Source organism: Coptis chinensis, chromosome 2 (assembly GCF_015680905.1).
Source record: "Coptis chinensis isolate HL-2020 chromosome 2, ASM1568090v1, whole genome shotgun sequence".
NCBI classification, from domain to species: domain Eukaryota; kingdom Viridiplantae; phylum Streptophyta; class Magnoliopsida; order Ranunculales; family Ranunculaceae; genus Coptis; species Coptis chinensis.
In genome coordinates this window covers 26,638,634-26,710,722 of record NC_141457.1, presented here as the reverse complement: position 1 = coordinate 26,710,722, position 72,089 = coordinate 26,638,634, and the positions used below count along the sequence as shown (strand labels likewise).

The window sequence follows — 72,089 nt, the reverse complement described above, 5'->3', positions numbered from 1 at the left end:
GTGTTAACAGATAGAAAAGAGTACAATTGTCGCAATATCAATCGATCAGGTTGTTCTACTAACCTTTTCATTTTCGTTTTCTATGCATAAACCGCCGATTCGAAACTTGATTTTCTCACCCTTGTATATCTTTCTCTACTTAGTTTTTTTTTCCGTCTACTGTTTTGTCACTTATATAGTATTTCTTCGATCTAGTTTTATATTGTTGGTTGGATTCTTATTTAATCCAAACTCTTATCTAATCCGAATTCTTATCTAATCTGAAACCTTTGAATCCAATTCGTAGTTAAATTCCTTTTATTACTATTATTACTAAACTACCCCTACATTTAATTTCAACGATCTATTCCTAGTATCGCTAATCCGCTGGCACGCGTCATCGTAATCAACTTTCGTATTGTTACGTGATGCGTTGGGTACAGTTTTCGGCAATCAATTTATTTTGCAATTTTATTTCTGTCATATTTTTGTGCATTTTTCGGCCATCTTTTATTTAATTACGTTCCGTATATGTTAGTTTGACATTTTTTTGTTCCCGATAATTCACGATTTTTTTTCGACAATCAATTTTCCTATCATTTCCTTTCACACGACACTTTGTTATACATTCCGCTTACTTTTTTCTTATTCCAAGTTTTCCTTGAGTTTTTCTTCTTTTCTTTGCCATGTGAACGTTGTTCACATGACAAAGAGGGGGCGGTGTTTCGACCACCACCTACGTGGCAAACGTCCATTAGTAGGGGTCTCTATTTTATTCATTTAATCGACAGGGCTAAAGCCCAATTTGTAATACCATGGATCAATGTACAGGCCCATTAACTCATGTGTCTAAGGCTGAATCTTAGCCACATGGCTTACCACTAATGTACATTGATTTATGTCCAGATTCATTTCTTATCAAAGAGATAACTATCAGTTGAGAGTTATAGTCTATCACAATTACTTGAGCTACAAGGACTCTCTACTCTACTTATATAAATACCAAACTATTTTTCATAAAGGAACTACGTTGAAACTTGATCCCTAGAGAATAGATCTTGGGTACGTAGGCAGCCATTATTTGGTTCAGTTTCATCTCCCTCAACATCAAATTCCTTTGTTTCTTAGTGCGTTCTTTACCATTGCTCTCGTTGTGTTGAAGCAGTTTACTGTCGAAACAATAATCATGTAATAATTATATTTTCGTTGGCTAATGAATTGCCAGAGCGACCAGGGCGACAAACTCTACGCAGAGACAGAAAGTTGTAAAATTGCCAAAATCGGCGGCGCCACTGGACACACTAAGTGGACCTACTTTGCGGGCCCAAAAGGCATGACGAGTCAGCATAGGCAGGTGGCAAGTGATGGTCTTAATTTGGTGTCACCTCGCAATAGGAAAGACACGTACCAATTCAATGTTTGAATTGAATTGGGCTAAAAGACGAAACCAAAACATATAAAGACAAAACCTTATAAAGAAAAAAAGACAAAGCTAAATTAAAACAGTAAAACCAAAACTTTGTATTTCAAAGTTTTGAATTCTCAATTAGCATAAGGCCAAAACTCAATTAATCCGTCTCTCCGCCCTATATATATATATGGGGTAGCCTTCATTATTTTTCCTTCAGCATTTTCATGCTCTAGCATCCGCTTAGCAACTAGTTAGTTTTATTTCAGCACTTACATTCCGTAATTTTTATTCCAGCAGCTTAAATATTGTAAGTCAATTTACCCTTAATAACAGTCATTTCTTTTCTAGTGTAATTCCTGTCCTGCATTTATTTACTTAATGTATACAGCAAGTTTTATTATTCCCTCAATGACCATGAGCTAATCCCCCCCCCCCTCAGGGGGAGGGTTATGCTGCTCGTGTAAGAATCTGGATTGACTCTTTAATATTCTAGAATCACTACTTAGGAATTAGGCATAGATTAGACATCCGGTTCTAAAATGACTGAGACTGTACAAATTTGGAGTGTTGATGCTCGAGCGATCGACCTGCGTCGCGTAATTCCAAAATCTCTCGGCCGAATTTATGGTGTCGATGACTCTCCAATTTGTCCAAATTGATGTGGAATTGAGTCGAGGAGCTGAAATGATATTCCGAGATGAAATATTAGTTCAACTCCTTATGCTAGTAATGACATACAGCTCGAGATGTGGGGCATCGCTAGGGATCAATACTTTCGACGCCGCTCCGAACACGGGCAATTAAAGATGCAATGATGTGGTAATATAAACTGATGAAAAATGATTCTTGCATGAGTATGACTAACTCTCTCCCTGTTTCTCTATCTTGTTTACCTACATATAAATCACCGTAGTAATTTACATTATTTGCATTACCGTTAATTTAATTAAAACCAACTAAGAAACCTAAAATCCTACTCACCAAAAGTTGTAATTCCAGTTGTGAACCTTTCCGAGCCCTAAGGTTTGGACGATCCCTTACTCGACCTATCCTACCAAACCCACGTGAGTAAGGTAACTTGACTAAAACGGACGACTATACGGACTTTGGACTTGGGACTTTGGTCTTTGGACTTCGGACTTCGGACTGTGGACCTCGGACTTAATTAATCAAGAAAACCAATAAACGTACAATTAAATGTGGCAAGCACGGTTCTAATTAAGTAACCTCAATCTTTCAACTTTCCTAGACACTATTGGAATATGATTAAGATTTATAGAATTAAAATTTATGCAAGGTCCTAATTAATTTTAATTTTTGTTAATTATTATTATTTTTTTTAAGATTTATGCAAGGGAGGAAGTACAAGCATGCAAATACGACCTACTCATACAATACTAGATGCAGTAGCATGTGAAGATACTCTACTCATACGTATAGCAATACGAATAGGCAAGATTGTATCATCAATAAATACTTCGATACGTGTAGACAAATACACATCAGTAATACGTATATGTAGGCAAATAGTGAAATAGGTAGATATATATTTCGTATACGTATATCTACACTAACAGGCAAATTGTAATCACTCATACGTATCTAGATACATTAGCATTCGAAGATACTATACGTACGTGGATATATATGACAATGCAAAAACGTAAACTAAGTATGCAACGTATTATATATAAATTAAAATATGACTCTTGTATTGCATAATAATTCGATTTCGGCAATACTCATTGAGATTGCGAGTGTCATATAGAGAGCAGCTTCACTCCGTAGGATTTAGAAACAACTTACCAAACTCAGATTTTAACCCTCGTTGAAATGTTCTCCTCTTTCTTGACAAAATCGACTTATTAAACAAGACCGTGTATTTATACGTAGAGAAATACTAAACATGCAACAATAGACACTTATACGTATAGATAGTGATAGCCATGCAAAATAGTACCATTTGTATTTATATATACATTAATATGCAATTCATACCCACTTAATCGCATATATATATACAGACGTATTAACATAATTCATGCATATTTCTAGCCTAATACGTAAATAATAATCCATAAACTAGTACATAATAACTACATACATGGTATTCATGCAAAAACAGTATAAAATTAAGAACCTGTAGCGTCCTGCAAGTCCGCCAAAGAAATGAAATAGACGTTTCTACCCGTCGACGTCCTTAATCCCATAAGATATTTGAAGTATTTGTTATAGGTCCAGAGAGTTAGGCCTGGTAATGGAACATGATTTCACAGTGGATACTGGAGATGAAACAGGAGTACGAACATAGACTAAAACCTCACAAGACGCCGAAGTTTAACCAACAGACGCGCGTGTCGATGTCGCCAAGACGCCACGTAGGAGGAGTCTTCTGCAGTCAGCCCAAATTTTCACAACAATCTTATATTAGTGTATAGATTATGATCCAAGTCCTAACTTCTTGTTCCTGCAAGTGCAACCAAAAATTCAAACTCGGATCAGTAGCGAAACGCGGGAAAATTTAAAAAAAAAAAAAAAAAAAAACCATGAAAACGAATGAAAAACGATGGATAGGAATGAGAGTGGAGGTTTCTCCTTGGAGCAATTCCAGCTTGTAATGGAAGGTCTTTTGGTCCTTAGGATGGAAGCGGTGCCATTTTGATGTTCACCTTTTGCGTATGTTAGAAATTTGATTATCTAATTTGACAAAGTACGAATACAAAGATATTTCCTTACTCACGATATTCGTGTGCATAGTTTTGAGTGGGGATTTCGAACCATCCTAAGTCTAAGACAACTTACAGTTTGATTTTGCTCTTTTAGGAAACTAGTAAGTTTTAAGCTATGGTTGAATTGATACTAACTACTTGATTTCTTTTAATGCAAAAAATGAAAACTTTAACTTACGTAAACATGCAACTAAAACAAAGATAAAAAATTACTTCTAGATAGGTGTGGAGAGTTAGTTCCCCTCATGTGAAGATAACCTCTATTGTATGATATTAGGTTCTTGCATCTTAACCTTCCTTGAACTTATAGACAAGTCCTAATAAAGATTAACTTGATCCCTAACACTATGACTCATCTCTAAGATCATATTGCTAGCATGTAGAACCAAAGCAATGACTTATCTCTAAGATCATCACCTTGATTCCTAACTAGACTCTACACCAACTACCATTGGGATAGGATGTAGGTCTAGTTGTTCTTCCTAAACAACTTATTAAAATCACATCACAAAGGTTATCCCTCACATGAGCATCATTAACCCCCCACAAAGGGAAGGTTTTAGCTCATGATCCTAGGGATAAAAATGAAAGATACAAAATAGAAATGTAAAATGAGAAAGAGAAAGAAGAAGAATAATAATAGAAGAACTCACTTGCATTAAGAAGTTTAGATTTTATTTAGAACAAGAACACAAAGGTTTCTACCATTAAAACTATTACAAGTTTTTTCATAAAAACTCAAAACTAAAACTAAACTAAAAACTTTCTAAGGAACTAAAAAAATAATCCATGATAAAGGAAAAGAAGTCAAGGGAGTAAATGGAGTGCATCCCCCCTTGTTTTGTTTTTTTTCCTTCCCTTTAGAATTCTCCCCCTCATCCCACGTGAAAACACACACACACACATTTAATTCACTTTTATCCACCACATTAAAACAAAGTGACACCTTGCTTTTTTTCACTATTAACACCTAATATTATTAATTACATATTAGGTGTCAACTTTGCACCAATAATTTGGCACTTTTGTCTTGACGTGCTCCATGATTGATGACTCATCTCTTCTTATGAGCCCAAAAGGTGGGTCTATATGCTATGTTTACTGGTGGGTCCGGACGTCGATTTCTGGAATTTATGGCCTAAGGTAGAGCTAGTCGTGCTGATCATCTGGGTAGCTTATTTGCCGAAATCAGAGTCCAGGTTAACGAGATATGAGCTCCGAAAGTTTACACTTTCCTTTACATAGTCTGGTTCTGACTCGATTTTGTCATGTTTGAGCCCCCGGCTTTGATCCGTCTTTGTTTAGCTTCACATGGCTGATTTGGAAGAATTCATATATACATCGTTCCCCGTGCTTTAACGCAGGTTTAACCAATATTTTCATGTTTACTGCGAAGACCTGCAAAAGTACGAAAATATACTTATTTCATGTTTATTAAACACATAATTAACCAAATTTATATGTCTCAATGGGGTTTAATATTACAGTTTTTGGTGCTTATCAGAACGCTAGTACTTTGCTAAAGAAATTTGATGGTAATTGTCTGAACTGCGGGGAAGTTGGGCATACTGTTCGAAGGTGTCCTAAACCAAATGAACTAGTAGGCAAGTGTTATAAATGTGGACAGTTAGGACACCATGTTAAGAACTGCAGTGGTTAATGGTAGGGGCGTCTGAGCTTATTATTTACTAGTTTCTTTATTGGTACTTAGCATGTATGAATTTATCGTTTGATTTTATGATTTTAGAAAAATAAATAAATAAAATGCTTGTTGTTTTACTGGATATCTTCTTATTAAATTTATACTCAAAATTGTTCAACATGTTAAAGTAAGTATTGGCTAAAGAAGAAAATGTTATTATAAAATTTCATATTTGAGTGATTTGGAATTATTCAAGGAATAAAGAAACCCTTTTGGTAAAGGCTGGATCTGTAATTGTTGATATTGTCCAAGTTATGTATATCGTTGGTGTGTGATCCAATACACATAACACATCTCTGTATGCATCGTTGGTGTTTGATCCAGTGTATACATGTACATCGTTGTAGTGTGATCCAGTGTGCATACCATACATCGTTGGTGTTTGAACCTATGTAATGGTAGAGGACTTGTATGCATCGTTAGTGTGTGAACTAGTGTATATTTGCACATCGTTGGTGTGTGAGCCAATGTGCATGCATCACATTGTAGGTGTTTGATCTTATGTGATAGTGGACATAGTGTGGGTCGTTGATGATATGAATCAGCCTATATGATTATATTCTTATTTTCGAACATGTGGTGTTCGTGAGACACTGAGAAAAATGTTGATAAATTTGTAAACACCAAGATGGTGGATGAACTTGTGAGTTTTGAAATAAACTTTTTGACCGAGAAGATTAATGAGAAATGATATTATTAGAAGTATATTAAATGTGGAACGTCTTGGACTAGTGGGGAAATACAAAAAAAAACGGAACTAATTGCCTCGGTGTGAGAGGAACTACCTTGCCTTCTTAGTATGATTTATGTTGAAAAGTATGAGTTTTGTTATATTGATCGAGAAATAATTATTATAATTAAGTGTTGGCAATTGAGGAAAGCTAATTACGTTTATTCTTTTGAGTTGTGTATACTAGCGTATACACATGTTTCTTGGGTTTTATACGTTTATGGACACATTTTCAAGGTTAGTATATACACGCATCTGATGTTAGATATGTTACACTAATAGAGCAGGTATATGTCACTTACATTTTTTTTGTCCTTTCTATTATACAACTAAGTTGCTATGATATTACTAATTGTTTGCTTACTTCTATCTACTTCGAATCTTGGGACGAGATTCCTTTTGAGTTGTGTATATTATAACATCCCATATTTTATTTTTGCTATAAAAAAATAATAAGTATTATTAATAGGGTTATAATAGTAATATTTTTTAAAAAAAGGGATAAAGATTAAATAGAAATAGGAGAAAATCGTGGAGAAGAGGAAACACACGTATCTCTCTCTCCTTTCTCTCCCACGTTTCTAAAAAGAGAGGGAGAAAAACCTTACTGCCAAAAAGAAAAAGAAATGATTAAAAAGAGAAGAAGAATAGGAATAGGAGAAAAAAAAGAAAACGTTGGCTCGCCATAACTACCACTATTTTCGGTTGTCTTCGTTCTTGCTTTAAAAAGGTGAGTTAGAATTTATGTTCTTATTAGAAACATGATATGTTGTGCTTTTGTGTTGTTCATATGATGATAAGTAGAGACTAGATGTTAAAGAGATTTGAATTACGGCGATTCATGCGTAAGTTTATGTACTAAGTTATTAGATTAAGTTAGCATGCTTTCTTTTGATAATTTGGTGATGGTAGATGTTTTAAATCATGTGTAACTGTTTTGATATGAAAATCTATGACTAGGAAGCCATTATCAGTTGTGGAAAATCATTAGAGAAGAAGGTGAACAGTAAAATGGTAAATAGAAAACTGCACTGCGTAGTCAACAGTTTTGTATTAGATGGAGGTCGATCCATTATTGGATGGATCGAAAATTTAATCTGAAGTTGTATAAGACTATGTAGTTTGACATATTAAAATTATAGACAGATCCAACGGTTGGATTTCTGTCGAGGCATGCATAAGTGTGACCAGTCAAAGTATAAACTACGCCAGAAAACTGCACTGCGCATTCATACGTTTAGGCGTAGATGAAGGATGACCCAGTCATGGAGTTTCCTCAAACTAAATCTGTAGATATATAACTCGTAGTATAATAACATATTGGAATATAAGACAGATCCACCGGTCGGATATCTATCGAGGCTTTCATTAGCCAGACTGGTTGTAGTTGAAACTATAGTAGAACACTGCAGTGTGCAATCACACTATTTTGCTTAGATGGAGTTTTATCCATTACCTGATTGACTTGAAATTTAATCTATAAGGTTATCATACATAGTGGTGTGATATATTTGAATGGTAGACAGATCCAACGGTTGGTTATCTGTCGATGTAGTATAGAAAGACAATCCTATTTATATTTGTTAAGTTGTAATGGAAACTGTTAGGTGTTTAACTTAAGGATTTTATATAGTATTTGTAGCCTACTTTTAGACTGTGGTTTTATTTGGAACCGACATGGTTCATAAGATCGTTTTTGGAGAATCAAAAGTAGAGAAATATCCATTTTTGAGTTTTTGGATTTTAAGGTTCGTAGTGTATCTCTGGGTATGAAACTTTACGTATATGATTGTGGGAGTATTTAAAACTGATTGTGTGTGATTCTATATAGTATAAATTGTTGTTTTCTTTAAAAGTACATACAAGGATATTGATATTTATTGGTTAAGAGCTACGTAAGGCTTAATTCTAATCTTGAAAGATTGGATACGTAGGCAACTTTATGTAAAGGTGCATCCACCATATTATATATTATATATTAGTTTTAGTGATAACTATATGTGTACAATGTTAGTATTAAATTGTGTACGTGATAGTGGTTATTTTAAAAAAAAAAAAAAAAGGTATTCATTGAATGTGTCATGAATGACATGTTGGTGTTATGATGGGTATTCCTTGAATGTGGCGGGAATGACCCAAGGTATTCATGAAATGTGTCATGAATGACCTGTTAATATAAGGATAAGTGGTATTCCCTAATATGCAGGACGAACCATGTGGTATCAATTAGGATTCCATATATTAAATGGATGTTTTGATTATGAATGGAAATTTGTCTAGTTGAGATAAATCATTTTATTGTGATGTTTAACTCTGTTTTTGCAGGAGGGTAGGATCCGTTAATCTTGTATGCATGGACGTAAATATCCTACCCTAAGACGACGTGCTGGCATGTAAAGGTAAATTGTATCAAACTCATATTTAAATAAGTTATTATATGTGCATTTAATAAGTGGAAGGTAAGTCATATTTATATTTTGAGTTAATTTGGAAAATGGAAATGATGAGTACTGTTATATAAGTTTTTTGGAAATGTATATTGGGATTGAAATCTTATATGGGAAGAAACTACATGTCGTTTTGAGAAAACGGAACTAACTTGTCTTCCAAGTTGAAATTATTGTAATATTTTTATTTGTGAATGAAGAGTTGTTCCTTTTGGTTTCATTTGATTTTGGTTTTTTTTATATCGTGTTTGATAACCTACAGGGTATTAGGTTTTTGTTTCATCATGGCTTTCCAGATTATTAAATATCATTGTTTTTTTTATTGTCTGGAAATTTGGTGTGTGACAGTAGTTGTAGTTACCAAGAACAAAACTTTCGTTAAATATATCACGATATCGGAGATATATAAATTGAGAAATGAGATACGTATATGCGATATGGATATATGCCACATACTAGTGCCGAATATTGAACCAAGCAATATATATCCCATTTTTATATATATATATCCCGAGAGAGAGAGAGAGAGAGAGAGAGAGAGAGAGAGAGAGAGAGAGAGAGAGAGAGAGAGAGAGAGAGAGAGAGAGAGAGAGAGAGAGTTTCTCTAAAAAGTAGCTACTTAAGTTAACTAAAAATATGTACGTTAGTACAACTTCACGTAGAAAATAAATTCAATCATAAATATTTATGGATATGATATACTGAAATTGTTGTAATGTGGTGTGTAACTTCAAAGAGTATTGTAAGAAGTGAGATTCATCCTAAATTGTTTAGAGTTTGAGTGTAGGAGTTGTAAAGAAGAAAGGTAGACTCTTGGTATAGATTGATTGGTTTTAAGCTAATGAAAATATGAAAGCTTAGCTGTTGATATTGAAATGACATGAAAACATTGAAAGAAAGATAAGATTGAAGATTGAAATAAGAACAAGTAAACAACAAGATTTAAATAAAAGGAAATGAAAGACAATAAAATAAAGGACTTGAATTGAAAAACTAGACAAGAAATTAAACAAACCAAATGGTTTGGACCCTAATACAATGGATGCATTCTCTCTCCCTAGCTTTTAGCTTATATACCCCTACTTTTGTCTTTTACAGATTTGTCATTCTCCATTACAAATGAGACACCTCAAACTTCACTTTTGTTTTTGCTTTTTCTTTTCCTTTTTGATTTATTCTTGACCAAGGTAGGTTTTGGGAGAATGTCATATTTTGAGATAAGGGCCTCCATTTCTGGTCTTCTGAGTTAAGGACTTTGACCGTTGACTTTGACTTTTTCAGCATATTTCCATAGCAGCTCCTAGTCTCCATAATAAGCGTGATTAAGGCTCCTTTTGGTGCTAAGACCTGGATTTTATGATAAAGTGGTCTGAAATACTCCATAACCTGAAAAATGCAATAAAAGTTATGAGTTGTCTTTTTGTTAAGCATAAGAAAGGCTGTAAGGCAGCAATATAAGGGTAATAAAATGTACATTTGGGAGCTGATCATATACTCAATATTAAGATCATCTCTACAAAATTTCATCTCATTTGGAAATCTCTAATATTGGCAAAAAATGATTGCAAAAACTCGACATTTCTGGACTGTTAGATTTCTTTTTAAAGATAACAACAATTTTTATTTATGTTAGACATTTCCAAATGAGTTGAAATTTTGTGGAGATGATCTTTATAGTGAGAGCATCTCCAATGGGGGGTGGAAATTGAACAAAGTGTAAAGTTTACACCTTAAATATCAAAAATCTCTTTCCAATGGGGGTGTAAAGTGCGGGTAATAAGCTATGAGTTAATAGGGGGAGTGGGGAATTCCCCATCCGGCTATTAGTTGATAAACATCTCGGACGTCACTTTAACTAACGTCTGAACAAATAAACTTTCGGACGTCACTTAAAGTAACGTTTGATCCGTTGTAACCCATACGTCACTTAAAGTGACGTCCCATATTAATTCAAACACATACGTCACTTAAAGTGACGTTCCTGGTTGTAACGGGCAAAAACAACTTTTTCTCGGTTTCATCTCTTAAAATCACGAATTTCAACCTCTTAAATCACTATAAATCAATTTTATATCCATTCTTTTTCATTATACTTCACTCTCATACTCTTAAGATTCATTCTTCTTTTTTCTTGTCAATGGATTCTCAACTTCAAGACGAAATTTCTACAACACCCGCCAATGGAAAAAAAAGAAACCGCTTATCAAATTTCACTATTGATGAAGATGTCAAACTTTGTGAAAGTTGGATAACAATTGGAGAAGATGGGATTGTAGGTATGGGTCAAACTTCGGGTAATTATTGGCAACGAATAACAAATGAGTTCAAATTGAGCAATCCCGGCACTCCACGCACATTAGAATCAATCAAAGCGCGTTGGCAAATGATTAACAAGAGTGTGAGCAAATTTGTTGGTTATATGGCGCAAGTGGAGAACAATCGTCGTAGTGGAACTACTATTCAAGATATGGTTAGTCAAAATTTGTATCTACAATTTTTTTTAAATGATAAACTTAATGATATTTTTCTTTTTAACTTTTCTAACTTTTTTTTTTTTTTTTGTAAGATGGCACGAGGAAGGGTATTTTACCAAGAAAAAGAAGGAAGTGCTTTTGCTTATGACCATTGCTATCTTATTTTAAAAGACACTCCCAAATGGCATAGGTCAATGGAAACAAAGACAAAACCAAAAGCTTATTCGAAGAAAATTCATGGTGAGGGGTCAACGAATGTTAATGATTCGCAAACTCCAATTTGTTTAGATGAAGATGTTAATGCGTCTACTATGACAACTAATGATCTTACACGACCGGATGGCGTGAAGAAGCAAAAAGAGAGAAAAAAGAGAGCTAGTGAAGCGGCAAAAGTGGTGGAGGGGTTTGTTAACCGTGTTGAGGTGAGGATGGAAAAACAAGACAAATTATTGGAAACACAACTTCAATCTAAGGATCTTGATCGAGAGTTGAAGAACAAAAAAATTGAAGCTATGGAAAGAAGAGAAGAAGCTAAAATTATGGCTATGGATCTTTCCGTTCTTCCGGATTTTCGACGTGAATATTTTGAAGCAAAACAAGCCGAGATTTACAAAAAGTGGAAAGAAGGCAATTGAACAAATGAGGGATAGTTTAAGCTAAGATGTAATATTTATTTATTCTAATATTTGTTATTAATGTGTTGGATTATGGTTTACTTTAATTATAATGAATTTTAGCATATGATTTATCTCCTTAATCTTACTTTGATTGTTTGATCACCCCTGAAACAGTTTTTGAGGGTTGGATAAAGATAACCCTCTCGAGTAAAGTGAAAAAAATACACACACACACACTGACAGACATGTCAGTAAGGACATAGGCAAGGACAATGGCATGCATCTCACAGTTGGATCAAACTCAAAAAGTGCATGCTCAACCTAAGCCTCATGCTGCTATTTAATCTGAAAATTGTAGAGACATGTTAAAAATGAGCAACAAGATACCTAGAGAGACCGATATGGCAGCTCGGTAGGTTTACGTAAATGTCTACGTAACAAGATGATTGATAAAGTAGTGTGTTGGGGGAGAAATAAAGTAGTCTAAGCTTGTACAATAGTGTGTTGGGGGAGAAATAAAGTAGTCTAAGCTTGTACAATAGTGTGTTGGGGGAGAAAATGTGAATCAGGGCCCAGGGTAACAAGAAAAGGCACAAGTTGGAGTGATTCAAATAACATAGGCACATAGCGGCACAAGTTAGAGCTATTCATAACATAGCCAGATTATCATGAAGCAGGATAGCTTCCCCAGATTGTATGATAAAAATGAACGTATTAAAATGAAGAACAATGCTATAACTAGATTGCTGTTTTGCTACATGAATAATAACTTGTAAGTTGTAACACACAAAGTAGTAACCTGAAACTCATAGGCTTCATAGCTCGCCATAAATCTTGACTATTCATACAACTTGCAGGACAAATATAACTCAAAGCAGTGTGAACATCACTATCTATATCATAAACACATGAAGTTTATCAAAAGAAATCTCAGCACACACAAATTAGGATCCTTTAATGAGGAATACATAGTAATGACCAATACTAAAACAATGAAGCCAGTAGCAACCAGATGACAAGTAATATTTATTCATAAATCCATGGGTGAAGGCTGCTCTGCCAGTTAACAGTTCCATCGGGGAACCACAATGCAATTTCCTTCCTTGCACTTTCAGCTGAGTCACTACCATGAATAACATTCCTGCATGAACAAAAAGAATTAAATATCACACATATTGCACACCATTCACCATGAACAGTTCAAGTACAATGTAGCATGTGTATCAAACCTAAGCATTTGAGCGATTGTGCAAGGGACTGCAGCACAGCCTGCCTCCACTAAATCAGATGTGAGTTTTAATATGTACAAGCCTCATGTATGTGTGATGCGCGAATTATGAAGTAAGAAATTATGCAATTAAAAAAACGAGGAATGCTTGCGGAGCTCGTCATTTAAGTGATGGGTATATGGAAAAAAAAAAAAAAAAAAAAATTAGTTACATACTAAATTATCAACTCATATTCGACCCTACAATAACCCCCGCAAAGGCAAAAATATTGACCGGGTCGTCTTTTTGATGATTTCATTCCAACTATATTCTGATTGGTACACATATTCAGTGTGTGCATTCCCCATTACAGCATTACGTGTGCACACTGATTGTGCAAACAAATCTTGACATGCAAAAATAACAAGAGAGACTAACATAACCCGGATATATGTGTGCACCTCAAGATGTATGCATACAAATTGTTCGGAAATGGGATCTTAACATCTATACAAGGCTAGAAGCTCATTTGTTGTGAATGTTTCTCTATCTACACATTAGCTACAATTAAATCTTGATGTTTTAGAATTTCTACAGGCAATTGCTTAAGTCAAATAGTTACGAGCAACCACCATGAGATTTTTAGTTAAGAGCAACCACCATGATGTTTTCGTTGCTAATTAATCATCACACAACATCTTCATGAAATTCTGCAAACTCCGTGATTCCCTCAAAATTTTCAAGTATCACTTTCCAAACATTTTCCGACAAAGACTGCATTTATAAAAATATCTAGAGGTTCTCCCTATACTTTCTAGGTATTCAAAATTTCAAACCCATCCATCTGTTTTAAAATCCATCATACCAAACACACGACTCAATATCCAAGACTTTAATGAAAGCTACATGCGGAATAACCCTCCCAACAGCCAAGTGCATAGAGGACTTCAAGCTACATGATAGAACTTCTCCAAATTATAGTTACTTGTTTGAAATGGGAATTTATCATTCAGACTATATGCACGGCTTTCTCACCTTCTACTAAAATGGATTTTTTAATCAACGCAATATACAATGACCAAAACTGGTTTAAAGTTACCCCTGAACAATACACAATATACACTCATCACACACAATCTGTAGCAGAAAGCGTAAAAGCGACATAGAGAGTTTGTTAAGTTAAAGTGTGACACAGGAAAACACAATATGAACTTCGGTTTTACTAGGAGACAGCAACAATAGGAAATGTGTGACACGGGAAAACACAAATATCGAGAGTAGATCTGCAATTGCGGAAATAAAAAACCTAATCTACAATAATGTAAAAGGCACGGAAATCTAAAATGGATCTAGAGGGGACCAACAAACTTTAATAGAGGACCATATAAATATAGATTAATACAAAGACATCAACCATATGTCCTTACGAAGTGGCCAACACCACGCACAACAAAGGGTATATATGAGCCACCACTATAATGAGGTTGTCTCTTACCTAGGTACTTGATGATATACTTAACCTCTCTTTCTCGTTCTCAACCCTTGTGCGCAATGACGACAACAAGTGTCTTATTGAGATTGGTCACTTTTCCGCATTTCATCAAGTTTGATTGGCAGTTTATCCTAAATGTTCAACTTTCCACCATCTGTTTGCCATTTGTTTCCCCCACCTTGGTGTTAGCTGAGTTTTTCACAAAGTTACACACCATTGCACCTTTGGACTTTAACTTAACAAACTCTCTATGCTGCTTTCTGCTACAGATTGTGTGTGATGAGTGTATATTGTGTATTATATTCAACTAACCAATATAACAGTCTCCATAGTTCAGTATATTGTCAAAATTGCTTTAAAGTTTGAACACTAACCAAAACTGAATCAAATGCTTTAAGTTCTAGTAGCACGCCCTCGTTTAGCTTGACTTCTATTCCCTCTTTGCGTCCTTGTATTTTGTGTCCTTGTATGAGTTTGAGTGGCCTGCGATCCAATTAGTTACTATTAAAGCAACAACAATTTATATGTAATAAAAAATATATACATTCAATCTGCAAAAATGCAAATTGTACCGCCTGACTATCCGCGTACGCTTGACCAAAGCGTAGTCTAATACCCTCGAGCTCATGCTCTGCTATAGCCGCCCTCGTCCTCTCAGCCTGTAGGTCTTCGAAACTCTGTCGAGATGTGTCAAGTAGAACTCGGCGCATGCCATGTGTCAATCTCAATGACAAGGCATACATAGACCGCAGAGTATCCTATTTATTTATATGAAAAAAATATACATTTTAGTCTATTGAAAAATTAAAATAAAACAATTAACTAATTTGAGCACATAAAACTTACCACGTCATGTTCCTCAATGTGTGGATCTAGCTGTGGTAATACACTATCGTCAATGTGTGGAATCACATAATTAACTAATTAAGCCATCCGATCCAACCATACGTGCGGCCCGTCCGGACATCGCCTGCATCGGGTCAACCCCCTACAAAGACATGAGCATCATATGCACTTGGTGCGTGGGTTGCCTGTGAAGGCCCCGGGAATTGGAGGTCATGTCTTAAGGCCTCAGGAGTGACTAAATCAAGGTTGGATGCACGATAAACAGGGCCTGGCAAGAGGGAACCTCGAGAAACAATAGCCCAATAAGTGTCATAAGTGTCATCATCTATAGTGATAAAAGAACTAGCACAAGGCCAATGGTTCTCCCGGTACCACAATAACTGCGCAAAAGTGATATCTATAGCACACATATCCTTCGGTGGTGGGTAGGGGATAGCAACCTCCCCTGTAAGTTGGCGCCAAGCTCGATCCCCGAGGTACCATGCCTTTAAAGGGCCGGGCGCAACAAAAACCACCCTCCTCCTACTCAAGTCCAAGGCATGGCGACAAATATCCCAATAGTTTTGCATCAAACCATCCTCAGAAAATGAATCACGATCTCTCACCATTATGCATGCCGTACTCCATGGTGTCCATACAATCTTGTTAGTAGTAGCCATCTCAATCTGCTGACGAGACAAATCAATATTGTGTCTTACCATTCCATAGTGTTTCTCAATTCTATCTTTTCCCCAGGCCTTTATCCTTGGAATTTCATCCGCGTTGTACAATGAATCTTGAATGGGGTTCAAAGTACGCGCATACTCAAACCACCAATACTATAGTAAAAAATAAAATAATTGTTAGCATTCGTTCGTCTGTATTACAAATATACACAGCATGCAAGATGAATGTTTTGATTTGACTACTTTACAAAGTAAAATAAAAATTTAAGATTTGATTACCTGCAAGATGATACAAAATCCCACTATTTGCCCACGACTGGATTTAGTACGTACAGCCTCATCCATGCCTCTAAACAAATACGCATAAATGGCACCACCAAAGTCAATATCATTCATGGCCGACCTATCCAAAAGATCCGTAACTAGGGAGAGGCGAATGGAACTTGTCCCTGTTTTGAAAAATGCTTGACCAACCATATAAAACAAAAAAGCAAGTATGTACTCTTCCTCGTGATCAGCCCCTGGCTCCCACCCTTTAGGTTGCTCTAAAATGTAATTCACATACCTATCTTCAAACCATCTACATTGTATCCCAGTGCCTGTCCAATTAGTTGGACTCAACCTTAACGCCTTAAACGAATCATCATCTTCAAATTCTTTTCCAGAAATAGGCGTGCGCGCTTTCAAAGGTCTCATAATCTGCGGTCAGATTGTAAGAGTCTTCCTCTCCTATACTCAACCCCCGTAAGCATGGTGAAGTCTAACGGGTGATGGTGGCCTCTCCCAAGGAAAGTGGAAGCTATGTGTGGTATCCCACCAAACGCCAACCAAGGCGCGACATTAAGCCTTGTCATTTTGCAAATATAGAATGTTAATGATACCACCAAAAGGAGTCGCCAATATGGCATCACAAATTCTTATGAACCCCGGCTCCTTTCTACTACGGAGAGCTTTCCAAAATTTTTGAACTGATTCCCAAGAGCAACGAATTAACCATTCAGTTACACCCTGTAATTAGTCATTTACATAAAAACAATGTTCATTAATCAAAACAGTATATGAGGATCAAAATAAATGATATCAATTTATCGAATAAGAAGCGGGGACGGTGCTTATGGAGGGGCAGGGACAAAGCCAAAGCCTGTAGAGGTCAAACCAGTAGATTATAGTGACACGAAGTTTGATCATTATAACATCAGGAACAAGTATGGTTCCGACGATCTCTTCAATTTTTGATTGGGGGTTTGAACTCTCAATGTTCCCCCTCTCGTTTTGATCATTATGTAATATGTTAATTTCCTTCAAATGATTTAGGATAGGCTTGCAGTAGATGGCCTAGCGTATAATTCGATATTTTCCTGAAAAGATTTAGTATACGCTTGTCTTGCTTCGTGTTGTTACTGGTAACATCCATTTTATGACTTGAAAGATCCATGGATCGACAAGCTCGACTGGAGTTAGGAGGCCTATTTTCCAAATTCGCAGTCTCAAACTCTCCAACTCTCAGAATTCTAAAAAAGAGAGATTAGATTAGGATTCTAAAATTATTTGGTCACTAAATTTGGTTCGAAAGGCAGGGGTGTATCACCCAACTTTGTGAACTTTTAAATTTAGAAACCAAATCTAATACTAATTAACCAAACATACAAACATACAATGGTTTTTTACAGACATTTAATCAAACTATTTATAAACACCAAAACATCAAATTGATAATGAAAAACAATAAACCTTACTTGATTTTCAAGCACTCTGTTAGATACATGGGTTTCTGGACTTTGAATTAGCGGTGGATGTTGTTGTGGATTGGTAAATTCCGGAAAAACAATGGGTTCAAATAGAGTGTTTTCATCCGGTGTTTGGGCGACAAATTCATCTTCTTGCCCCAAGTTTTGTACACTTGATGTTGTTGATTCTTCATCACGGAGCTCTCTACCACCAAAAAAACGTTTGCGAGGAGGCATTGGAAGAGAAGAATGGAGTTGAGAGGAAGGAGTATTTCAGTCTACTACTGGAATGTCTCTGTTTTTCTTTTTTTCGCCTGTTTTTGTTTAAGGAGAAAAACGTTACTTAAAGTAACGTACCTCCTGTAATATGAGCGGGACGTGACTTAAATAAACGTCAAAACATCCAGACGCCACTATAAGTAACGTATTAATCTACTATTCTCTCAGACGTCACTAAAACCAACGTCCGTATTTTAGAATACACTTTTGTTAATTTTCACCATTGGAAACTACCCGGTGTGTATATTTTTGATTGAATATATTAGAGTGGAGTGGAGGTGTAAAATCCTAGTGGCACCTATGTGGAGCCTATGTGGAGGTGTAATTTTACACCCCCCATTGGAGATGCCCTCAAGTGCTTCATAACAACAAAAAATTATGTTTGAATTCATTTTCTAGGTGAAGTTTTACTTACGTACTTATTTTAAAATAAGTTAACTTAAGTAGCTATATATATATCGGGTCGGCTACGTCGACATACTATTCTAATATACTATCTTGACATACCTAGCCAACCGTTAAATCCAAAATCTAACGTCCGGATATGCGTCTAAAAAACCAAACAAATGATTGAAAAAAGGGAGGGCAAAAACGACATTTTCGTTTTTCTCATAAAAGAAAAACCATGTTCTTCTCGACTTCACTTCATTCACGTTGCTCTCATTAATATTGCTAAAAAAACTTCTCCGGCCGTCACTGGACTAAAAAAACAGTGAGGTTTTTTTTCGATTTCTACTAGTTTTGTTTCAAGCAATCGTTGTAAGATGAATCCACAATCTAATGGCGCTTTCAATTTTGTAATCTTAATCATTTCCCCAGCTTTTCAGATTCTAAAATCTAAACCATTTTTGAGTTTGTCCTTACCTGACATTAGTTGATAGTAATTTACCAACAAACAATTTGACTGGACAAGTGGAACACATTCACTTATGAGTTCAGACGTTCAGTATCTTCCAATTTGTATTATGCTCTAAATATTTACTGGTGACGGTGAATTATGCAGCGACGGCGAATTATGCAGATTAATACTTGATGTCTTGATGTCTAGCACAATTATTATGTGAACCTGTCATCTCAAATAGCCAACATATGTTTAAACGGGCCTTTTACTAGAAGAGTCAACATGGATGAAATCTGGTAATATATACATGGTACATACCCAAGAAAAGAAAACAAAAAACATCAGCTGGTGAATAAAAGCAATTGCTGGTAGCCTGGAAATAGCATGCAAGCATGCATAGATGAAAGGACAAAAAGAAGAACTTCATGAACAGAAAAATACAAAGTTCATAATTACTTGGCAGAGTCGGAAGGCAGAAATCTAAAAAAACTAACAAAAAATTAACAGGTAGAAACTACAATAACACAGACACAGATTTCTTTGTCTGGGGAGTTCCACTAACAAACCAAATTATTTGGATGCGGCAAGCAAATTAATTGTCTGAGGAGTTCTTGGACAAAAATGCAAAGCAAGTAGATGGTTTTTATTTTGAGGAAGAAACCTTAACAGCAACGTGAAATGAAAGGGGATTTTTCTTTTGTGAGATAAACGAAAATATCGTTTTTGCCTTCCCTTTTTTCAATCATTTGTATGGTTTGTTAGATACATATTTGGACGTTAGATTTTGAAAGATCTGACGGTTGGCTGGGTATGTCAAGATAGTATGTTAAAATAATATGTCGACCTAGCCGTACAAAACCCAGCTGCATTTCAAAACTCTGACAGGCTACATTTCAAAACTCTGACAGCTGTTTTACTATATACAACATCAAGCCTAATTCTATTTTCTCACATGTAATTGAATTGCAACAGATAAAAAAAGCCGTTGTTACTAGAATTCCTATTAAATCAGATAAGAAACTATCGCGCAAACGTTGAAGCACACAACACATTTCACAGTATGTAAAAAATTTCAACCAGATTTTATGATTGATACCACTTGTGAAAAAAATGATATTATTATAAAACAAGAAACAACCACTTCTATTAATCTTCTTCTTAATAAGCTAGTTTCAACTTAAAACGATTTTCAACTACATAACCATAGTGGTAGAAATGTGCCTGACTCAACAAAAGATCAAAATGCAATACTAAGGAGCCCAAGGAGCCCAGTAATGAAATCACAGAGCTTTAATAATCTCATCAGCACCTGAGACAGTGAACTCTCCACCAGACTCGATGTTTGCAACCGTCACCTTCAAATACACATTTCAAACTTTGACTCTAACAAGCATTTCAAGTACACCAGTGGCTTGAGCCTTTTGAGTGAGTTTCCTTTTGAGTTTCCTTTTGAGTATTTAATAAAACGAAATACTAAATTAGAAGAGTGAGTTTCCTTTTGAGTTTGAGTCCGTTCCAAGTATGTAACTTAACAGTCCGCATGAGAGCAAAATATATACAGTTTTGCTCTCATGCGGGCGGACTGTTAAGTTACATACTTGGAACGGACTCAAACTCAAAAGGAAACTCACTCTTCTAATTTAGTATTTCGTTTTATTTCATTAAATATAACTAAATTGGGTCCCACAAATATATTCACGCCACTCTCTTTCTTAATTCTCTCTCCTTATTTTATCTCTCCCAAACAACAAACACTCTCTCTCCTCACTCTCTCTCTCTACAAATAATTTCTCTCTCCTTATTATTCACGTGACTCTCTCCCCATTTTATCTCTCCCAAACAACACACACTCTCTCTCCGTACTCTCTCTCTCTAAAAATAATTTCTCTCTCCTTATTTGACTTTTCTCACACCCTCTCTCCTACCCATAGTTCGGGATTTCGGAATTCTCGGAATTCCGGTAATTCTAAAAACCGAAATCCAATAAATTTCGACCCTATAGAATTCGGAATTTCGAATTCATTCGGAATTTCGATTATTTCGACACTATATTTAAAATTTCGATTTTTGAAAACCCGAAATTCCGAAATGAATTCGGAGTTTCGTTCGAATCACGAAACTATGCTATGCTTCCTACCTATCTCTTTATAGCATTTAGCCCCCAATCTTATTCTTTTGTTCCAGTTGCCAAGTTAGTAGTGTAAGCAGATGAAATAGAAAGAAAAAAAATACATTTTGTGGTCTCATATCCAAGTTGCATCAATCAAGTTAGTTTATGAAGGGTAATCTTTTGAACAAATAAAATATTTACTTTGATAAGCGTACCTACTAGCCATTTTCTTTTCAATGTTTGTGGAATAACTGCTGATTGGAAGATGGAAGATGTGATGTAAGAAGAAATTAAAGTGATTAATGAATTGGTTGCGCCAGAAGATCATATCAAAGCCCCCACATGCACTACTCGGATATATTGCAATTTGCAACTCTTTTGTGTTCCCTGAAAAATGCTAAAGTTAACAGCTGAAAGTCATAAATGATAAATCTAAATGATCTCCATTAGACCCACCAAAAGCTTAGATTCTCACAAAAAGAAGATGATTATTATGATTTAAGATAAGGAGAATGATATCATATCATAATATAGCTCATCAGATAAAATGCCGCAAACTTAGCAATCTGTTAATTGATAAAATGATCAATACCATGATCAAGTACAATCTCATTGTTTTACTATGTCAAGAGAAAATATTTTTTCGCCGTAAATTTGGAAAGAGGTGAGAAAATAGCATGTCATAGACAACAGTACTCCATAGACAAAATGGCAACACAATTCAACAGATATTGGAAGTTTCTATATGTTTTGAATAAGTATGTATGAACGCTAACTTTTGGCATGGACCAAGTAAAGTCTCAGAAAATTTCCAACAAATGAACCAATTAAAAACTTACCAACCAGCTTCCTGCTGTTGTGACCATATCAAAACAATAGCCTTGCATGTGGGCTCAATTCTTAATGAACAAATCCACTAGATTGCTTTTATAAAAAATCTTTGTATCTGAATTTGATTGCAACATGTGATTTCCTTTAGAGTGATGACACTACAACAGTCAACATGTAACATTAAGGTAAAGTATACTAGAATGATTAAAGAAATTGGGTGATTAATCCAATATTAGAATGGTGATGTCATTTGTGCATTATCTGGGGGTGTGGATTCAACAGTTGCAGCCACCCTTGTCCACAAGGCAATTTATTCAAGCGTGAAAAAAAAGGAGAAAAAGTACTTTGAAGAATTTATTCAAGCGAGAAAAAAGAGGAAAAAGTATAAAAATTTGTTGTTGCTGGGTTACGTGGATATTTTTGTGTAAAAAATGGAATACTTGATGAATCTTCAAAGTTTTGTGACTGTGAGAAGTACAGTGCTATTTCTTTGAAAGAATAAAAAGAAAAACAGTAAATAGTCCTCAGACATTCACATACTTGGCCTGCAGTGGATGATTTCTCATGTTGGAATACGTGAACTTCTCACAAACAATACGTGAACTTCTCATGAGGACAATACGTGAACTTCTCACAAATTGGCCACAGACAGTTTCTGACATGTTTGAGAGTGATAGTGGTTTTTTGTCACACCAATTTGTACTGTAAAAAACTGATGTCAGAAATAGTGGAACAAGACAAACAATACGTGAATTTCACTTGGTTGGAAACTTGGAATCAAATCATTTACCAAACATGTACCGTGAACTAGCTAAAAGTACTTAAAAAGTTAAAATGATAAGTTTAAAAATATAAGAGGAACACCTCAATTGAACACCTCAATTCACATAAAAAAACGCTAATTCTAACTACATACTCCATTTAATTTACCGAATAAAAATGCCACCAGTTCACTATTTTCACACTTGATTCTCTCACAATCATGATCCACTCAAGGCAAATGTTCAACCTGTGTAGAGACTGACGAGTTACCACCACCATCTGCTGAACTCTGAGTGCCAATTGAACCTGCAAAAGCCAATATTAACCTCAATACAAATTTAAAATAAAAGAGTACGTATTAAATAAAAATAATAAACAATCAAACATTACCAATCAACTTTGGACAATTTCTTTTGTCGTGTGATTGCCGGGTAAGTCCACATCCATTACAACGCCTTGCTTGAACTTGTGCTTGAACCTGTGCCTTCTCTTTTCCCCCTTGCAATCTATGTTTCCCACTCCCCTTTGCTTTAGCTAGATTCGCTCATTCAAAGTCACATGTCGAGGCATTTTTTCCTTCGAAAATTCCAACTCCTTTAATAGCCAAAGACTTCCTTAATCATTTCATGTACCACTTTCAAATGTTGCTCATAGATTTCACTTGCCTCTTCACAAGCTACAGCATCATCAAGTACTCTTGAAGTAAGATGAGATAATTTTGTGTGCCTCAACAACATAAAGTCGTTACTACTTTCTCTCACCTCTTTCCCACCATCTGCTATTATTTCTTCCAATTTTGTATCTTTCCTCCATCTACTCAATATATAAGCATCCGACAAGTAAACAATTTGACTAATTTTCAAGTAAGCCAAAATGTGTCTACAAGGAATTCCTTCAAATTCAAATTTTTTGCAACTACAAGTAGCAAAATTTAGATCCTTATCATATACAACTTTCCGCGGTCTAGAATCTCTTGCACTTGGCCTTTTCACCATGTAGACAACCTGTTTTTCATCATCTACTGAACTTTCAATCAAGTATTCCAAACTCTCCCACAACTCATTCTGAAATATAAAAAAAAAAAATAGACAAAGTATATATATCTGCCATCTGCTTCTCCATAGAAATTGGGGTTTTCATCACGGGACGCTCATTGCTATCAACATGATCAGCTTGCAATTCTTTATGACGTTGGTATTCAAGTGCACGATTAAATCGCGTAACAAATTCATTTAAAGAATTTTCTCTAGAGACGTACCTCTTGAAAAATGCATGTGAACTTTCCGCTCTCTGACTACTTGACATGCTTGCATGCAAAAAAAATGTTTTCACAAATGACGGAACCCACCTAGAACGATACCATACAATGCAGCTAACCAAGTGTTATCTTTTAGTTCACTTTTCCCTATTGTATCTTGCCACATTGCCTCAAACTCTTCACCGGACTTCGGTATTCCAAATGCATTTTGAAAAACATTATAGTAATCTCTATAAATGATAGCATCCAATTTTTCGAAAACTTGTTCGAATATGCCAAATCGCGATGTCGGTGATATGTATTAGGAAGAGCTTGAGCAATAGCTTTTGACATAAGCGGGGTCTTGATCGGTGATAATCATTTTGGGAGGGCCAACCGACATTACTTCCATCCATTGTTGGAGTAGCCAAATGAATGATTAAATTGCCCTCGTCGCACGAGAATGCACAACCAAATATTACACCGGCGATGTTTATTTACCCCCGCAAATGGTGCAAATATCATACCATATTTATTAGTGTTGTAGGTTGTATCAAACACTACTACATCACCATAAAGTTTGTATGCGCTCTTATTGCCTTCGCGATCGGCCCGAAACAATGAGTGAACCTATTTTCGCCGCCCTCTCCATTCAAAGAAAATGAAGAATTTTTTTTTTGCTCGACAAAAAGTATTCCATCAATATCTCTACATCATGCCCATCTACCAAGTTCTTTTGCATCCCTAACAAAATTCCTAAGGTCTTTTTCTCTACCAATATTTTCTATTCCACCCGCTTCCATTGAAAGAATACTTATTTGCTGGTTTATAGGTATATTGGCCGAAGAAAAAAGTTGAGACAGTGACTTTTTTGTTTCAGATACGCCGCGGTGGGATCTCAACAGATGTACTTTATGAGGGGTTGAAAGAGAATGGTTGTGACCCTCGATAAACTGGCTAACAATGTAACCCGATCTCTTCAAAACTGACAATTTTGCCTTGCAACCCTCACGAACAATCCCTCGACGCCTTTTTTTTTCATTATCATTTTTCTGTTTAGGTTTCCCCTCTTTGAAACAACAGTACTCCTTCCTAGTTATTTCATTATCTTTTTTATCCTTCTTAGTAGAACTATTTCGTATACTAAACCCAGCCACTTTTGCATAATTGTTGTAAAATTCATAAGCTTCATCCAAATACTGAAATTCTTGTCCAATTTTCGGTTTGCAATCTTCTTTTACTTCAGGCATATAAACCATATTAGATTGTTTTTCTTCATTTGAGTTCAATTGTTCAAACTCCATATTCATTCAATAGATACTACACATAAATAAAATTGTAATTAATTAACATTTAATAAGAATTATTAAAAAATTAAATTGTAAATAAATTGAACATAACACTACGAGACCCTAAATAGGGAGTATACGTAATAACCATTTAATAAATAAAAAAACTGAGCAAAAAAAAACTGAACATACCGGCACGGGGATGCTAAAAAATGACTTCAACCATATTATTTTGTTCCACGTTGGAACAGTCCAAAAGAAAAGGAAAAAAAACTGTGTAAGTGAGATTGAGGTGAGACACTATGTGTGTGGGGTTGGAAATTGTGTGGGGACGGAAATAGAGAAAAGTGGAGAGAGAGATAGGTAGGAGAGAGGGTGTGAGATTGTGGGGTTGGAAATTGTGTGGGGACGGAAATAGAGAAAAGTGGAGAGAGAGAGATAGGTAGGAGAGAGGGTGTGAGAAAAGTCAAATAAGGAGAGAGAAATTATTTTTTGAGAGAGAGAGAGAGTACGGAGAGAGAGTGTGTGATGTTTGGGAGAGATAAAATGGGGAGAGAGTCACGTGAATAATAAGGAGAGAGAAATTATTTCTAGAGAGAGAGAGTGAAGAGAGAGAGTGTTTGTTGTTTGGGAGAGATAAAATAGGGAGAGAGAATTAAGAAAGAGAGTCGCGTGAATATATTTGTGGGACCCAATTTAGTTATATTTAATGAAATAAAACGAAATACTAAATTAGAAGAGTGAGTTTCCTTTTGAGTTTGAGTCCGCTCCAAGTATGTAACTTAACAAATCAAGATGAGAGAAAAAAAACTATATATATATATATATATATATATATATATATATATATATATATATATATATATATACTTTTAAGAGAATGACATAAGCTACTTATATATATATACGATATTATATTTGTTTTATAAATAGTTAAATACATTAGTAATTTTTTTTTTCAAACATGTGACACAGAGATGTTCTTTATGAAAAGGAAATTGAAGACACTAGAAGAGTCTTAATATTAACGTTGTGTATTTGTGCCCTATTGCTACTACGGAAGCTAGCATTAGGTGTCTAAATTTATGTGAATTGTTCAATGTACTTGTTTATTTTGTTTAAATAAATAAATACTATTGTGTTATTATATTTTGTAGTATTTTTTTTTAATTGAGAATTTTATTTCTTATATCTCGAATGGGAACTAACTTAATCTCCAGAGTTTGCGTTAGTTACAACAAAATAGTATGTACTATTATATCTCGAATTTTTTATGTACTATTGAGTTACAACAAAAACAAAATAATGTGTACTAGGTTAACGGTCTTATAGTCAATTAACTATTTCCACTAAATTATTTAGTAGAAATTATTCAATTCAATTGATATACTAAAGAATGCCTAAATTACTCCATGGCATGAGCAATACCTAGTATATAAGATAACAAGTCCAATATCTATCCAGACATTTGGGAAGTTCTGATCGAACTTTTGGAATTTCAAACTATATATAGATACCTAATATCTTCAAGTGAGGTGGTATATTTCTTACTTTACAAAATGTGATTTAGCCTAAACCGCCCAGTGCCCCATGTGGAGAGGATTCCTGGCTCCGCCACTGGCAATAGGTGATCCATTTTGTGGTCCTTATTACTCTTTAGACCCCGTCTACATTCCCTAGAACATAATGCTCAAAATCTGATTGTAATTATGAGGATATTGATATTTGATACAGGAATGTCTACTAAAATTCATAATATTCCAGTTTTTGGTCACTACATTAATTGAAATGCGCACTTAACGATAGTGCTGTGTGATGTATAATCTTGTCTATTCTTGTGTGATCTAATCACTGAGGTGATAATGTCCATCCTAATTATTATAGTTTTAATCAAACGTGAGCAGAAACCAAATTAATAACAACAAGAGAACAAGACACACAACTTCAGAATAAATGTTCAGATAACTCTTTAATCATTAGTCTCAAATTCTCCTACTCACTATAAAACAAAACTAAACTCATCGAATTTCCCGCATTGATCTCATCCACACTAACTACTTTTAACACATACTCAATATTCCAGTGCTGCAACACTATCAGTCCATGGCCAATTTTGTAGTGTTCATTCTAGTCTTCTTTGCATTATCTTCATGTACAAAATCTAAGTACATAGCTTATAACACTTCACAAAGTATAGTGCCTGGAAAACTTAATGTTCACTTAGTTCCTCACACTCATGATGATGTTGGTTGGCTCAAAACTGTTGATCAGTACTATGTTGGTGCTAATAATTCCATTCAGGTTAGCACGCTGTGGCGCATTTTATGTACTTTGCTTCATTTTATATATAGGTTCTTTTTTTTCATGTCTTTTGATTTTGTACTTGTAGGGAGCTTGTGTTCAAAATGTATTGGATTCTATAGTTCCGGCATTGTTAGCTGATAAGAATCGGAAGTTCATTTATGTGGAGCAGGCAAGAAACTCTTTATTTTCCAATATAAACATGCTCTTTGCAAATTTATATTTGAGTCCTATAACTTAGAAGAGAGAATGAGTGTGTATTTGGATATGAAATGATGCAGGCGTTTTTCCAACGCTGGTGGAGAGACCAGAGCGAGTTGGTCCAAGATACAGTCAAGAAGCTCGTCAGCTCGGGTCAACTAGAGCTAATGTAGGAACAGTGTTTTATATGTTTTTAAGGATTGTGTTAATGTTGTTCTGTTTCATAGGTTGATGTGTTCTTCTTTATGTAGAAAGTAGTAGACACTAATTAGTTATTGTATTGTTATTTGATATAGAAATGGAGGTATGTGCATGCATGATGAAGCAGCTACACATTACATTGACATGATTGATCAGACAACTCTTGGGCATCGATTCATCAAACAAGAGTTTGGTCAGACTCCAAGGATTGGTTGGCAAATTGATCCTTTTGGACATTCTGCTGTTCAGGCTTACTTGTTAGGAGCAGAGGTGTGGCTTCTCTTGTTGATCTTCTGTTTGATCAATTGTACTTGTTTTTCATTTCACTGTTAAAAGTTTAGAAACTTAACACATTTGTCATATGGGATGCATTTTCTGAATATGAAAACGGAAACATTTGTATTGTTTTTAGGTTGGATTTGACTCCCTTTTCTTTGGCCGCATCGATTACCAAGACCGAGCAAAGCGCAAAGATGAGAAAAGTCTTGAGTTCTTGTGGCAGGGATCTAAAACCTTTGGTTCATCTGCTCAGGCAAGGCTATATTATTTTCCTTGTCTTTGCTTTAATAATGGAACTTCAGTACCAAGCAAAAAGTAAACATATGAGAAAATTATTCGTTGTTTCCTTTACTGTTTTGCAGATTTTTGCTGGGGCATTCCCAGAGGGTTATGGTTCACCTGATAACTTCTACTTCGAAGTTAATGATGACTCCCCTATTGTTCAGGTAAATTATATAATAGATTGCTAAATTGCTCTTGAGTATTTATTAATTTATACGCACTGGTCGTCTAAGTTCATGCTCCTGGTTTAAGGATGACATCAATTTGTTCGACTACAATGTTCAAGATCGAGTGGACGAATTTGTAGCTGTTGCCTTATCTCAGGTAATCTGCTCTTCTTTTTTCACTTTAAATGTGTAGCCTAGTTTTAACTTTTGGACTCTGGCTGGCCTTAATTTATCAAGACAGATGATAAAGTCATATCAGAGAAGATGTATATTGTGATTCGAGTATGCAATGAAATACAAGTATGTAATGCAACAAAATATGGTAAGTGGGAAAGGCGCGCTTCTCATTCCTTGACCCTCACCTAAGAACTTAGGCGTGAGTGACTACTTTAACTAGTGAAATAAGGTTTACTGCTTTGCCGATGATAAAGAAGTACGGTGGGGGATATTGGACAATAGTGCGTCTCTAGCTTTATGACATAGTCACTATGGTCTCTCTCTCTCCCCCATTGCTAACGCTCTAAGATAGGGTTATGTTACTGAAACAACCATGAGACAGGATTTATTTCTTTTTCCAAGGTTTGTAGGTGTGATAAAAGTTGTAATGTTTGATCTTTCTTACTCCATTTCAGGGTAATATAACTCGCACAGATCATATTATGTGGACCATGGGGACAGATTTTAAATATCAATATGCTCATACATGGTTCCGTCAGATGGATAAGCTTATCCATTATGTCAATAAGGTAATTCTTTTGTTGTTTTCATCCTATGTGTAATGCTTAGTACTGTTACTGAGTTGTTAATTTTGGGTGATCATACTAAACTCTACTTTGAAAAATTCATGTTGTTTATAATTTTACCCAGTTCACGTATTAAACAAAGAGCATAGCAGTTTCTCTGCTACTAATGCATATGCGGCGAGGGAATCGTGAAATGACTCTTCTTTTAGTAACTAAATGGGAGTTGAATGATGATATACCTAGATAAGATCATTGGGCTGATGTATTGCTATACGATATAATCATTACGTTGGCTATACCTCAAAATGCTTGGAAGTGCTGTTGATCGTCTTGTGGAACCTTTGTTCCTTAAAGTCAATTTATTTGTTCTGAACTCGGGTAGTTCTCAGTACTTACTACATAATTTTGGTTGCAATGCTTGTAGGATGGGCGTGTCAATGCCCTTTATTCAACCCCATCCATATACACTGATGTAAAACATGCAACAAAAGAACGGTGGCCTGTCAAGACTGAGGACTTCTTCCCGTGAGTTCAATATTTTTATCTTGAGCCAATCATTGACTGATTTTCTCATACTTGTATCTTTACTCAAGAGGTGTTCAATTACCAGATATGCAGACCGCGCAAATGCCTACTGGACAGGATATTTTACGAGTAGGCCAGCCATCAAGCGCTATGTCAGAATGATGAGTAGTTATTATTTGGTAACAATTTCATCTCTCTTGCTGTTAAATCATGAACTAAATTTTACCTGGGATACTTTGACAATGTCTGAGTTTCTTACTCCTAATTAGGCAGCAAGACAATTGGAATTTTTTAGGGGGAGAAGTAATTTAAGGCCCAACACAGACACTTTGGCTGATGCTTTGGCAATCACGCAACATCATGATGCAGTTAGTGGGACAGAAAAGCAGCACGTCGCTAATGATTATGCAAAACGACTTTCTATTGGTTATGTGGAGGTGTGTATTTCTTTTTTACTTTTTAGGTCTTATTATCTAAATATTGCTCTAGTATTGTTGTCGTATATCCTTTATGCTTTAAAGTCAGTACTGTACAATGGTTTTTGTAGGCTGAGGAGGTGGTTGCATCTTCCCTTTCCTGCTTGGTAGATACCATCAACAATCAAAGTTGTGGGAAAGCATTAACTAAATTTGAACAGGCAAGAAACTATTCCTTTCTTCTTCTAGTGAATCCTTTCATCCAGATAATATATATAACTTGCACAGATCATATTATGTGAACATCACACTTGCTCAAGCTTACTGCAATAGAATCTAATCATCCAGATTCCTAGGATCCATGAGAGGAAATTACTGCATTGTTTCACATTCAAATTAACCAATCATATATGTGTTTACTGAAGTTGCAGTGTACTTTCTCCGGGTCTGACATTAGATCCATTAGGACTAATAAGAAGGGTCTGCAGTATTTTTCGTTTTAATCACTTGTACTGCATCATACTTACTAGCAGAACATAATCAATAGATGCACACCAGTGGGCCTCATCTGAACAAAAGTCTGTAAGGCCCAATAACTCGAGATACTTGGTTAATTCAGTTGTTCCTTGTGATAATTGTATTGCAAACCTAGTATCACTTTCATATATTAATTATTTGGTCCTAGATATATGTTCTGAATTGATTGAAATGAATTCTGAAAGTTTCTATTAGCTTGTTAGTCAGAGATATATAGACTAAAGAAAAGTGCATCAGATCATTCACAATCTCGAAATTGTACAATGATATTAAGTGTTTGGAGGAAAGAAATACCTTCATTAGAATTATAGCTGAAAGGATAGCCAGAACGTGACTTGTGAGTTTTCTTTTGCAGTGTCCCCTTTTGAATATAAGTTACTGTCCTCCCTCAGAAGTTGATTTGTCTTCAGGGAAAAGCTTGGTAAGGCTAAGATTATGCCTGTTAAGTGTTCTCTCTGATATATAAAAAGATTAATATAGTTATATACTATTCTGGTCTTCTCTTTAGGTGATTGCCGTCTACAATTCTCTGGGATGGAAGAGGGAAGATGTAGTTCGAATTCCTGTAAGTACCGCTGTTTTTCTCTTTGGTGGCACATAGTTGTCAACAATTTTCAATGTGTATTGTTTGTACTGGCCTTGTCTTGTATCAATTAGGCTTACTGTAGAGAAAAAATGTGTTTTTTCTCTCTGGTGTGAAGGGCGCGACCCGCGCTCCACCGTTTTAAGCACAAAATTCATTGTTTCGGAAGTTTTTTGAAACAGTATAAACATAGGTTTTTTCTGTAGAAACCTAACCTAACCAAAACTAAGAAAGAGATATTATAAAAGAACAATTCTTTGTGAGTGAATTGAGAGACTTGTAATCTGTTACTCCGGACATCAAGGAAAGTTTGGAACTCGCAGTATAGACGTAGACAAATTGCCGAATCACGATATATCTTTGTCTTGTGGTTTGTTCTCGTTTACATTAATTGTTTTACTTTATATGCTTATTATTTAATATTGAGAAGTGTTGGGATATTGCTTAGAGGGTGTTGAAGTCTTGTCTAGTGAGAAGGATCGATCCTTGTGTAGGATTGATCTATTTGTTGTGGGTAACGTTGTTTCCGCATTGTCCTATTTACAATAATTGGTATCGGAGCCAGGTTTACGATCTAGGATTTTGAGTTTTGGTAGTGAACCATAGTGCTCGAAATTTGTGTAGACAACGTGTTCGATAAAATTTCGAAGTGAAATTGTTTTTTGGGTTATTGTGTGTAACTTGAAAAATGGCTCCCAAGATATCAAATGCTAAGTTTGAAGTAGAGAAGTTTAATGGGAAGAATAACTTTGGGATTTGGAGAGTCTAAGGTTTGCATAAGGCCTTAAATGGGAAACAAGCAAAGGCGGCGAGTATGAGTGATGATGATTGGGAAGAGTTCGATTTATAAGCTTGTTCATCAATCCGGTTGTGTCTTGCTAATGAGGTCATGTATAGTGTGATGGGAGAAGATACCGCTGCCGGTATTTGGCTCAAGCTATAGTCTATGTATATGACCAAGAGCATAACAAACAAGATGTACCTTAAGAAGCGACTTTATCGGTACATGATGGTGGATGGTTTAACGATGCAAGAGCACGTTAGTGAGTTCCGTTGACGCCTAGCGGATTATTTGAATGTTGGTATGCAGATGGATGATGAGGATCAAGCGGCATGTTTAATATTCTCTTTGCCTGAAAGCTATGAGCATCTAATGACCACATTTATGAATAGAGAAGATGTTGATCTTGACAAAGTTCAAAGTGTGTTACTTTCTTATGACTTGATGAAAAAGGCAAGAGTTGAGAATAACATTGATGTAGGTCAGGGGCTAGTGGCAAGAGGAACGTCGCATGAAAAGGCTTCTACAAGCAATGAGAAGTCTAGGTCCAAGTCAAAGAAGCCTTTGACACATGTAAAAGTCTTCTGATTCGCGATGAAAAGGGACATTACGGAGTAATTGTCCTCACCCGCGAAAGAGAACAAGAGATGGTAAGAAAAAGGTAAGGCAAAAATGGGGCAAGTTATGCTTCCCGGGCTCTCGGGGGGCGAGTTGAGTCTCGTGTGTCCACACAAGAAACAATATGGGCGAAAATGTGGATTCTTGATTCGGATGTTCCTACCATATGTGCCCGAATAGAAAGTGGTTTACTTTACGGAGAAAGATTGATGGTGGTTCCATTTTGATGGGTAATGACGTTGGTTGTAAGACGGTAGGAATTGAAACTATACGGGTCAAAATGCATGATGGTGTAGTGAGGACTTTAACTGATGTGAGGCATATTCCTGAACTAAAGAAAAACCTTATTTCTCTTAGTACCTTGGATTCCAAAGGCCACAAGTTTGTGGGCGAAGGTGGAGTCCTAAAGATTGTCAGTGGCTCTTTAGTTGTTATGAAGGGTCAAAGATATGGAACCTTGTATACTTTGACAGGTAATACGGTGGTAGGCGATGTAGCAGTGGTTGCATGTAGTGATGATTCTGAGTGCACTAAGATGTGGCATATGCGACTAGGGCATATGAGTGAAAAAGGTTTGTCTGAGTTGTGCAAGCGAGAGTTCTTGAAGGACTTGAAGAAGCCAAGTATAGGGTTACGTGAGCATTGCGTACGGGAAGAAGCGGTGTAGAGTCAAGTTCAAGTCAAGCAAGCACACGACAACGAGCATCCTTGACTCTATGCATACCGGGATGTTTAGGGACCCTCCGTAGTGGCTTAAAAAGGAGGTAACCGTTATTATGTCTCATTCATTGATGATCATACGCTGCGTATGTGTGAGTGTATATGATGAAAACGAAAAGATGAAGTGTTTGAGACATTTAAGAAGTGGAAGGCAAGGGTTGAGAATCACACGATAGGAAGGTAAAGACACTACGGTCCGACAATGGTACCGAAGTATACCTATGGGCCTTTCCAAGAGTTTTGTCTTGCTAATAGGGAATTGCCGGACATCGACAAATCGGGGAACGCCAGAATGGAATGGCGAGAGAGGATGAATAGAACCTTGCTTGAAAGAGCGAGATGTTTGTTGCCTAATGCCGGTCCCAGGCAAGCGAGTATTGGGTAGATCACGGTGTCCATGGCGTGTTACCCGTATAATAGGTCACTAATTCCAAATTATAGATTGCAAGACACCTTATGAGGTGTGGTAAGGTAACCTAACCGATTATATTATTTTTTTGAGTGTTTGGATCGACAACTTACTACCATGTGAGGGAGAGCAAGCTAGATCTTAGAGCTAAGAAAGTCATATTCTTAGAAGCCGCAAATGGGGTAAAAGGGATACTGATTGTTGTGGTCTAGAAGACCACAAGTTCCCCGGTCGTGAGAGATATTACCTTTGATGAGACTTAGTGTTATCTTCATGAGCAGTTCCGGAAGGAGGGGGCAAAATCATTGAGTCTATAGAAGTTCAAACCAATCGAGCTTGAGTTGTTATCGATCACGGCCGATGATTTGTTTGGTTCATGATGAGGTACCAAATCATTGAACCACACAAAGAATGAGAAGAAGAGCAAAGAGCATCCGCGAACTTGTATTGGTACGACCACAGGCGAAAGAGACAAGTTAAAGAAGTGCTCAAGTGTGGGCACGAGAAGCCGGTGAAACACTATGGTCAGGTGGATTTAGTGGCATATGCATTGAATAACGAAGATGATGAGCCAGATAGCTTCAAGGAAGTTGTTAGAGATGTTCATTATAAAGATTGGTTGGTAGCTATGTAAGAAGAGATGAAGTCTCTTGATAAAAATCACACATGGGACCTAGTTTTATTGCCAAAGGGCAAAAGGACTATCGGCAGTAAATGAGTGTTTAGAAAGAAAGAGGTCCTTCTTGAGTCCGACAGTACTGGGTACAAGACAAGAGTGGTAGCAAAGGGTTTCTCACAGAAGGAAGGAGTCGACTACAATGAGGTATTTTCTCCGGTGGTTAAACATACTTCCATTCGTGTGTTATTGAGTTTAGTTGCTCACTTCGACTTGGAGTTAGAGCAACTTGATGTTAAAATTGCTTTCTTGCACGGGGACTTGGAGGAAGAGATCTATATGAGACAATCTGAAGGGTTTGTTGTTGCTGAGAAAGAAAATCATGTATGTAAATTGAATCGGTCACTGTATAGGTTAAAGCAATCGCCTAGGCAATGGTACAAACGTTTTGACACATTAATGATGCAACATGAATACACCCGAAGTAAGTATGACTGTTGTGTCTACTTTCGTAGGCTTCGTGGTAATGACTTCATCTATCTCCTACTTTATGTGGATAATATGCTTATTGCTTCTAAAAGCATGGTGGAGATAGACAAGTTGAAATCTCAACTTCGCTCTGAGTTTGAGATAAAGACTTAGGTGGAGCCAAGAAGATATTGGGCATGGAGATTGACAGAGATATGAAGAAACGACAGATAGTTGTATTTCAGAAGAAATACCTTCAGAAAGTAATTTCTTGTTTTGGTATAGAGAATGCAAAGTCAGTTTCTACTCCTTTGGCTGGGCATTTTAGGCTTTCAGCTAAGTTCTCTCCTAATTCGGTGGAGGAACAAAAGCATATGGCTAATGTTCCTTATGCAAGTGTCGTGGGCAGTTTGATGTATGTTATGGTGTACACACCCCCGGACATTTCCGCAGCGATTAGTGTTGTTGTAGCGGTATATGACAAATCATGGGAAGCAGCATTGGGAGACAGTGAAATGGGTGCTAAGGTACTTGAAGGGTACCTTGGATGGGGGATTAGTTTATGGTGGCGGCACTTGTTATGTCAGTAGGTATGTGGACTCAGATTATGCAGGTGATCTAGATAGACGACGATCGACTACTGGTTATGTGTTTATGATGCATGGTGCACGGTTAGTTAGAGGTCTCTATGCTTCTGAGCTCTGATTGCTCTATTTACTATCGAGGCGAGTATATGGCGCGCTGGGCGAGGCGATTAAAGAGGTATTATGGCTTCGAGGTCTTCTGGATGATATGGGTATTGAGCAGAACAGTGTTGCTTTGTTTTGTGATAGTCAGAGTGTTATTCATTTGGCGAAGAATCAGGTTCATCATGCTCGGACCAAGCATATTGATGTCCGTTATCACTTTATACGGGATGTCGTTGAGGATGATGATGAAGCACTTGAAAAAGTGGACACCCATGACAATCCTGCTGATATGTTGACAAAGGTTGTCACCGGAGTTAAGTTCCAACACTGTTTGGACTTGCGCCAAATCCTACATGCTTGAATGAGTCCTTTGTGGGCATGGCCCTTCGGGGCGGTTGACTGCGAGTTCTGAATGGATGTGTTCTTGTTGGATGTGTTCGGTTCAGTTTTATGTGTTAAAACCTCACCGAGGTGGAGAATGTAGAGAAAAAAGGTGTTTTTTGTTTTTTCTCTTTGGTGTGAAGGGTGCGACCCGCGCTCTACTTATGCCTAGCCAAGGCGTGACCCGCGCTCATGCTTTTGGCAAAGTCCAGTACTTTTGGCAATCGACCACCCAGCTCCCACCGTTTTCAGCCGCGAAAAATCACTGTTTGGAAGTTTTTGAAACAAGATAAATATAGGTTTTTCTTCAGAGAAACCTAACCTAACCAAAACCAAGAAAGAGAGAGATTATAAGAGAGCAATTCTTTGTGAGTTGAGTGTTCATTCTTTGTGAGTGAATTGAGAGACTTGTAATCTGTTACTCCGGACATCAAGGAAAGCTTGGAACTCGCAGTGTGGAAGTAGGCAAATTGCCGAGCCACGATATATTCTTGTCTTGTGGTTTGTTCTCCTTTACATTAATTGTTTTACTTTATATGCTTATTATTTGATATTGAGAAGTGTTGGGATATTGCTTGGAGGGTGTTGAAGTCTTGTCTAGTGAGAAGGATCGATCCTTGTATAGGATTGATCTATTTGTTGTGGGTAACGTTGTTTTTCGCATTGTCCTATTCACAACACTTACTGGTATACTGTTGTATTACTGCTACAGTGCTATGTAAACAATGTCCACGACCTCAAGATACACGTTGTGTATGTCGGTGAATGAACCGATGCTGCATTACATGGCCATGACTGTGTTGCCCAACTATGTCAATGTAGAATTATTCCAAAAGTAATTGCCATATCTTTTTAGTGACACATCTGAACTGCATCCATTAAAGTTTGAATCTAGCTATTAATGTGAAGCCTTGGTTCATGAATAACAATCTTCGCATGACAAATTTATATTACCAATCTAGTTATTTAATTAGATGCAACTTGATGTCTCCAAAACTTCTCTGTGGTTTGTATGCACACAGATTGTGTGTGTGTGTGTATGAACTTGGGCAGCAGTGCATTTGTATGTACAGGAGTACACGACTCTCATAGGCTAAATGAGCTCCAATCTACTCAATGCCATCAAAGTCTGAACTAGAAGTTGATGCGGCTTAAAAAAGGATTAGTTGAACTTTCATATACAAACTACTCACTAAACTCCTGCCTATAATTGTAAAAAATGCTGATCATCAAAGCGGCATAAAGAGATATTGGTTGTTCAGGAGAAATCTCCTCCCTAACATCTCTGTAAGGGTTGTCCTTATTATAATCTTCTCGTAAATTGAAAAGAGATATAGAAAAAGAATAGATTCTCTAGCTTGTTTGTATCTCTTTATAATAGTACTGTGTGAAGGTCGGGATAAAAAAAAAACATTAATAGTCCGCAAAAATGAAGTTTACTCATCTCTTGGATATTTATGAATGCTATACATATTCACCTGAAATTGATTTGGTGAAATGTTTATAACCATTAGTTTTCCATGTCTATATACATATTCAAACCTCATACAGGTCACCACTAAATCAGTTGCTGTTCGAGATTCCAGTGGAAAGGAAATTGAATCACAACTATTACCTCTGGTTAATGCCTCCATTGGCATAAGAAACTACTATGTCAAAGCGTACTTGGGAAAGTCTCCAAGTAATGAGCCTAAGTATTGGCTTGTGTTTTTGGCTTCTGTACCTCCTCTTGGTTTCAGCACCTACATTGTCTCTGGAACAAAAACGACAGGTTCATCCAATTGATTCCATGTCTAATACTTCTTTCTGAAATTTGAAAAAGACAGAGACACAAGTTTCTGGAGACACTGACTTTGTACAGACATGCTGTTGTTTCTGTTGCAATTGCAGTTACCAGTTCAACCATATCCACAGCATTCACACCCAAAGAAGGTGTAAATGGTACTATAGTAATTGGGCAAGGAAATTTGAAGCTTGTTTATGCAGTAGATGAAGGGATGCTTACTCAGTATATAAATAAAAGGAGCTCGGTATGCTATTTGATGCTTATTTATGTTGTTTACTACTTTATGCAATGTATTTGTTTTCTTTATTTTTTTTCCCTTTATTCTCATTGGTACTTTTGAGAAGGCGACAGGAATTACAAAAATAGTTTTTTCTGTCATCTTGTTATCGTAGATATCTTTGGTATCTTACTCTTCCCCTTACTGTTTACTGTATCATGGTTATTATCGCAGGTCAAAGCTTCTATAGAACAATCATACAACTTCTATTCTGGGAATGACGGAAGTGACAAGGATCCTCAGGTGGTTATACTCTTATGACACAGTATCTTTTCAAATCTTTTCAGACACTCTTTTTCTTCATCTCTTGGTTTCTTGAACTACTTCTACTGTCTTTATCATAATACTTGGTTTTTATGTTTGTTACTGAAGGCGTCTGGAGCATATATCTTTCGACCTAATGGTACATATCCCATAAAATCTGAAGGACAGGTATATTATGTCTTCTGTGATACTATTTGTACCCATGCACTGTATCACAAGTGTTGCTTACTATTTATGAAGAACTGCTGCTTAATCGTAGATTCTATCTAAAGGAAGTTCAGATGACTACCGTATTATCATCTAGAAATTATACTTAAATCCTTAAAATAAACTCTTCTTTGTTTCAGGTTCCTTTGACTGTTTTCCGAGGACCAGTAGTGGATGAAATCCATCAACAAATTACTCCTTGGATATATCAGGTGCTTGATCCTGTTACAATTAGTTAAGGTTTCAATGTTTTGGTCACATAACTAAATTCCTGATACAGGCACTTTATTTGGGATTTTGTGCCACTACCAGGAATTGTGCCAACAAGTGTTACCATTGTTCAATCTCTTTCATCTTAAAGAAATCATGAAATTGTTTTTCTTTTTATCCTTTTAACAAGGACATATGGAGTTTGAAATTCAACTTTGGAGTTAAGAAGACTAGATTTAACAGAATTTTTGTGCCACCTAAACTACGTTGTCTCTCTCACTCTAGATAATGTAAAGCCTTCCTGGACGCTCCTGGAACACAATATTATTTATCTGAAAATCCTTCATTTAAAATCATCTTTCATCTAGATGAAAATAAGATGGCCGGATCTCAACAAGCTAAACAATATCCACTAAATTGGTAGAGTGATTGTTAATCCCATTTCAATTGGTTTAGTTTTAGAATGCAATCACATTGTTTTTTAAGTTCGAATGCGCAAAGGCACAGTACACCTTCAGAAATGACAGCTCCAATTGCTGCAATTTCTAGCATACCCATGTACAGAAGATTCTGAGGTTTTAGTGCAATTGTCGATTTATTTCAACTTCCTAGATAAAAAACCAAATTGATAGCTGTTAATTAGTTTTTGTTATTACTTCATATAGCTTAAAATAGACACTGACATGTGCAGGTCACCAGAGTATACAAAGCAAAGGAGCATGCTGATATTGAGTTTACTGTAAGTTCACCTTTCTGTGTGAGTGTGTGTTGTGCATGAGTGCATTCTAAAGTTATTTTCAGCAAGTATTCAATAATTTGTATATCTTCAATTTCAGGTTGGGCCTATACCTGTAGATGATGGAATCGGGAAAGAAGTTGCAACACAAATCACAACTACCATGAAGACTAATAAAACATTCTATACAGATTCAAATGGTCGGGACTTTATTAAAAGGGTAAGAAGATGTTACAATATCTGTATCTAATATTTGATGTGACATCATTTTTGTTGAGTACAATTCAACTATTAGTTTAACATTAAGATCCCTGATATATCTAAGGACATATGCTTTCTACTCAAATGAGTTTTAGCACTCAGAGTTTGGATTAGATGAAAAAAATAAAATAAAAAACATTGCACTATGTAGAAGATGGGCATTCAACTTAAAACCAATATAATTGGTTATAAGTGGAGAGTCCCCAAGATTTAAACGCAAGGCTTTAGACACAACACAATAGAATTTAAAACCCTTTATGTTATATATTTTATGGTTTCTTAAATTTAGCTTCTAATTGTCCTTTGAGTGCAGATTCGAGATTTCAGAACAGACTGGGACTTGCAAGTGAACCAACCTGTTGCTGGAAATTATTATCCAGTATGTTTTTGTTTTAACTGAAACTATTATGTAGCACCATTCCTTTTATTACACAACAACGTCTTTGTATGTGTATTTGTGTTGCAAGTAGGATGATATTTTACATCTGAGCTTGAGATTGTGGTGTAGGGTTTGATCCTTGGATTATAAGAATGGAAGTGGACCTGATACCTTGTGGAGTAGAACAAGTGAATCTTTAACTGAATGCATTATGTTAACAAATATATCGCCTAAGTTACTCCTTTACCCTAATTATGTTGCATGCTACATACAATATGCACATGTAATTGGGAAAAAGCTAAAAGTTTTGATTTCTCATATGGTCGAATACCCTTTTCGCAACACTTAGCTCTATCCCCTCCAGGGGTACTTTAGCTATAGGTTCCATAGGATCTGGAGTATTGTGTTTGGTCAAATACCTAGAGTTTGGTATTCTTCAATATTCAGCATGGCACTGCTTCTTAAGGCATAGTGATGATATTGATCATTGATATTGAAATGATAATCTAAAAGTTTCATTTCAAACTGTTTCAACTTTGATACATTTAACCTGGTGCCGGCTGGTGGGCATTGCACTCCTCTAGAAACTGTAGCACATCCATTGTACGTACCACATGATTTCATCCGTTTAGACAGATATTTGAAATTGTTGTACATATTTGAATTTGAACTTCAGTGTTCAGGCTAAAAATCTATTTGGCTATGCCTAATAGATCTCTTCCTCCAGATCAATCTTGGAATATATATGGAAGATAACCTGACGGAGCTCTCAGTTCTGGTAGACCGATCTGTTGGTGGATCCAGCATAGTTGATGGACAAATAGAGCTGATGCTCCATAGGTTTGTTGTTTGTTGCAATTTTCAGTATTTTGTAGGTTTGTTATGCCATTAAAAGTTTGGCTTACTTTACGAGTTAATGTACTAGCTTGTAGATGATTCATCATTCATGATAACTAATTAATTTTCTTGTATCGTATAGGAGATTACTTTTTGATGATTCTAGAGGTGTTGATGAATCACTTAATGAGACTGTCTGTGTCGATGAGAATTGCCAGGGACTAACAGTGAGCACATTTTTCAAACTTTGTTAAAGAAGCACACTTGTGGTCATTATGTTTTTTTGAACTATTGCAGGAAACTTCGCTTAACTTAGTTTACAATTAATTGTTTGTGAATCATTACATTGCAAGCTTTAAATCACGTCCCGTCTTGATCTTGTGATCTGTTACAAGCACGGATCTGTTATTTATCCAACTTCTTCAGAATTCTGATTGTTTCCTACAACAAGAATTTAGTAAAATTCTAAGTTACATTGACACGGATCCGAAGTGTCTGACACGGAAAAATAAAAAAAATTGAGGTAAATCACATGCAACATGTGTCCGATATGTGTCCAAGACGGACACGTGGATACGTATCTGACATGGATTTTTTTCAAAATATGGTGTGTCCATGTAACATAGGTAAAATTTGTTTTCCAGTGTGAGTATGCATCCTAGTGTTTCACCATGCTGATGAACCTGCAAGGTTTAGCTCATGCCCATGTACTATTTTAAAATAGATTTTATTCCAAGACTGTAGCATTGTCATTGCCATACTTCAAAGATCTTCTCAGATTTTAAACATTGCATCTTTCTCTATGTTACCTTTTGGTACTTGTGTGCCTTATTAGTTACTAGTTATTGGTTATTACCCATTCCTTTGGCATATCAGCAACTTTCACGCCCTATTTCCCTTTAAATCTGCATTCCTTGGGCGCTTTTCACATCTTCGCTTTGTATTTAGTAGACTTAATTTGAACATCTTTCCTTGTAAAAATGCTTCCTTATGCGACCTTTCAGGTTTTGATGTTGTGTATATCAATTAAGAATGTTGTAAGTTGTAATATAGCCAAGAGTGTTGACATCAGAAGATTTTTGGTCAAACACTCATCTTCAGAAGATGGCTTATGTCAGTACTTCATACATTAGAAAAACAAAAGTAACCTTTCTCTTTTATTATTCTTCCTTACCAAGAAGATTATATTTTTTCAGATCATAGCAAGAAGAAAAAGTTGCCTGATTCACTTTCCGTGACTTGGGAATAGCTTTTCTTTTTTTTTTCTGCCCTCGCTGTGTGGTAATTCAAGGTGCTAACTCGTAGAGGGACATTTCTTAATATTTTCAAATGTGATTTACAGCAATTCTTGTCAGTTTTAAGGTCTGTATGAGTGCAAGTGCATGGTTTGTGGTTCCACCATTTACAATAATAAAGGCAAAAGAATTTATCTCGGATATGTCGCTTGGCTAGTGATCGTACTATCACTAGCGTTAAACGAGATTTTCTTTTAGTGTAGACAATTTCTTAGCACAATCTTGCTGAAGGAACGGACACCTCATTTTTTCCCCCAAATAGAGTTTCTTTTCTTTTCTTCATAAATTTTATCTTCATTTCAGATTCAGGGGAACTTCTACCTCAGAATTGATCCTTTAGGAGAAGGTGCAAAGTGGCGCCGCTCATTTGGCCAAGAGATATATTCACCGTTTCTTTTAGCCTTCACAGAACAGGTGAAAGAAATTTTGGAAGTGGCATATTTCATAGACATTGTGGATCTTTTGCCTCAAGAGATAATTGTTTCCCCTCTTCAGGATGGTTGGACTTCTTCTCATCAGTCAAAGTTTTCAGGGATGGCTCCATCCTACAGCTTACCTGATAATGTTGCAATGCTGACTCTTCAGGTACATAATCATCTTTGTGTTGTTGAATCCTATTAATGTTCTTCTTTGTCTAGATCCATTTGTGTAGTTAACCACTGCTGCACCATTTTCGCCGTTTGAAACAGATTTGAGGTGTTTCTTTTTTATTGCATTCCTAAAATGAGAGCACAGTTGCTATAATTTGCTTTCAATTTAGGAACGCAGCAAACAGGAACGCCACAAGTCCACAAGTACGGCCAAATTCACAAAATGGTGTAGTGATGCACTGTTAGATAGAACTCTGATGTCGAACATTATTTATATAGCTGCTCTTTATATCATCTCTGAATACTTAATTGGTAATTGGCATTCCACATTCCTTTCCTTTATAAATTGAAGTTCTCCCCTGCCCACTTCTTTTAATATGCAGGAGCTTGAAGATGGAAAAGTTCTCCTCCGGTTGGCGCATCTCTATGAGGTTAGTTTCTCATCCTTAATGTCTACACAATTAGGAAAATATATGACCACCTATACGCTCACTGATCCTAATAATGAAGAATAGTGCACACGTAACTTATTTTATACTTGGATATAATAGAAGTAGTATATCTCTGGGAGATAAAAGAAAACAGATAAGCTCTAACGTATCACCCCTAAAGGCGTTTAAAGTTATGCTGAAGTCGTTAAGCAATTAGATATCATCCCTTCTTTCTTGAACAAATATATAAATAGATCGTCCACTGAATTCATCTCTGGGAGATGAAAGAAAACAGATAAGAATACTCGATGAAACTATTGTTAGCACTTTATTGCTATGTGTCTGGAACATATAATAGGCCCCATTGCTAGTATAGGGAAAGAAGTCTCAAAAGATTGTGAAGAGATTATTGAAACGCCACATCTTGTTGTCTTGCTGATTAAGGATATAGATGCTAGCTATCATCCATCTTGGATATGATCGAGCTGTGTTGGAACAACTAGTAATTCATACTTAAGTCTAGTTTCAGAACAGTTTCAGCTCCACATGTGTTTTGAATTTATTTCCATGTCAACTGGAATATGCCAGATAGGAGAGGACAAGGATCTTTCAATCACTGCAAGTGTGGAACTTCAAAAGTTGTTCGCACACAAGAAGGTAAAACGATACAACTTGTTTGTCGTCCTTCACTACAAACATTCATTTGTGTTGATCAAATTGGTTTTTCGTCTTCAGATCAGTAAGGTAACAGAAATGAACTTATCTGCTAATCAAGGAAGAGCAGAAATGGAGAGAAAGAGACTGGTTTGGACAGTAGAAGGTGCTCCTAGGGAGGAAGCAAAGGCAGTGAGGGGAGGGTCTATTGATCCTTCAAAGCTAGTGGTGGAGCTGGGACCAATGGAAATCCGCACCTTTATTGTTGATTTTTTATCTTGATTATTTATTTCAGACAGTCATCCACAGAAGTAAAAAATGTCTCGAAAATAAAACTCAGAGAATTTTGAAGCAACGACCCTGGAGAGTTCAGTTCAGTTCAGTTGATAAATTCAAGGCCCAAAATATCACCGTCACCGATATATATCGTTTTTTTAGTACACCGATATAGATATATTTGATATATCTCAACCGAATATTGATTTTTTTTTCCCGATGTATATTGCAATTTCCGATATAATGATATATACATATCAACTGATATATACGATATATTTTATATAAATTGTTGACTTTGACTGATATTGTTAACTTTGATTGATATATTGATGATATTTCCGATATAATCAATGATATTTTTGATATATCGATATACAAAATAAAATTTTGACTCATCAACAAAAAAAAAATAGATATCTCCAATATTTCTAATATATTTGATATATATCGGGTTTTGGGTACATTGATATATTTACCGAATTTGATATTTTGGGCTTTAGATAAAGTGTAGATAGATAGGATATGCATACTGCATACATACATAGGTTTATTCTTCTTGTGGGTCCACTTGCACTTGGGCCTGTTTAGAACAACTAAATGGCTGACTTGAGGCCCTGCTAAACATGACAATGATGCAACCCATTTACCCATTTAAAAGTCCACACAAAATTCTTTTGTACCCACTTAACTACAGTTGGGCCGTTTGTGGGTTTTTATTTCAAAATGCCTCGGTGCTAGCAGGAGATGAGATCCACATGTCCAATAAGGACGAGATACAGCTTTTGGAGCACGAATATGTTGTTTCTGATTTAACTTGCAGCTATTAAAAGCAATTTAGTGTGATTCTTGGTTGGTGTCAGTTTGCGTGTGCAGTCACTGCAGGATATGAATGATAACAATGACTATTGAAAGAAATGACAAAGTAACATTAATGTGATATATTGATCCAACTTTCTGATCGTTGAACCAAGCATGTATAACATATGTATGTGCCGGACTTATTGCATTATATAGAGAGTTAAAAGCTTTAAAAAATCAGCTAATCATACTTAAAATTGTATGCGTGTAATTAACTCTGGTAGGGATTATGAATCTTTAGTTCCACTTTTATTTACTTATTATATAAAACTAGCCATGCAGCCCGACCTGTGGCCGGGCCTGTTATTCTTAAACCCATAATGTCTGGGCCTATATTTAAGGGAAGCACTTGGAAGTTTAACATATTCATATCCAATAAGTAATCCATATCCATATCTATTAACTAATACATATCTATATCTATTAACTAATACATATCCATATCCATATCCAATAACTAATACATATCAATTAACTAATCCATTGTTTTTTAGAATTTGTTTTTTTTTATCCCTTGCGTACATTTGAAATAATGAAATAATGCGTAGCTTTGTTTTTTGTTTTAGCATAACACATGAAAGGACAATTTTAATTTATATTAAATTAGAGAGAGCAGCCAAATTCGAGGGGTTAGTTTGGTAAGAAGGCAAGTAATTATTTTTCAAATAGGGACTATTTTAAAAACTTTGCTGATGTGGCTCACTATGAGCATCTTGGGAGAAACGGATATTAATATAGGTAGGACTAGGGTATGCCCGTGCCTCTGACCATGAGGCCTCGATAAGCCCTTCCGCTACTCCCCGACAATTGTCATTTCGTCAGCAAATATAAAGCGCATACACGATCTTAAGCAAAATATTATTGACAACAACTCAATTTATAAGCCCAGACACAAGGCCATCCCAATTGCCCATTATCTATAAGCCCAACAGTTTATGGGCTAACCCAACAATTTATAAGCCCCAAATATGATTTGTTGACTTTTGGTTGATTTTTGGACAGATCTCATGGTATTGATTACACTTAACAAAATTATACAAACCCTCCAAACACTTGGATCGGCCATGTCACAACTTGCTAAAAGACAATGACAACCACTAGATGGAGATCCTACGGGCCCCACACCATTGCTTTTTATTATATAGATGATGCCCTTAAACTCACCTCTTTTGTTAGTAAATTTTTATGTCATTCCAATAACTCCTAAATGAACTTAAAACTAGGCGACTAAGGATTTCCTATTATGTCTAGTTCTTCAAGAATATCTCCGGAGTTTTCTCTACAAAATTGCATTGGTCTAGAAATGATTCATGGTGTGATAAATCATATGAGACATTAGAGAGTACCAAAACCGGAAGTAAGTTGCTTTGCACTTCACCTCAGTAAGTACTATCAAACTTTGAAGCATTCCAGTTAAGTGCTTATCTTTGGGAGTGGGAATATTAAATTTTGCTCCAACATTTCAATAATATTTTCTAATCATTGAATTTCGAAATACTCCTTGGAGTTATTTGAGTATAGATGCTTTGTATCGTGTTGATCACTTGGTCCAACTGTGGAATATTGGGTTGAACTTTCCTTGTGAAGAGAGGAGATGCCATTTCTCTCTTGTGCTGGTTTAAGAACATGAAGCTTCCCAACATTCCCAACATGCTGCAACTTTGTCATTTCGGTTCTAATATCTCCACCATGTAAAGAGTGGTTGGCGAGGTGTGGTGATGATGGCTGCTGGTGCATAGTCTTTGAAACAGGATTTATGGTTGGCAAGGTGTGGTAATGATGGTGCATAGTCTTTGAAACAGGATTTATCTTGGTTTTGACTTCTCTGAATTCAAAACCTGAAATGTAGGTAGCATTTAACATATAGAAGTCTAATCTTCATTTTATTTACGGGATGAATATTTATACAAAAATAACTTCGTTGAACGGGTATAAAAATACGAAATAAACACGTTTAATTTGTAGTATGATTGAGCTGAAAATGGTGAGGATATTGTGGTCTTTTGAGTTTTGGTACAAGATGTTTGTAACGATCAAGAGAATCATTCAAGTTTAATAAAGTTTTCGAGTTTTACAATTCTATAGTGCGTGAGATGTACCGAAACTAATGGTGCACGCATTTTCTAGCCACACATTTGTGAGGGTAGAACTGGAACAAACCGGGTGAACAAGTTAATGCAACAAAAAAATAACATAAATTACTATATGTTACAATCGATAACATAGTTTGATGCAAATTATCGTTGTTGTGTCTTCTAGGGTGCACTTGTTTGCATTAATGAATGTAAGACATGTTTACAAAGAATACGAGGTTAATTGAGAATATAATCATATCTCTATCTGTAATCTTATTTCTCACTATATTGACAACAAGGTAATAACCAATTCCTTATTACTAATCCTCTATTACTAACAACACAATGTGTGTGAATATTTTGATTCCTCTAATAGTTGTTGTCAACCCAAAAACAAAAGTGAAAGAGTTGTTGTGGGTGCTAGATTCGTTCCAATAGGCTTACCAAAATTTGTCTAGAATCTAAATTTCCTTGGTTATTTTACTGATCCCTGGTTAGATTAAAATGACTTATGTTGTCACTTCCAACATATCTGTTACATTTTAATGCCACGAATGACATACAAGAAAAATATGTGTTTCATAGATATATATAATATATTATGGTATTAATAGTAGGATACTATAACCAAAACTGGTTGGATTAAAATCACTTATATTGTCACTTCCAGCATATTTGGCACATTTCGCCCCCATGAACGACATATAAGATCGATATGCCTTTAATAACTATATATTATGCATTATGTTACTAATAGTTACCTACTGTAAAGTTATACAATAACAAGTTATGGAAGTTGTATATTTTTTATAATTTGAGTCACTTCCAGCATATTTGGCACATTTCACTTCCATGAACGACATACAAGATCGATATGTCTTTAATGACTCTATATTATTCATTATGTTACTAATAGTTATATATTGTAAAGTTATGCAATAACAAGTTATGGAAATTGTAAATTTTTTATAATTTGAGTCATAGCCCTTGAATAAGTCACACATTTATGTTGTTTTTTATTGTATAATACCTTTGCTACCTTTAATATATTTATAGAGCAATATTTATAGTGTCAAACCACCACTTGAATTGAAATCGCTTGTCAGCTTGTGTATGCATCGTTTTATTAGCAATATGCTAATGAATCTTTACTCTGTTTAAATTGGTCCCTAGAATTAGAGTCCCCTTATAGATCTAAAAGATTGAGAGTGTAAGAACTAGTTCTACTCAACTACTTATGAGGTGGCAGCTCACCAAAATCTGTCTAGAATCCAAATTCCCTTGGTTCTTTTACTGATCCCTGGTTCGATTAAAATGACTTATGTTGTCACTTCCAACATATCTGTTATATTTTAGTGCCACAAACAACATACAAGAAAAATATGTGTTTAATGGATATATATAATACATTATGGTACTAATAGTAGCATACTATAACCAAAACTGGTTGGATTAAAATCACTTATTTTGTCACTTCCAGCATATTTGGCACATTTTGCCCCATGAACGACATACAAGATTGATATGTCTTTAATGACTATATATTATGCATTATGTTACTAATAGTTACATACTGTAAAGTTATGCAATAACAAGTTATGAAAGTTGTATATTTTTTATAATTTGAGTCACTTCTAGCATATTTGGCACATTTCACTTCCATGAACGACATACAAGATCGATATGTCTTTAATGACTCTATATTATTCATTATGTTACTAATAGTTACATACTGTAAAGTTATGCAATAACAAGTTATGGAAGTTGTAATTTTTTAATAATTTGAGTCATAGCCCTCGAAGAAGTCACACATTTATGTTATTTTTTATTGTATAATACCTTTGTTACCTTTAGTATATTTATAGAGCAATATTTATAATGTCAAACCACCACTTGAATTGAAATCGCTTGTCAGCTTGTGTATGCATCGTTTTATTAGCAATATACTAATGAGTCTTTACTCTGTTTAAATTGGTGCCTAGAATTAGAGTCCCCTTATAGATCTAAAAAATTGAGGGTGTAAGAACTAGTTCTACTCAACTACTTATGAGGTGGTAGCTCACCAACACTACTAAAAAAAGAACCTATTATGACGACTTTTTTTTTTTTTTTTTTTTTATCTTGACGGTATGGTTGAAGCCCATCAAGATATGTATTCTAGGAATATTTTAATGATGGTTGTTGTCACGTTGTGTCGTGTATGGCGCAGGCGTCAAGAAAATACGGTGATTTAATGACGGTTTTCCTAAAACAATCAAGATAGAAATATAATAAACCATCAGGAAAAAATCAGTAATGGGCCACAAAACAGTGAACAGTCAATATTTTCTAAATTGTGGCTCTAGTTTTGTAGTTTGGGTCTTTGGGACCCTTAAATCGGTTGTTTTGACTTTCGAGTCAAGCGTCAAGAGAGGTTTAGGGCTTTTAGTGAATAAATCACAAGAAAAGAAAAAAAAATAGAGAAAAAAAATATTTAGGCTAAAACCAAAGTTCTAACGCACTGAAAAGTGCAAGCAATCCCTACCCCAACCACCCCCCACCCAAATACACACACTTTCCAACCCCCGTCTCCACCTCCCATTCTTCTCAAACCAATTTCTTTGCACTGAAAAAATTGCACCTGTTGTTGTTGTTGTTGATGATGATGATAAAGAGGAAGGTGAGATTCTAGAAGAAGAAGAAGATAAGAAAGTGGAATCTGCTGCTGAATCTGGTGAATTAAGCCCAGAGAAGGAGTTAACGATAACGAACAATTGAATCCGGTATATTTCGTCCCCGTTTTATCGGGTGAATTGTTGGGAGAATTCGTTTTAAGTCATGGTTAGATTAAAAGGATGAAACTTGTTTTTATTTGTTTGTTGGATTAGTTATAATCGAAAAACAGTTATTATTTTTGTTGAAAATCTTGTTTCGAAGAAATGTGGGATTGCGTTGATGATGTTTGTCCATCTCTTGCAACAATTTTTTTATTCTTTGTAGAAGTAGGTTGGAGCCATTTGTAACTATGGGGGTGCTGTTTTGTGGGCATTAGGTGTTTGATTAATTGCTTTCATGGGGATTTTAGTAAGTAATCTGTTTGGTTTGCCATATATTGGGCTTCTAACTATTGTAAGAACAAACCAAATTAGCTCATTGGCCTTTAACTTGTTTGGCTGAACTGATTGCAAACACTTGGAAATATTTTAATGATTTAGTTGTAGTGTGGAATGATGCAGAGATGGTATACCTTTGTTGGAGTTTCTTGCATTCAACTGTCTTGCTAGCATATTACTGATATTAGTGAAGTTAACAAGTAGTTATGTTGTGGTCCGTCCTTATTGTTTATTGGGATCACTAATTTCTAGACTTTTGACACCTTTTACAGTCACATGATGCACATATGTTCTATTTCTCCCTTAGCCATAAGAAGCTAGGCAAGACTTTGAAAACTTCGATGCATGCAAGTTACAATTCTCCTTTGCAAGAATTGAATAAGTTAATGTCACCTCTATCTCATTCTCTTTGTCGTCCAATAGAGTCCATTCATAGTACCTTGTTTCTTTGGTCATTATATATTGTTGGTCTTACATAAGAAAAGGAGGTTCTGGTAAGTATAGATTGTATTAGTTTAAGAAGTTCTTGTAATCAATAAGGCTTCTAATTACTTAAGGCCGGTATGTATTTCTCTCTAATTTCTCTAACCCTATTGCACTTGCATTTACAATTAATCCGTTCATTATAATAGTTTATACTTTATACTTTATACAATGTGGACTGTAAACTGGTTTCTGTTTTCCTACTTTTGTAAATCAAATGAAATCCGGGGGTCATAATGGTAGTAGGCAAACTCGGATTGGATCTAAAAAGCAAGCAAAAGAAGCAATAAAAGAGGTACAATACTACTAATCATGTCTTGGTATAAAAGAGTGCAAGTGTGTATGCTTAAATAAAATTTTCTGACGCGTGTCGTAGCTTGTACTTATGTTTTTCACCTGAGAAGCATTTTATGCTCTCAACTTTTTATTGTGTGCATGTATTATGTACTTAGCTAACGGATCAATTATTAGAAGTTGGATAGTGTACTTTTTTCAGAAAGAAAATTCAGGAACAATACCAAGGACATGTTTGCCATTCTCTTCTCCTATTCATTTTTTTCTCAATTCAATTGCATGGAACTGTGATTTTGGTATACTTTTCAAGTTTTCCTGAAAATCATATCCCTTTGTCTCAAGTAGATTAGAAAATTGGTCACTCCTATATCATACATTGGAATTTTTTAACTATAAAATTATTGTTTTGCCTCTTTGTAGATCTTGAATATTGGACACCCCCATACTATTGAAAATGTTGGTTTTGGTTTTCTAGTCCATCTGTAGTAAGCTAGCTTTGAAGAATTGTGCACTAAATTTTTTGAAAAGCAAGAGGAAAAAGAAGGCTTAAAAAAGGATAAAGGTTTGTTTCTTCTTGGCAGTGATTTTTTGTTGTGACTTATCTGCCATTAGAACTAATTTGGACCATTTGGCTCATGTACTAGTTGGTCCACCTGTGATGTGTGCAGGCTCCTTTCTTTTTATGCACCATGTGAAGGAGAGAGAATCTTAACATCCCATGAGGCCACCCTGCCAATATTCATGGCATAGATATATAGGTAAATCTCTAAGTGTTCTTGTTAGTAGATCTTTCTTTTTAAGGGATTGTTTAATTTGTGTGCTTTGTGTGTCGATCATTTAGGTCATGATGAACATGTGAGTTGATTTTTATTTTTAACATTTGTATGATATATATATACATGCCTACAACTTTTATATATTTTTTATAAGTACTTGGGGTTGTATATGAAATCTTATGTATATGCTTGTTTTAGCAAAGAACTTCACATGACATAAAAGACGCTTTGAATATTTTGGTAGCTCGTTTAAATTGTATAATTTGTGTCAATAGGGATGAACTCGTAACTCCTCGGTAAAATGGAGAGATTGTACTACAAATATCACTTTAAATCTATTAGGTTCAGTGTCTCCGTTTTTTAGATAAATGACAACACTAGAATGTTTGGGAAGGAGAAGGTACATTGATATGCTTAGGGACGGGGCTATCTGAAAAAAACTATGTAGCAGTACAAGAAAATATGCACTCTGATATGGTTAAAACTTCAAATTATCTGTGCTCACCTTTGCTACTTTTTTTGACGTAGTATGGTGATTATTATATCTAACTACGAATGCTTCCTCTATGGGATTTTCTGTTCAAGCATCATTTTGTTAGTATTTTTTTAGTTTAATTATCAAACAAACTAAAATATTATTCTTCACTTCTCAGGTTATAATTCAAAGCATTCGATGGACATGGAAACAGTTGGTATACACCAGACACCAGCTTGGTAGTTCGCTTAAGTTGATTGTTTGAGATGGATCGGTTCATCGGTTGACTAGAATTTTCTGTTAGAGATAGGTTATGTAAATTAGATTATGAGATTGACTTGTTTTGGTTAATCAAGTGTTATTTGTCAATTAATTAATGTGTATTAGATCATTGAAAATCATGTAATTGAAAATATTTATGGAAAAGAGTTTCTTCTTAAGATGTTATGGTGTGGTTTGAGTTTTAGGGAAGGAGCATAAAGGTGGAATATTGTCGAGTAGTATGGGAATTGCAATATTTTATTATTATTTTTTTTTTGAAAAATTAGAAACGTGTTATTACGTTTGTAATATAAATGTCATGAAGTGTTATGACGTTTGTCATACAAATGTCATTAAGCAAATTATATCTTGACGCTTTTCTCATCATTAAATCTTGACAGATTTATTTAGAAAAACTGTCATAAACAAAGTCCCTTTATGACCTTTCGAACTAAATTTAGACATAAAAAGGGATTTTTCTTGACACTTCTACTGAAACTGTCATGGATTTTATGACGGTTTTGGTAGACTTTTTATGACACCCCCAGTAATGACGGCTAACTTTTCAATCAGAAAGTGTCATTATATGTATTTCATGACAGCTTTTAGCTGTCATTAAATGTCCTTTTTTTAGTAGTGCAAAATCTGTCTAGAATCCAAATTCCCTTAGTTCTTCTACTGATTCCTAGTTCGATTAAAATGACTTATGTTGTCACTTCCAACATATCGGTTACATTTTAGTGCCACAAACGACATACAAGAAAAATATGTGTTTAATGGATATATATAATACATTATGGTACTAATTGTAGCATACTATAACCAAAACTGGTTGGATTAAAATCATTTATGTTGTCACTTCCAGCATATTTGTCACATTTCCCCCCAATGAACGACATACAAGATCCATATGTCTTTAATGACTCTATATTATGCATTATGCTACTAATAGTTACATACTGTAAAGTTATACAATAGATGGGAGAACCCATCCCAACCCAAAAAATCGCCAACTTTCCATCTCCAAAAATCAAAACCCTTAATTCGTACAGCAAACTCAAACACTCTCTCACCAACACTCTCATTCCAAATAACCAGTGACTACTCTCCCTCTCATTCTATAACATTCTCTTTTCCTATCATCAATAATTGGTACAGATTTCTTATTCCTTACACATTTCGGTTTAATGTTAAATTGATTATGTGCTTATGAGGCAAAATTGAGTTATACATTAACATTTTAGGGTATTAGTCAGTTTGAACCCCATTAGGAAATCTAAATGTAACTTAATGTAAAATTTGATTTATGCATTATTTTCTTATTTTTTACTCATTTTTTATTTGCATTGGTTTTTATAGTATGTGGAGTTTGAATTCTAAACTGCAGTTTTTTGTTTTGTAATTATTGTTTTGATGGGTTGTGGTTTTTTTGTAATTGAAGTTACTTTTCTATATTGTATAACTTATGGAAGAGGCAGGGGATGTAGAAATGGGGAATATGGACACTGATTCTACTACAGAAATGTATGAGGAGAATGCCAGTGAAAGTGAAGATGCAGATATTGGTGATGATGGCAATGAAGGTGAAGTTGGAGGTGATGGTGGCAATGATGGGGGAGACGTGAATGGTGGAGATGGTGAGTACCAGCAATGCCAGTATGGCAGTGGCCCAACGGACTCGTCCCTTATGTATAACTATTTTGCGTACGTGGCTCATAATGTTTGGAATGGGAATGTAATTTCGAATATATGTACTTATTTATTTAGTATTATTTATGATTACTTAACTTCGTGTACAATTTAATTTTGTGCGTTTTATTGTTTTAGGATCGTGGTCCACTGAAGTGTATTCAACACAATAATAAGTTGAATCAATGGAGCATCATGGAAGAATGCAAAAGTTTTAGATCTAAGCTAAAAAAGACAGACTTGTATGACTTGGTGATTGGTGTAGACCAGCACCCTTTGGATTTCGTGCTTATCTCAGCGTTCGTTGAGAGGTGGCATCAAAAGACTAATACTTTCTACATGCCATTTGGAGAGCTGACCATCACCTTGGATGATGTGTCCCAGATCCTGGGTGTGCCCATTACTGGGAAAAGTGTTTATGGAAGTACCAATAAGGACTTGAAGAAAATGGAGGCGGAGCAACTGCTCCATGAAGTTCTTGGAATATCGTTGGTTGCGGTGAAAGAAGAGTTGGAAAATTTTAGGTCTATGAGTGTGAGGTTGGAGTTTATTAGGAACCAAAAGGGGGGGAGACTATTAGGAAGGGGTCGAGTAGAGAAGAAATCCAATGTGCAGTAAAGGGATATCTATTTTATTTTTTTGGTTGCACCCTCTTCTGCGACAAGATGGGACATGCAATTCCCATTATTTATTTGAGGTTGCTTAGGATATGGAAGGAGATTAAAGAGTATGCTCGGGGTGCTGCTATACTTGCATATCTCTATTATCAACTGGGGATTGCAACATGTGCTGATGTGAAATCGATTTTAGGCTTTATTTTTATTTTTTATTTTAGTCTCTTTAATTATTGATGCCTTAGTATAGTAAATACCTCTAGTAAATATTGTTTTTTTTTTAAAATATATATAACTGTAGGTATGGATCTATGATCATTTCCCTAGGTTTAGGCCCCACTATAACCTAAGGTATAGCTTTGACTTGCCGTGTGTGAAGAGGGACTCAAAATCCGGCCAGTGTGCAGTATGAGGACCCGGCAGTGCCTTTGTAGTGGATTCGAATGATGTTGGATAGGATGGAGCCAGATGAGGTAAGCATTGGGCTTTTTTTATAGCTTCGTTTAATCTCTTTTGGGGACGAAAGTTTTATTTTCTTAATTTATTTTGAAGGTTTATTGGGATCCGTATGCCGATGTTAGAGAGTGGCGCCCGATAGATGAGATAGTGTTTTATGAAGGTTGTATATGCTTCATGGATATAAATGAGCATTACAACATTAGTAGAGTAATGCGCCAGGTTGGTTATGTGCAAAGTGTACCGAAGCACCCACCAAGACCCAACAACACCATGGTTACTGTTTCCGGCCGTGGGTATAAGGTTCAATACTCTACTGCGATGGGGTGTTGGGATTCGTGGAACAATCATGTGTTAAGCTTTCCCCATCGAGGACATAAAGTAAAGTATCCATCAGAGTGCGACAATGAGTATTTTGTGTGGTATCCCTTCGTAACCCACCTTGTAGTGATGAACCTTGAGCATTTGGAACCATTCAACATTGAGGATCCGACCTACGAGTTGGTGAGTTTTCTTTATGGGGAGCCTTTCTTTACTTATTCTTCATTATTTAATCAGTTTGCATTATTTATTTGTTTTTCCTCTTTACTTAATAGCCTTTTTAATTATTTTGCAGTATGACGTTTTGGAAGAAACAGGGCGTATTATTCAACGTGGTATTGATGCTTGTGCTGATGCAATTCCTGCGGATGTTTTGAGATATTTTCGAAGGGCGTATCAGATGACACAGACAAAGTTTATTCCTGCTGGAGATTGCGGTGATGTTTGATGATGAAGCGTAAAATTGTCTAGTTACGTTGGTCTTGTTTCTCATTTGTTAAGAGTCTTTTGCTTGTCTGTGCGCTATCTAAGACTGCTTCTCTACAACTACCAAACTTGTTTATTTGCACTGTGTGTATTTGGGTTTTGTGTATTTAAATGCCATTATAAAGAAGAGGAGCTTATAAAGAAAGTGATTTATATATTGATTGATCAGTGTTTATCTTGTTTGTTCAAATTGAAACATTAATAGAACAGAAAAAACAGAAGAAGAACAACAAATTTCTACCAACATTAACAAGACCACTTTTCACATTCGGAACTGTACTGCCGAACAGACGCTGCTATATGTAAGTCACCAACAGTGTCATACTCCAATTTCTTATTTGGATCTGTTCTACTCTGTAGTGCCGAACAGAAGCATTTCAACATATGTCATCAACAGTGGCATCCTCCAACAATAAGCCTTCACACTTCCTTTCAAAGCATTCTGGCCTTCATTTGCCTTGCGCAAATTTTGAAGTCCCTTATTATTTTGGCGTCTTGACACAAAACAATCACACAGCTTATGAGGATAATTGGCACAGCCCAAGACAAAATGTGTAAATTACAGATGAATGACAAATTATCGATATGTCTTAGACATGTCATTCCCCAAGTCTATATACTGCCGAATAGAAGCTTTTTGTTGTACAAGGCCCAGACAAATTATGTAGAATATGTTGTAGGTATATGCTACTTTTTGTAGCATCACTAGATTATGACAGAGATTATGTAATATTGGACATTTTTTATGCTCCTCATTGACATACTAGATTTTGGTGCACGTGAGCAGTGGCAACATTCCTTTTTCTTGCATTTAACAATGATGATACTTTTCTATACTTTTAGAGCATTAGAAAACCAATTAGTTGTTTGTCGCACCCCTGGATATGTTCCAAGTCTATCCCACATACAAAACCACTTACATCACACAACTCACATAAAGGACGCAAAGTACATATTCAAGCATCCAAAAAACAAACTGTAAACTTCCAAATCTTAATGACCTACTTTACAGGTCCCTTACATATAACATATATATCTTTGTTCTAGTTACTCTGAGAACTCGTCCTGCTTCTTGTACATCTTCTACACCCTGGTTCAACTTCTTTTCGTTATTGTTTTGGGTCTCTAAATTAACCTCTTTGTGGTCTCTACACTATCGGATAATTAGATCCATTGATAAGAAGACTGGAGAATAATAGAGCAATGACCATTCCTAAGTTTCACTGCAAAAAAGACATAATAGAAATTCAACAGTTTCAACTAAAGGTCATTCTCGTTACTAATATAAATTTATCAAATGGACAGGACATCACAACTCCAATAAATTGATAAAGTGTCTAAGCTAATTATTGCAAGTTGAGTCCAAGTAAACTGTTAGTAGTTAATCTTACTTATTGATTTTGTTTACAATCATTATCTCACTATTTTTATTGCTCTACCGATCACTAGTCTGCAATGTTTTGCAAGATATTAATTTTTTAACATGAACTAAGTAAAATACTTTACTCCAGGTAACTAAGTGAAGTTATAACCATGGAAATTCCTGCTTCTGAAGAGTCTTGAGCTAGACCTAATGCCCTAGTAGGTCTACAGTTTAGCGAATCAACATTTAGAAGAACATATGAAATGTGCGTGTTTCGAATCAATAGTAAAAGCTCACCTACACTTGATGCAAAGACAATAGTGTTAAGGTATTACAAATCTAAATGCTACATTCTATTGACTTGTTCAATAACCCTAGAAACCTAATACAAATATATACATACCCCAAATATATGCCCTGCAGTTGATTACAATACCTTTACAGAATGACCTAAATATCCTTATTATCGTAACAAAGGTCATGAAGTAAAGATGCAAGCAATAAGCATTTCAAGTTTTTCTAATTCCATAGAGATGGAGGTAATCAATACAATGCTATGATGCAAAGAACACTCATGCAAGCAATTAAATTACGTTGAGAGCGGTACATGAGAAAGGCTTAGTCAAATGCAGTGTTAAGAGATCTGACCTCTTATTTTCTTATAGTTAACTAAACTGTAAGAAATCTGAGCAACATAGCAAGCTCCAACAGCTTGTTTAAGAAGTGTGAATGCAGTAAATGTAATTTTTTTTGTTATTTTTTGTTATGAAAAGGTTAGGGGTTCAGGGTAACCCAAACCTGCATTCAATGAGTTGTATCCCAAGACAGTCTTTTTCCACAATACACTGTAGGCTTTCATTCAGTGGAGGAGAGTAGAGTACAAAATTGCATCCCCAGGCATACTCAAATACATTACAAATTGAAAAAGAGATCAACGATATGGAAGGTAATATTTATAAGCAATATTGAGTATTTGATAGTTTAGTAAGCATGACAATAGAGCATTAAAACTTATTGTTTTTAATACCCATTTTCTACCAATGTAGAATCACTTGCCTTTAGTTCGAGCTATACCAAGCAAAAGCCCTGAGCTAGCATTGTTCCCAAAACACTAACCTCCAATGTCATCATTTTACCTTTTAAGTCTGTTTGAAATCCTAGCTACTCTAGTAAGTTAGCCACATATCCCAAATGATGGGTATGAGATACTAGGAACTGCCCAAGGATTAAAAAAAAGAAGAAAAAAGGTAACTTAAGTTAAATGTACATCAAAATCAAGAAATTTAGATACAATTCAAACAAATGGGGATATTATATCCAACCATAATTGGGTCAACCATCTCAGGTCTGTCTCAATTGCTCTGTCTCCCACATTCTTTTCTTTCTCTCAAAAGAGACAACTCACTAACAAGACAAGTAAACAAACCTAATCTCACATTCACAAACTTGAGACGTGGCTATATGCAATGAAACACATCCCGTGCACCTAGTATAAAATGTTTGGTGCGAGAGTGGTATTGTATCCTGACATAGATATAACACCATGACATAACCGATGTGTACCAGTCCGGTCAACATATGGGGATTGGATCAGCTGTAGCAATGAAATCACATAACATGGAACAATCTATTTATTTTCCATGACTCTTAAGCCTAAGCAATTTATGCGTTATTTATATAGAAAAATTTATCAGGGTCCCCTTTGGGGCATACTGGTTATGGAACGCACCTGTGGTGACTCGATGACGCGAGTCCTCCGAACAAGCCAAGTTGCCACCCACAACACAAAAGATAACACAAGTGCGATAGCTTTGTAACAAAACTAAACACCACTGCTTCATCGTGTGATGCCATTTACACAAGTTAATATATGTAACAAACTTAAAGAAACTACAAATTGTCCAAAATACATGATGAACAACAACAAAATTATACATGACCAGAATATTTAATATAGTCGTACTCTAATTACGAGAAGTATGGTCGAACACAAAATGAACACCTAAGTGTAAACACACTAAGCAAACATAGATGACCAAGTGAAGTAGTCCTAGTCTGCATCGGACTCGTCCTGCATATATATATATATATATATATATATATATATATATATATATATATATATATATATATAATTACTGGCTAAATATTGTAGATATTTTTGGTAGTACCCTATGCGGGTTGCATATTTTTTTTGGGCTGTGTTGCTATGTATACTTTGGACAAATCTATCTAGTTTTCATGGAATTTAAACCTTTGTACCATATATGTAGAATGTATATGACATGATTTGGTCAGATGGTGAATTTTAACCAACTTAAATACCCGTCACATTTTAATATACATTTTCTTTACCATGGGTTGCAAGTGAATAAGTATTTGGTTATACTATCTTGAGGCCTCGTTCTTGTGAGTGAATAGGTCTGTTCCAGTACCAATGCTCCAAAGTGGGGATGTGACATTCCCCCCCTCCTGCACCATTACCATGTAACTTATTTAAATTCCTGATGACGTTCGAGCACCACTTGGACTTCACTATTCACCAACATCACAATATGTATAACATTGTGTTTAGACTAAAAAATACGTCCAATTTACTCAAGAAACAAGACTTTTTTTTCGCTCTATTTTTTTTAGAGTTTATGCAGAAATTGAAACACCCCTATAATTTCAAACGAAATAAAATCATTGTGAAGTAAACACCCTTAAACCAACCAAAATTATAACAGTATGAAGATACTAATTTCAAACAAATAAGATAAAAATAAAGTATCTTCAAACCAAGCAAAAACGGAACAGTATCGATATATTAAATTCACATCAATAACTAACAAAATATAAAACATCCTCATAAAACATACCTTTGAAGCAAGAAAAATCAAAGCAGAATCAATGCAAGCAACAGAAACGAAAAACCATAAATTAAGAGAGATGAAAAACAATTGGTTAACAATTAAGGGAGAGATGAGTGAAGTATTCTACTTACCCTAGCTAGTTTAGAATATCGCACAGCAGCAGTGAGAAAAGAGTGTGTACTAGCCAGTGAGGTATTGAGGGAAAGAGGAGAGAAAGGGATGTTTTGTTTCCTCATATGAGCGGGGTTTTTGAGGTTTCCAAAAGGATCCAAAATAATGATAGAGCGGGATTTTTGCTTTCCAAATTTCGCCAAATTTTCGGGTTGCTTTGGTTTCCCTCTTTCGCAAAATTTTGAAATTTGTATTGACAGTATGACCCTATGAAATTTGAGTATTTAACTAAATTGATTTTGTCAACCTTACTCAATTTGGGTCAAAGTCAAAACTGGTTTTTTGACTAGATCAGGTTAGACCACTAGTTCAAATAAAACCAGAGCGGTTCTTTCTTAAGTACTTTTTTAAGTAAAAATCCTGCGCCATTAGTTTTGGTACAGTTCGCACACTGTAGATTTAGCAATATGATTATAACCTGTAATTATAATTAAGGCAACTAAAGGAAGTATTTGGTTGAATCAACACGGCCGAGTTAATTGAAAACTCCCAAGTTAAACACATTTTTTAACATTCGAACAACCGAGTTGACCGGTTCATATATAACTTGAATCGGGCAGTTCAAACTAGGGGTGATAATTTGGCCCTAACGACCCTAACCCGGCCCTGACCGACCCGACCCTAAGCCTTAGAAAGCCCTTACAACTAAAGCCCTTACAGAGTTTAGGGCAGGGCCGACCCGGCCCTAATGCCTTCGGGTCAGGGCTAAGGTTCTGAAACATAGGCCCGACCCTAACTAATTAGCCCTAACCAAGCCCTAGTTATAATTTCACTATAAAATACATAACTAAAACTATCCAACTCCTTGTTACATATTTTCAATTAAAATAACACTGTCCTTTGTAATTTATCACTTACCGTATAGGTACTTCTAATAACTTGTCTTATATCATAAAAACTTGTAAACCTAATTGTTTCTATCTTACAACTCATGTACACCTCACAACTCCCCGTCTAACCTAGTCGCCAAGAACAATAATGAGCACTGGGCACTAGCCTAATGAAAAATAGGTTGACGTCAGTAAAAACTCATTCCATACTCATATTTGTTTTTGTGTTCTTCAATGTTAAATGTAATTTTGGTGAGATTTGAGTATAAGAAAGAACGGATTTATGTCAGTGAAAGCTCATTCCAAAATGTGTCTTGTGCATTTTAACTGTAATTTTAAAATATAAATATGAGTCTCTATGTACTTCAGTTTATTAGATTGTGGATATGCATTTTAAATTGTTGGACTTATCAAGAATTATTACTAGATTGGTTGCTATTCAAATTTCAAAGTGGTGGGACTTTGAGTTTGCAAATCTTTGAATTTTTTTTGTAATATAAATGAGTTTTAAAACTGATGCAGATGAAAAATATATATATATATATATATATATATATATATATATATATATATATATATATATATATATAGGCCCCGCCCTAAACTGTTAAAGAGGGCTTAGGGTAGGGTCGTGGCTTGAAATTTAGACTTATGACCCGGCCCTATGGGGACTTAAGGGCAATGGCTGGTCTGCCCCCTAATGACTGAAAGGCTTTAAATGTTTAGGGCCTGGCTAGCCCGACCCAGCCCATTGCCCACCCCTAGTTCAAACCATAGTACAAAATATCAGGATATGAGTGTTTATCGATACTCAATTTCTTGATATGTATCGTGGATATATCCCCATCTTTGGGGACATTTTACATTGTTTGATATGCAAATATCATAGATATATCTAAAAGGCTATATCGACAAATATTGTGGATATCTTTTGATATATCATGATATATCATTTATATTTATTTGAAATATGATGGTAAATATTAAATAAGATTGTTATCTAAACTAAATATCCCAAAATATCACAATATATTCTAAAATATCATAAATATCATCGAAATATCACTGATATTTACAGTTATATATATCTATAAACTTATCGCGATATTTATATATCTTTTGCTGAAATGAGATATTTATCATGATATTTTGTACTATGGTTCAAACTGTCAAAAAACTCGTCCAACCCGGTTCAATAGAAAAAGTCAACTTGGGGAGTTTCGAATCCCGATCAAATAGGGGGAGTTTCGAACACCTTGCTTTGTTTTCACTATTAACACCTAATCTCATTAATTACATGCAAGGTGTCACTTTTGCACTAATTATTTGCACCCAATGTTATCTAGCCCGTCATTATATAGCCCGTCATAAAAGTTAACAAAAAATGTCATAAAGTTGATGACAGTTCTGGAGAAGCTGACATCAAAGCTCGAACTTAATATGACAAAAATTCATTTATAAACGTCATAACTAGATCCTTTTGCATGACATGTTTTACTTAACCGTCATAGTTTATTAGAAAAAGTGTCAAGAACTAAACCTTCATTTATGACTATTTTTATTTAAGGGTCACCATGAGAAACAAAAGCGTCAAGAAATTAACACTAAAAACGGTCAAGAATTGGTATGCCACACGACACTTCTTTAGAAACCGTCATAACTCTTTTTTTTTCCTGTAAATCTGAAAATTATTGTAAATTTGAAATTCATTTAAACCAATGCATTCCGACACCACCAATACATTCAGACACTTGACAACTGGAATCCTTTACGGAAATAATAATCATATTTTTATTACCAACATAAATCATTCCAAGAACTTGTTCATATTACATGATTTATTCACGGAGAAAAAAATTAAATAACTCAAGCACTTGATTCAAAATCAAGTCTCATAATCCAACAACAATGCAATTTACATAACCCATCCAACAAATTGCTAATCAACCGATCCATCTCAAACAAACTTAATTGAGCTACCGTGTTATCTCACTTATAACCTAAAAACCAATATGAAGAAAAATGTGTTAGTTTGTTTAATAAGTAAACTAAAAATATAATCATATAATGACTTATACACAGTATTAAAAAAATACACAAATAATGTGTTAGCACACTAAGTCAATAACTACTAAACGAAAGAAATACAATCAACTATGACAGATAATCATATTGGTTAAGCCCCAAATAACATACACCACTGTAGGATATATTTGATCTGTATATATATCTACCACAAGTACACAAATAACTCTTTAGCTAATAGGCAAAGGAAAGGACATAAGAAATTAGACCTAAATTCGAAATGTATGGTGGAAAATCTTCAGACTAAAGCTTCATATACAACCCCCAAAAACCTATCAAACATAAAAGATATATGGTGCACATACCTATGCCGAGATAAATTTTTCGATGTACTTGACGAATTTCAATAAGGTCCGCGCTTGTATATGTTCTAGTGTTAGCCAACTCCATGCACTCTGGATATTAAAGCTCTTCATACCCTCAGATAATTGTTCTTAAACAAAAGAGCTTTTCTAATTTTTTGGCTACACCAAAAAACCTACTTCCACCATTATTTATCAAGATTCCAATAATGTGTGTGCCCTAGTTACTAACCCAACAACAGTACTTGAAGCAATCTTCATTGGATCAAAATTTTATGGCAATATAACCCACATCAAAATTCTATGGCGGAGGAGAAACTTACACAAATGATGTTCCTTGGACATGGATAACTCAAGACCTGACACCGCAGAGAAAACTGTATAGAGTAGAGGAGTTCAGTTGGTTAGAAACTTAAGGAAACCCAGACATTCAAAAGCTTTTGCATCCATGAGAATAATATCATACCAGAGATTGTAGGGGTGAGCACTCCATCACCAATCACAATACATGTCCCAAGCAAAACCAAAATTAGCAATGCAGTTTGTAAGCTCTTGAAATCCCCAACAGAAAAATGGAACTGCTCATAATAGAATCATGAGAAATGTAGTGACCAGCATGCCAATAATAACAGCTTCAGTACCTGCAGCACAAGATAAGAAGTTAAATTTACAATATTATGAGCTTAAAACACATCAAGAAGTAAGAAAAACAAGATAATTTGAAAAACAGAAATATAAAAATATGTTATACATTTATAAGAATTTGGAGTGAGGAATCCGAATTCTTCTGATGCCCACAAAACCCATTCTTCACCAAGACGAGAAAGATGAACATCACCTATGGAATCGGTAGACAAGATCTCCAAGACAAAATCCCGATCCGAAACTGCATCAATGCTATATAGCATCATGAAAACAAAAGTAATCAACTTTGGACACCGGATAACAAAATGCATTGATTTGTTAATTTATTGTCTTTTAATATGACAATGACCCTTCACACTCTGTAGTTTTTTCCCTTTTCATTAATGTAATCTTTTATCACTGATTTGCTCTTGTGGATTCAACTGATAGAAGCAGCAATATATTGCAAGAAGAAAAACTATGTGAGCATATACCTGTTCCTCATTGGGGCGGTAAATCCTAGAGCATTGGAGGTCATAAATCTATCAATGGGAAGGCCAGTACCCGCTAGAACACATGCACCTAGAGGGCAAAAGTTCAAGCGTCCTCTGCAATTCGTAAGGCATCCAGCATCACACTCAAGCTACAAAACATTTATATTGCTAAAGTTAACTTCGTGGAACCTAAATGAACGAAAAGACAACATTTGACTCACACCAAAACATGGTAAACTACCCAACATTTTCCAAGCATTTTCAAAACTGAATGTTGTAGGAAAAGGGCGAGATGATCCGAATGCAAGATCCATGCATTCATTTTCTTGTTAACTTTAGCAATGAGAAACACTCTCATCGACTAGGATGCACGACATTGTGGTGAGGCAAGCATTTGAAGCTATTGATTAAATTATTTACTACACTAGCGTTCTAGCTAAGCTATGTGGATTAGTTCCTTGTAAGCATTTCAAGTCTCAAGCAAACAAAATAATTGTTAATTGATAAAGACAATGATAAAGTCAACTGGTACCTTAAAAAGAATACAACAAACAAGGTACTTGAATCAAGATTTTGGTTTCAACTAGCGATGTATAGCTATCTTTTTTGCTCCTGTCCTGAACGTACAAGTGGACCCATTTCACATTTTGTTTCAAAACAAGTGGAAAAGATGCTAAACTCATTTGTGAAGAGAGTCTGAATGTTCTCCAGTCTGACTGTTGTACCATGGTTGATAAGTATAAAATGAATAATTTACCTACGAAATGAACTATGAATTCACAACGTAAGTAAACTATAACTGAACTTTTACGAGTCTATTATCAAAGTTTCTACTCTCGATGCGAATTGCACTAAGTGGAGTAGGAAGTTCGTTCCACTCCTAGTTCTCTAGCACGGATTGTTCTCTAAGTCTAAGAAATCAGTCTTAAGTCAATGAGAGCTTTACGAAATATTAAACTACGATACTTAATTAAGATGATTACTAGAAATTAACTACAAATGCTATGGAAATACTATTGTTTGACTCTAGATAAAGGAATTAGAGGGGAATTGAATCCACCTCGAATCCAACTTAATGACCTAGTACAGATTGTGGTATCTCGATTCTTACGTTTTCACGGCAAGAATTCCGAGTCTAATCCCTAGTGTTCATGGCATTTCTACCAAGTACTAACTAGCATGTGAGGTCGCCCACCCATTCTTCATGGCTAAAACGCGACCTTCTAGAGTGGAATAGATGCTACAACGCGTTTCTATACTAAACAACTAAGGTTTCATCAAGGCTTCATCAACCCCTCTAATGGAGGTTTAGCCTTGAATCATCAATCTAACATTTCCCATTGAATCTAAACTAAACATAATGTAAGAAATTTAGATTTACTTAATTTGAACAATAATGAATCTAATTTAATGGCTGGAATGAACTAGGAACAAGAATTGAAATTAGATCTAGAATGGAATTGACAAAATTCAAACTTGATAAAAATACTACTTTATTTATCTAATCAATCAAGAACAATGATTCAGAGATTTAATCTAAAACAAGAATTTAAATGGAGCTAAAACTTAATTTAATTAAATAAACTAGATCTAGAATTCTATATATTAATTTAGGTCTAACTAGCTACCATTAACAAAGAGTTAAGCTTTTGTTTTTATACATCCAGATCCAAAATTCGTGCATGGGCTTGGAGCCATGTTTTGGGCCAGAGAATCGGCCCAAAACCCAATTCTTTCAGTCCAAAAAGGCCTCTTCAGCTGCAGTTGGCTTCCACAGACTTTTCGTCCACTTCTGCTCCTCTGATTGGGTCAAGGCTTGGACCATTGCAAAGCTCTTTCCGAGCCGGTCGTTTTGACATAAGGTAGGCCTCAATCCGAGGTCTGAGTCCAAAGATATGGCATTCGGAAGTTCTGCTGACTTTTGCTCCTTTATCTCGCTAAAGCCACACATTTCTACGCATAATGGACTTTGAAGCCCTGAAATGCATAAAACACGTAATCAGTATTAACTCTTACTTATTATTCACATAATTGGTCTAACAATTATGATTATTAAGGGGTTAAAACTACAGTTTTGGGCTCTTATCAAACCACCCCAAAACAAACATTTTGCTTGTCCTCAAGCAAATATGAGAAATTAGAATAAGTGACCAAAAATGGAGTTCTACCTAATCTCGTTTCGCTGAGTGCGATTGCATTGACCATATGCAACAAGGCCTTAAACCACTAGGAATTCCCTAGTGGACGAGTTATAGCCTCGTGAGAGTTTTCCAGTGAAGGTACTCACAAACTTCATCTATACTACAACGACTAAGAAATAAAACTATTGTTTTCTCCTTCATGTCTCAACTATCTATACATCTCACTAGCAATTACATAAGAATAACAGTAAAAAAACCTAAGTTAATATATGCATAATAATCAATCATCTACAATAAACATATAACAATGAGTAATACTATGAAATGTTTAGCGGTTTGTTTTAGAGAACTTCGGAATAAGCGTCCCTAAGTAGGTCCTCACATAAATGTCAAGACAAAACCTCTCTGATTTTTCCACTCAAGTTTAAGCTACTCCGATTAATGCGGTAGGCACACTTTACCTTACAATCTCAATGACAACAAGGAAGCCGGGGTCGATCAAACACATCTGCCACTTACTATCACACTAACCTATTCCTAATTGAGCTAGAGGTCTTTATTAGGTGTTGCGGGGATTAGGAGATGGTTTAAGAAGGAAGGAAATGGATATTCAAAAGGACAAGTCTGAGATAATAGAGTCTTCATATTATGTAACTTAGAGAAAACCTTGTTAATTACTTTTGCTTCTACACTTTGTTTCCATCCTTAGCCATATTTTTCTTTTTTTTTTTTTTTCTTTGGCCTTTGACTCCCTTTTATTCTATTTTTTTGGAGTTTTTATTTATTTCTATTTTTTTTTTCTTTTCTCTTTGGATGGAAACTTCTTTTCTTTATTTTCTGAAGCAACTAACTAATTTTTGTTTACACAGGTTTTTCTCTTCTTCTTTCTTCCTCATTCTATTCTCAGACTTATTCTAAATTGGGTAGGTTGATTTTTTATTTTTTTTTGTTTTTGTAACAGGGTAAAGGAATTGTGGTTTATGGAAGGCTAAAGAAAGGCTCGGAGGGGCTTACTAGTGGAACATAATTCATAGGTTTGAATTTCTGGCTATATCGATCCAAAGAGCGCCTAAATTCTCGCTTAGGATATGGTTTAGTGATCAAGCAAGTGGGCGTGTGATTTCTCTATCCGATTTTACTTCTCCCTTGTGTCATTTCTCAAATGTTTCGCTTCATATAAGGCTTTAGGCTATATTCTCACAGGATTTGTAGAATAAGTACTCTAGCCTAGATTTGAAAACTTCTTCGCTAGCAATCATAGATACTCATGTAATAAATTTATAGATAGATGCAAAGATTATTACATACATATTAACCTAAGTTTCTAACAATTATTACGATGCAAATGACTACGTTGAGACTTCTAGATTGTTAAGAGCATGGAGGAAGAAAACAATACCAATATTCCTAAGTGTATAGCATATATTTTTTTTTTATTTATATTTTTGAATTTTCGAAATTTTAACTAGAAAACATGTGCACATTATACATATCTCTATCCTAACAGATGTCTTAATTACACGTGTTTCTATGCCCCCCCCAAACAAGAAGCATGCTTTGTCCTCAAAGCATTGTAAATAAAGAGGGTAGGAAAAATACCATTGAAGTGCGTGAAATTCAGAAACATCTGCAAAACAAGGTTATAACATACTAATATAGGAAATACAAAAACTGACGCAACTCTATAAGAGTTCCACCCATTATGGGGTTAACAGAATTAAATTGCTTGGGACATAAGCAGACACTAACTTAACTAAAACTTACCTGCACCCCAACATCTACTCGTCATCCTCCTCTTCTATATGAGGTTCTTTCGCATCCTGCCATGCCATAACAACTTGCCACGCCTTACGTGTGTATCATCAACTAATGCTAACCTCTCTAGTGTTATTTGGTCTGATGGGGTGTAAGGAGCAACCAAATGTGGTTGCACCTGCCATCCCGGCCAAGTCATGGCTCGGAATGATCTTACCACACGATTGGTGGGTCTCATGATTTCGACCCTTTTCCAATCTGTGTACTGTGTACAGAATACGGGTAGGCAAGCGCGCATAATGCGGCAGACCAAGACAGGCATAAGAAGGTACTTATGCCTCAAGGTATGGGCTCGCTTCAGAGTAGCAACTAAAACTCGGGGAATGTCATACCTACGACGTCCCTCAGCTAAAGCAAGGAAAACGTCACCGGCGGTATTATTGGCAGAAGTAAACTGCCGTTCCCCTAGAATGTTCATCATGATGAACAACATGGTTGTGCCTACATTCAGTGATAGGCTACTCAGGGCGATGTTATATTGGTCTTGGTCCATGATACGAAATACCCTCCCCCATAATACTCATGGAAATAGGCATATTCATATAGGTATGAGTTATCCATCATATATCCCCACGTGTGCATAGAGATCGTAATGGCAATCCGAAACCAAAGCTATCAAGTGCTTATTGAATTCCATAGTCGTACCATCAATAGTAAGGGAAATTTTTTGTTCTCCTTCTTGGGTACAAAAAAAGTAATATTATTATAGAAGAATTCAGTTAGCTTAGGTGAAAAGAATCGGCATCACTCACCGTAAGATGCCGCCATCCTAATCAACCGCAAGATCCGGCTTCGAACGATGCTCCATAGGTATAGGTTCCCATCAAGTCTTCAAAAGACTGTTGGGAATGACTATAGGTGGTGTCATCTCAACACTACTTTGTAGAATAGCTCGCGAAAACCTGGAAGAACCTCGAAAATCTAAAATTCCTGTGTTTTTACTAAAGAGGCGCGGCGCTTCAGATAGAGTCTTGCGAAGTCGCTCTTTGGTTTTGAATTACAGAGTTTGAGCGGTCGCTCTCTGATTGGCTAGCGCCGCTTCGAAAATTTCGATTTTCGATTTCGGTGTTTGGTCGGTCGCTTACTTGAAGGCGGCGGCGCTCTAGTGAATTTTCGATTCTGATGAAAAGTAGGGCGAGTCGCTCTGCTTGGCGCTGGCCTTCGTGCGTGAAAAAAGTGAGTTTCTAAGAAAAAACAAGAAAAAAACTAGAAAAAGGGCTGGAGTGAAAAGTGAAAGATGATTGTGGGGTGTAGTGTGGGTTGTGAGTGTAGTATGATGGAAGTTTAAATAGGTTCTGGGTTTCCAAAACGAATCGGCAAGTTGCCAAATTGTTTTAAGGCAATTTCCGGAAATAGGAAACTACCAAACCCAAAAACGGAACTAACCATGTCTTTGATTTCCTAACAACCCTGGTATCTTTTAAACTTGGTTTAGAATAGTAACTTCTAAACTCTCCTACATATCATGCTACCGCTACAAAAATCATAGATATGCGGTATCGGCTAATTTTCAACTTTTACTCCAAGACAACTATACGAAAGATAATCAAAATAAATTATATTAAAATAATATGAAATCCAAGCAATCGAAAATTAACAACTTAATACTCAATCTAACTACTGAAATAAAATTCCACTAACAAAACAATAAAAACAATGTAATTAAAGGACACAACTGATGGTGCACACCTAGGCGTGTGAAGAAGATGGTCCCTGAGATGGAGACCCCGTTACGTGGTGACGAATGGCTTGAGCCATCTGGCCTGCGACGACGACGCTCATGCCTCTCAGACTCAGCTGAGACAGACTCATCCACGAGTGGCATGCGTCGTAGCATCTCTATCCTGAACAAGCGCTGTGCTTCCATCTCAGTCTTGAGTACGGCATACTGGGCTTGGTGATTATTGTGGATAACCTCCATGTTAGACAAGATATCGTCCTGACCCTTTACGAGCATTTCAACTATCGTCCGAAGGTTCGTTTGCTTATTCGAAACGATTTGTCTATGTCTAATATCTTCACAGATATGATAATCGCATCGCAAAACCAGTTTTCGATTATCAATCGTTCTAAATTAGAAGTATGACTATCAAAATTATCCTCAACCAACCATGTCATATCTTCCCCTACATTATCCGACTCGACTTCCTTCTCTGCAGACAACGGCCACGTCTTTTGGATGCATTCCTTATAAATACTCGCATTAGAAGGCAATTTGATCTTAATAGGAGCAGATCTAGCGACGGCTCTAAATGAGAGCATAATCTTAGTGATCAATACGGGAAGAGGCCGGGCTCTTTCCACCCCTCTAATCACATTCAAAATTAAATCAAGGATGCAGAAATTATACTCCTTCGTTTGCAAATTCGAGAACGTCAGGAACATTAAGTCCAATGTCGCTGACTTTGTCTTTCCCGAGGGCGTTCTTACCAATCCACCGGCGGCGGCCGGTTGATTGGTTCGTTCTCGTCTGGCGAAATGCTTGATGAATGATATCGTATTGTATTCACCCTCTATGACCGTATCTTTCATCAAAACAGGAACTGCGGTATTCTTGGATTCCTGAATGGTCGTGATATCTAGGTTGGTTCTGGGGGTGATTCCTAATAGCTCGACCAACAACCGTCTCTCGTAACTTCCTCCGCGTTCTGCTATCCTAATGAAAATCCTATTTCCCTCCACTTCTCGTTTCTATAAAACTGTTCTACCAAATCATAGTGATAGAAATCCTCTGTTAATACCACAGTCCGTTCCAATGTCTCTTAAACATCTCCAGCGTCATAAAATGGCTAAAACTATCGGAAAAGCAAACGCGTTTTTCGGCAGAATTCTCGTCGTTAGCGCCATTGAAGTTATTTACCGATTTGGGGTTTGTAGATGGTGGTGGATCACGAGTTTGATGAACTCTAACTAAACCAACAATGGTGGTTATGGTAGGTACGGCGGTGGGTATGAAAACTTGAATTGGTGGATGGTTTAATGGTGGAAACGGTTGGATTGTGTGGAAGATTGGTGTTTCACAATGGGCGG

At 35.8% G+C, this 72,089-nt stretch overlaps 4 protein-coding genes and 1 long non-coding RNA gene across 6 annotated transcripts; 2 read left to right on the top strand and 3 right to left on the bottom strand.

The window, feature by feature from the left end:
• The first annotated feature begins 11,135 nt into the window (after positions 1-11,135).
• Positions 11,136-12,112, top strand: LOC147515571 (glutathione S-transferase T2-like). Its single transcript, XM_086592970.1, has 2 exons — positions 11,136-11,468; positions 11,565-12,112. The coding sequence occupies exons 1-2, from the start codon at positions 11,136-11,138 to the stop codon at positions 12,105-12,107; spliced, it is 876 nt and encodes a 291-aa protein (XP_086449096.1). The 3' UTR covers positions 12,108-12,112.
• Positions 12,113-15,159: 3,047 nt separating this feature from the next.
• Positions 15,160-15,710, bottom strand: LOC147515570 (uncharacterized). Its single transcript, XR_015213462.1, has 3 exons — positions 15,636-15,710; positions 15,362-15,547; positions 15,160-15,272 (listed from the first exon to the last, which is right to left on the bottom strand). It is a non-coding gene; the product is annotated as an uncharacterized LOC147515570 (long non-coding RNA).
• A 59-nt stretch (positions 15,711-15,769) lies between these two features.
• LOC147515569 (uncharacterized) lies at positions 15,770-16,996 on the bottom strand. The gene is made up of 2 exons (XM_086592969.1): positions 16,580-16,996; positions 15,770-16,453 (listed from the first exon to the last, which is right to left on the bottom strand). The coding sequence occupies exons 1-2, from the start codon at positions 16,994-16,996 to the stop codon at positions 15,770-15,772; spliced, it is 1,101 nt and encodes a 366-aa protein (XP_086449095.1).
• A 7,804-nt stretch (positions 16,997-24,800) lies between these two features.
• On the bottom strand, positions 24,801-25,391 carry LOC147515568 (protein FAR1-RELATED SEQUENCE 5-like). The gene has a single exon (XM_086592968.1). It carries the CDS (start codon positions 25,389-25,391, stop codon positions 24,801-24,803), a length of 591 nt encoding a protein of 196 aa, XP_086449094.1.
• Positions 25,392-27,347: 1,956 nt separating this feature from the next.
• On the top strand, positions 27,348-44,802 carry LOC147515567 (putative alpha-mannosidase At5g13980). Of its 2 annotated transcripts, XM_086588369.1 has the most exons (29): positions 27,348-27,677; positions 27,766-27,849; positions 27,959-28,047; positions 28,175-28,349; positions 28,492-28,611; positions 28,721-28,804; positions 28,893-28,964; positions 29,440-29,553; positions 29,975-30,075; positions 30,161-30,254; positions 30,345-30,512; positions 30,623-30,712; positions 31,384-31,449; positions 31,537-31,593; positions 37,845-38,064; positions 38,184-38,323; positions 38,531-38,599; positions 38,729-38,788; positions 38,968-39,039; positions 39,729-39,776; positions 39,874-39,993; positions 40,348-40,413; positions 41,141-41,253; positions 41,393-41,477; positions 42,849-42,959; positions 43,041-43,130; positions 43,519-43,566; positions 44,155-44,223; positions 44,302-44,802. In XM_086588369.1, the coding sequence occupies exons 1-29, from the start codon at positions 27,480-27,482 to the stop codon at positions 44,500-44,502; spliced, it is 3,024 nt and encodes a 1,007-aa protein (XP_086444495.1). In that variant the 5' UTR covers positions 27,348-27,479; the 3' UTR covers positions 44,503-44,802. The 2 variants fall into 2 exon arrangements, with proteins under 2 accessions (XP_086444495.1, XP_086444503.1); XM_086588377.1 differs by lacking the exon at positions 27,959-28,047 and having other exon boundaries at positions 27,613-27,677.
• Positions 44,803-72,089: the final 27,287 nt, after the last annotated feature.

Bases quoted from the DNA above. Each gene is read 5' to 3' on its own strand.
- LOC147515569 (XM_086592969.1), bottom strand. From the start codon at position 16,996: ATGAGACCTTTGAAAGCGCGCACGCCTATTTCTGGAAAAGAATTTGAA. The intron at 16,454-16,579 runs GTAATCAAATCT...TTTTTACTATAG, and splicing joins GATTTTGTATCATCTTGCAG to TATTGGTGGTTTGAGTATGC.
- LOC147515568 (XM_086592968.1), bottom strand. From the start codon at position 25,391: ATGGAGTTTGAACAATTGAACTCAAATGAAGAAAAACAATCTAATATG.
- LOC147515567 (XM_086588369.1), top strand. From the start codon at position 27,480: ATGGCCAATTTTGTAGTGTTCATTCTAGTCTTCTTTGCATTATCTTCA. The intron at 30,255-30,344 runs GTAACAATTTCA...ACTCCTAATTAG, and splicing joins TGATGAGTAGTTATTATTTG to GCAGCAAGACAATTGGAATT. The intron at 31,594-37,844 runs GTAAGTACCGCT...AACCTCATACAG, and splicing joins AAGATGTAGTTCGAATTCCT to GTCACCACTAAATCAGTTGC.
- LOC147515571 (XM_086592970.1), top strand. From the start codon at position 11,136: ATGGATTCTCAACTTCAAGACGAAATTTCTACAACACCCGCCAATGGA. The intron at 11,469-11,564 runs GTTAGTCAAAAT...TTTTTTTGTAAG, and splicing joins GAACTACTATTCAAGATATG to ATGGCACGAGGAAGGGTATT.